Below are 72,089 nucleotides of genomic sequence, written 5' to 3'. Positions count from 1 at the left end.
ACGTCGGCGAGTGCCAGGGAGGAGTTAAGGACGTCGAGACAATGATGGTGGCGGGGTTTGGCATGGTTGGGCAGGCGGGGGAAGCAAGCACGCTCGAACAGAGCACTCGGCGTCACCCAGAGCGCGTCGACACGCATGCCTGGCATCGTGGACACGCGTGGTCATCGCGCGAACTCTCTCCTCAGGCCAGCCTTCGTCCAAAAATCATGTCTGGCATGTTGTTCGTGGTAGTTTTGAAGTTTACCACAGTTTGGTTTGGATCCAGGTGCAGTAGAGAAGATTTTACAAGCCAGGTAAGTTTCTGGTCAGTAACTTTGTGATGTTACTGTGGTCAAATGGCTGGGAGTTTGGGGCTGTGCTTTGGAGGCTAGTTATAAGTTACTAAGGTAAAGATGCACAAGAAAGTTCAGGTCAAATGGAGCAAGTAAAATGGTAGTTGCTGTAGAAACCACCATTTCTATCCAGAACAGAAAAGATTTTCTGTAGCAAAAATATTCCCAAAAGTGATGAGATATTTTTGCTCAGGGAGGTGCCCTAGGGTCCCTAGAATATTTGTGAATTATCTTAGAATTTTCTGAGCCATAAAAATTAGGGTTGCCTTGAAGCAAACAGATCTAGCGTAGGGTTTTTGAGAGAAAATGAATATTTTTCATTTAAGAAAAATATTCCAAAGGTTATTTTGTGGTGGATCCGAAGTGAAGTGATGGTTTGGGAGAGAAGTGAACACTTGGGTGAAAGCCAAGGATGCCCAAGTGTTTAAGTCCAAATGAAAAGATTCAGAAACTCCAAGTTTCAAAAAAATTCAAATGAAATTTCAAGCAAATAAGAAAAGGGCAAAAACCAGGCTGTCACAAACCTCCCCCACTTAGAATGAATCTCGTCGTCGAGATTCGGTTGCTTGGGAAAACCACTCTGGATACTGACTCTTAAGGAACTCTTCCTGCTCCCAAGTTGCTTCTGAGTCGGTGCGATGCTCCCACTGAACTTTGAAAAAATTTCTGACTTTGCTGCGAGTGACCCTTTCCACTTGATCCAAAATTTTGGACGGTCTTTCTTCATAAGTTAAATCCTTTGCCAATTCTATCTCAGCCATTGCAGCCCTTTTCTCAGGCGGGGATATGCATCGTCTCAATTGCGAAACATGGAACACATTGTGTATTTCTGACAACTCCGGGGGTAGTTCCAGTTGGTATGCAACCGTACCCACTCGAGACATAATTGAGAATGGACCAATGAATCTGGGTGCCAGCTTTCCACGAGTCTGAAATTGCTTAACTCCTTTCATAGGAGTGACTCGGAGGTACACATGTTCTCCGGGTTCAAAACTGACTTGCCGGTGCTTTGCATCATAATAACTCTTCTGACGGGATTTGGCCAATTGCAACCGGTCTCTGATTTCCCTGACTTGTTTCTCGGCTTCCATCATGAGATCGGTTCCGAAGATATGGCTATCTCCAGCTTGAGACCAATTTAGAGGAGTGCGGCACTTACGACCATATAGAGCTTCATAGGGTGACATCTTTAGACTGGTCTGGAAACTGTTGTTATACGAGAACTTGGCGTATGGCAAGCAATCTTCCCAGTTCACCCCGTTGGCTAGCACACAGGCTCGCAACATATCTTCGAGTATTTGATTTACTCGCTCTGTCTGACCGTCCGTCTGGGGGTGAGAAGCAGTACTATATTTTAGTGCTGTCCCCAAGGCTTGATGGAGGCGGGACCAGAAAGCGGAGGTAAACAAAGAACCTCGGTCGGAAGTGATAGTCCGGGGTACCCCATGCAGACTAACGATTATGGATACATACAGTTGCGCCAGTTCATTTGCTCTGTATCTGGTGCTGACCGGGATGAAATGAGCAACCTTGGTTAGGGTGTCCACTATAACCCAGATTGCGTCTTTGCCTCGCCGAGTCCTAGGCAATCTGGTGATCAAGTCCATGCAAACATCATCCCATTTCCATTGTGAAACTGGCAGTGGTTGGAGAAGTCCGGCTGGCTTCTGATGCTCTGCTTTCACCTTGTTGCATATGTCGCAACAGGCTACAAAATAGGCAATGTCTTTCTTCATCCCATTCCACCAGAATATTTTTTTAAGGTCTTCATACATTTTCGTACTTCCCGGATGAATGGAATACGAGGATTCGTGTGCTTATGACAAGATTTTCCTCTTCAAGTCCGGTTGATTTGGTACACAAATTCGCCCACGGAATCGGAGGGTACCGAAGTTGTCCTTGAAGAAATCTAGGGGCTGCCTTGCATGTTTTTGTAGCTTGGCATCATCTGGCTGGGCCTTGCAGATTTCCATCTCAAGTGTGGGGGTAACTTCCAAAATATTAGTGAGGCCAGCATCCACGATGACCATGTTGAGCTGAGCGATCTCCTCCTGAAGTTCGGTAGGCAATGATTTTAACATGACATTTAAGCTGACGAGCTTTCGACTGAGCGCATCGGCAACGACGTTGGCCTTGCCTGGATGGTAATTTATTCCAAGGTCATAATCCTTGACCAACTCTAACCATCTTCGCTGACGGAGATTTAAATCTGGCTGAGTGAAGATGTACTTGAGGCTTTTGTGGTCGGTAAAAATTTGGCACCTTTTTCCAATGAGATAGTGTCTCCAAATTTTTAATGCATGAACCACTGCAGCCAATTCCAAATCATGAGTAGGATAATTTCCCTCATGTGGTCGTAGTTGTCGTGATGCATAGGCTACTACCTTGCCGTCTTGCATCAATACACAACCAATACCTTGTCTGGAGGCATCGCAGTACACGTCGAAGCTGCGATAAATGTCTGGAAGAGTCAATATGGGTGCGGTTGTCATACGCGTCTTTAGCTCATAAAAACTCTTCTCACAGTCCTTGGTCCACTCAAACTTTGTATCCTTTTTGAGCAGTTCCGTCATAGGTTTAGCAATTTTGGAAAACCCTTCAATGAAACGACGATAGTATCCAGCTAATCCAAGGAAACTCCGGATCTGTGTTACAGTCGTGGGCGGTACCCAATCGAGCACATCCTTTACTTTGCTCGGGTCCACGGCTATGCCTTCGGCAGATAGTACATGCCCGAGAAACCCAACTTGCTTGAGCCAAAATTCGCACTTACTGAACTTCGCGTATAGCTGAAGGTTGCGGAGCCGTTGTAGCACTGCCCGGAGGTCATCCTTATGCTCTTCTTCACTCTTGGAGTAACTGAGGATGTCGTCGATAAAGACTACCACAAATTTGTCGAGGAAGTCCATGAACACCTTGTTCATCATATGCATGAAGAAGGCAGGGGCATTGGTGACACCAAAGGACATCACAGTATATTCATAAAGACCGTATCGTGTAGTGAATGTGGTCTTAGGAATATCTTCCCTTTTAATCTTGAGCTGATGATACCCGGTCCGTAAATCGATTTTTGAGAATACTTTAGCCCCACTGAGCTGATCGAACAGATCATCAATCCTTGGCAGTGGGTATTTATTTTTGATGGTGACCTCATTCAGCTGGCGATAATCTATGCACATATGGAGACTGCCATCCTTTTTACCCACGAAGATTGCAGGTGAACCCCACGGTGAAGAGCTGGGACGAATATAACCTTTCCGGAGTAATTCGTCAAGCTGTTTCTTTAGTTCCAGTAATTCTGATGAGGGCATCCGGTAATACTTCTTGTATAATGGTGCGGTTCCGGGCACAAGATCTATGGCAAATTCCAGTTCCCGATCTGGTGGCATGCCTGACAGTTCTTCTGGAAACACATCAGGGTACTCACTGACCACAGGAATAAATTCCAATTCGACCACAGCAGTGCACACTAGTTCTGGCTTGGGTATATGCTTGCGAGCAGAGAATTTGGTGAGCTGCCCATTCAGACTGGTTTTGACTTCTCGGGTTGTGCAGTTTATACAAACTTGATATTTGGTCAGCCAATTCATTCCCAATATAATATCCAACTATTCAGACTCAATGATTATCAGAGATGTTGGAAAGTGGACCCCGTTGATATTGATCTCCAGATCACGGCAGACTAGATTGCTCTTGATTATAGATCCCGGGGTTTGTACCAGCATATTTTTGCCCAAAATTGTGCAAGGAAAATTGTTTTGGGCGGCAAAACTCCGAGAAATAAAAGAATGGGAAGCCCCAGAGTCAAATAAAATTACTGCAGGTATGTCATTAACAGAACATATACCAATGACGACTTCTGGCTTCTCTTGGGATTCATCGGCGGAGATATGATTCACGTGCCCAGTGAATTTTTGCTGGGTTGGCCCTGACTCCATAAAGTTGACTTGTGGCCTGCTCAGCGCATTCACCTTGTGGTTCTTGGGGCACTGTTTGGCATAATGTCCGGGCTGCCCGCAAGTGAAACAAGAATTATTGCGCTGCCGCTCCTCATGCATTGGATTGGCCACAACATTCTTGACTTGAGTGGTGGTCTTGTTAACATTCTGCTGCCAATTTGGCCGGTATTCCACCTGAATCTGCTGCCAGGTACGTGCCTTTTGAATAGGTTGCCCATCCTTCTTTGGCTCAAACTTGCGCTTGTTGTCGTAAAGACGCCTATTATCTAATATAAGCTTGTTGGGGAACGTAGTAATTTCAAAAAAATTCCTACGCACACGCAAGATCATGGTGATGCATAGCAACGAGAGGGGAGAGTGTTGTCCACGTACCCTCGTAGACCGACAGCGGAAGCGTTATCACAACGCGGTTGATGTAGTCGTACGTCTTCACGATCCGACCGATCAAGTACCGAACGTACGGCACCTCCGAGTTCTACACACGTTCAGCTCGATGACGTCCCTCGAACTCCGATCCAGCCGAGTGTTGAGGGAGAGTTTCATCAGCACGACGGCGTGGTGACGATGATGATGTTCCACCGACGCAGGGCTTCGCCTAAGCTCCGCAACAGTTTTATCGAGGTGTAATATGGTGGAGGGGGGCACCGCACACGGCTAAGAGATCTCAAGGATCAATTGTTGTGTCTCTGGGGTGCCCCCTTGCCCCCATATATAAAGGAGCAAGGGAGGAGGAGGCCGGCCCTAGGAGGGGGCGCACCAAGTGTGGAGTCCTACTAGGACTCCCTAGTCCTAGTAGGATTCCACCTCCCATATGGAATAGGAAAAGAGGAAGGGAAAAAGAAAAGGAAGGAAGGCGGCGCCCCCCTTCCCTAGTCCAATTCGGACCAGACTAAGGGGAGGGGTGCGGCCACCCTTGAGGCCCTTTTCCTTCTTTCCCGTATGGCCCAATAAGGCCCAATACGTATTCCCGTAACTCTCCGGTACTCCGAAAAATACCCAAATCACTCGGAACCTTTCCGAAGTCCGAATATAGTCGTCCAATATATCGATCTTTACGTCTCGGCCATTTCGAGACTCCTTGTCATGTCCCCGATCTCATCCGGGACTCCGAACTCCTTCGGTACATCAACATACATAAACTCATAATAAAACTGTCATCGTAACTTTAAGCGTGCGGACCCTACGGGTTCGAGAACTATGTAGACATGACCGAGACACGTCTCCGGTCAATAACCAATAGCGGGACCTGGATGCCCATATTGGCTCCCACATATTCTACGAAGATCTTTATCGGTCAGACCGCATAACAACATACGTTGTTCCCTTTGTCATCGGTATGTTACTTGCCCGAGATTCGATCGTCGGTATCTCGATACCTAGTTCAATCTCGTTACCGGCAAGTCTCTTTACTCGTTCCGTAACACATCATCCCGCAACTAACTTATTAGTCACAATGCTTGCAAGGCTTATAGTGATGTGCATTACCGAGTGGGCCCAGAGATACCTCTCCGACAATCGGAGTGACAAATCCTAATCTCGAAATACGCCAACCCAACAAGTACCTTTGGAGACACCTGTAGAGCACCTTTATAATCACCCATTTACGTTGTGACGTTTGGTAGCACACAAAGTGTTCCTCCGGTAAACGGGAGTTGCATAATCTCATAGTCATAGGAACATGTATAAGTCATGAAGAAAGCAATAGCAACATACTAAACGATCGAGTGCTAAGCTAACGGAATGGGTCAAGTCAATCACGTCATTCTCCTAATGAGGTGATCTCGTTAATCAAATGACAACTTATGTCTATGGCTAGGAAACATAACCATCTTTGATTAACGAGCTAGTCAAGTAGAGGCATACTAGTGACACTCTGTTTGTCTATGTATTCACACATGTATTATGTTTCCTGGTTAATACAATTCTAGCATGAATAATAAACATTTATCATGATATAAGGAAATATATAATACTTTATTATTGCCTCTAGGGCATATTTCCTTCAGTCTCCCACTTGCACTAGAGTCAATAATCTAGTTCACATCGCCATATGCTTAACACCCATAGTTCACATCTCTATGTGATCAACACTCAAAGGGTTTACTAGAGTCAATAATCTAGTTCACATCGCTATGTGATTAACACCCAAAAAGTACTAAGGTGTGATCATGTTTTGATTGTGAGATAATTTTAGTCAACGGGTCTGTCACATTCAGATCCGTAAGTATTTTGCAAATATCTATGTCTACAATGCTTTGCACGGAGCTACTCTAGCTAATTGCTCCCACTTTCAATATGTATCTAGACCGAGACTTAGAGTCATCTAGATTTAGTGTCAAAACTTACATCGACGTAACCCTTTACGATGAACCTTTTGTCACTTCCATAATCGAGAAACATATCCTTATTCCACTAAGGATAATTTTGACCGCTGTTCAGTGATCTACTCCTAGATCACTATTGTACTCCCTTGCCAAAATCAGTGTAGGGTATACAATAGATCTGGTACACAGCATGGCATACTTTATAGAACCTATGGCTAAGGCATAGGGAATGACTTTCATTCTCTTTATATCTTTTGCCGTGGTCGGGCTTTGAGTCTTTACTCAATTTCACACCTTGTAACACAGGCAAGAACTCTTTCTTTGACTGTTCTATTTTGAACTACTTCAAAATCTTGTTAAGGTATGTACTCATTGAAAACTTTATCAAGCGTCTTGATCCATCTCTATAGATCTTGATGCTCAATATGTAAGCAGCTTCACCGAAGTCTTTCTTTGAAAAACTCCTTTCAAACACTCCTTTATGCTTTGCAGAATAATTCTACATTATTTCCGATCAACAATATGTTATTCACATATACTTATCAGAAATGTTGTAGTGCTCCCACTCACTTTCTTGTAAATACAGGCTTCACCGCAAGTCTGTATAAAACTATATCCTTTGATCAACTTATCAAAGCGTATATTCCAACTCCGAGATGCTTGCACCAGTCCATAGATGGATCGCTGGAGCTTGCATATTTTGTTAGCACCTTTAGGATTGACAAAACCTTCTGGTTGCATCATATACAACTCTTCTTTAATAAATCCATTAAGGAATGCCGTTTTGTTTATCCATTTGCCAGATTTCATAAAATGCGGCAATTGCTAACATGATTCAGACAGACTTAAGCATAGATACGAGTGAGAAACTCTCATCGTAGTCAACACCTTGAACTTGTCAAAAAACCTTTTTGCGACAATTCTAGCTTTGTAGATAGTAACACTACTATCAGCATCCGTCTTCCTCTTGACGATCCATTTATTCTCAATTGCTTGCCGATCATCGGGCAAGTCAACCAAAGTCCATACTTTGTTCTTCATACATGGATCTCATCTCAGATTTCATGGCCTCAAGCCATTTTGCGGAATCTGGGCTCACCATCGCTTCTTCATAGTTCGTAGGTTCGTTATGGTCTAGTAACATAACCTCCAGAACAGGATTACCGTACCACCCTGGTGCGGATCTTACTCTAGTTTACCTACGAGGTTTGGTAGTAACTTGATCTGAAGTTACATGATCATCATCATTAACTTCCTCACTAATTGGTGTAGAAGTCACAGGAACAGATTTCTGTGATCCAATAAGGGAGCAGGTACAGTTACCTCATCAAGTTTTACTTTCCTCCCACTCACATCTTTCAAGAGAAACTCCTTCTCTAGAAAGGATCCATACTTAGCAACGAATGTCTTGCCTTCGGATCTGTGATAGAAGGTGTACCCAATTGTCTCCTTTGGGTATCCTATGAAGACACATTTCTCCAATTTGGGTTTGAGCTTATCAGGATGAAACTTTTTCACATAAGCATCGCAACCGCAAACTTTTAAGAAACGACAACTTTGGTTTCTTGCCAAACCACAGTTCAAAAGGCGTCGTCTCAACGGATTTTGATGGTGCCCTATTTAACGTGAATGCAGCTGTCTCTAATGCATAATCCCCAAAACGATTCGTGGTAAATTGGTAAGAGACATCATAGATTGCACTATATCCAATAAAGTACGGTTATGACGTTCGGACACACCATTATGATGTGGTGTTCTAGGTGGCATGAATTTGTGAAACTATTCCACATTGTTTTAACTGAAGGCCAAACTCGTAACTTAAATACTCTTCTCCACGATCAGATCATAGAAACTTTATTTTCTTGTTACGATGATTTTCTGCTTCACTCTGAAATTATATGAACTTTTCAAATGTTTCAGACTCTTGTTTCATTAAGTAGATATACCCATATCTGCTCAAATCATCTGTGAAGGTCAGAAAATAATGATACCTGCTACGAGCCTCAATATTCATCGGACCACATACATCTGTATGTATGATTTCCAACAAATCTGTTGCTCTCTCCATAGTTCCGGAGAACGGCGTTTTAGTCATCTTGCCCATGAGGCACGGTTTGCAAGCATCAAGTGATTCCAAAATCCCATCAGTATGGAGTTTCTTCATGCGCTTTACACCAATATGACCTAAACGGCAGTGCCACAAATAAGTTGCACTATCATTATTAACTTTGCATCTTTTGGCTTCAATATTATGAATATGTGTATCACTACGATCGAGATCCAACAAACCATTTTCGTTGGTGTGTATGACCATAGAAGGTTTTATTCATGTAAACAGAACAACAATTGTTCTCTAATTTAAATGAATAACCGTATTGCAATAAACATGATCAAATCATATTCATGCTCAACGCAAACACCAAATAACACTTATTTAGTTTCAACACTAATCCCGAAAGTACAGGGAGTGTGCGATGATGATCATATCAATCTTGGAACTACTTCCAACACACATCGTCACCTCGCCTTTTACTAGTCTCTGTTTATTCTGCAACTCCCGTTTCGAGTTACTACTCTTAGCAACTGAACCAGTATCAATTACCGAGGGGTTGCTATAAACATTAGTGAAGTACACATCAATAATCTGTATATCAAATATACCTTTGTTCACTTTTACTATTCTCTGTTTATTCTGCAACTCCCGTTTCGAGTTACTACTCTTAGCAACTGAACCAGTATCAATTATCGAGGGGTTGCTATAAACACTAGTAAAGTACACATCAATAATCTGTATATCAAATATACCTTTGTTCACTTTGCCATCCTTCTTATCCACCAAATAGTTGGGGTAGTTCCTGCTTCCAGTGACCAGTCCCTTTGCAGTAGAAGCACTTAGTCTCAGGCTTAGGACCAGACTTAGGCTTCTTCACTTGAGCAACAACTTGCTTGCCATTCTTCTTGAAGTTCCCCTTCTTCCCTTTGCCCTTTTCTTGAAACTAGTGGTCTCGTCAACCATCAACACTTGATGTTTTTCTTGATTTCTACCTTCGTCGATTTCAGCATCACGAAGAGCTCGGGAATTACTTTCATCATCCCTTGCATACTATAGTTCATCACGAAGTTCTACTAACTTGGTGATGGTGACTAGAGAATTCTGTCAATCACTATTTTATCTGGAAGATTAACTCCCACTTGATTCAAGCGATTGTAGTATCCGGACAATCTGAGCACATGCTCACTAGTTGAGCGATTCTCCTCCATCTTTTAGCTATAGAACTTGTTGGATACTTCATATCTCTCAACTCGGGTATTTGCTTGAAATATTAACTTCAACTCCTGGAACATTTCATATGGTCCATGATGTTCAAAACGTCTTTGAAGTCCCGATTCTAAGCCGTTAAGCATGGTGCACTAAACTATCAAGTAGTCATCATATTGAGCTAGCCAAACGTTCATAACGTCTGCATCTGCTCCTGCAATAGGTCTGTCGCCTAGCGGTGCATCAAGGACATAATTTTTCTGTGCAGCAATGAGGATAATCCTCAGATCACGGATCCAATCCGCATCTTTGCTACTAACATCTTTCAACATAATTTTCTCTAGGAACATATCAAAAATAAAACAGGGAAGCAACAACGCGAGCTATTGATCTACAACATAATTTGCAAAATACTATCAGGACTAAGTTCATGATAAATTTAAGTTCAATTAATCATATTACTTAAGAACTCCCACTTAGATAGACATCCCTCTAATCCTCTAAGTGATCACGTGATCCATATCAACTAAACCATGTCCGATCATCACGTGAGATGGAGTAGTTTCAATGGTGAACATCACTATGTTGATCATATCTACTATATGATTCACGCTCGACCTTTCGGTCTCCGTGTTCCGAGGCCATATCTGTTATATGCTAGGCTCGTCAAGTTTAACCTGAGTATTCCGCGTGTGCAACTGTTTTGCACCCGTTGTATTTGAACGTAGAGCCTATCACACCCGATCATCACGTGGTGTCTCAGCACGAAGAACTTTCGCAACGGTGCATACTCAGGGAGAACACTTATACTTTGATAATTTAGTGAAGGATCATCTTATAATGCTACCGTCAAACAAAGCAAGATAAGATGCATAAAGGATTAACATCACATGCAATCAATATAAGTGATATGATATGGCCATCATCATCTTGTGCTTGTGATCTCCATCTCCGAAGCACCGTGCTTGTGATCTCCATCTCCGAAGCACCGTCATGATCACCATCGTCACCGGCGCGACACCTTGATCTCCATCGTAGCATCGTTGTCGTCTCACCACCTTATTGCTTTTACGACTATCGCTACCGCTTAGGGATAAAGTAAAACTATTACATGGCGATTGCATCTCATACAATAAAGCGACAACCATATGGCTCCTGCCAGTTGCCGATAACTCGGTTACAAAACATGATCATCTCATACAACACATTATATCACATCATGTCTTGACCATATCACATCACAACATGCCCTGCAAAAACAAGTTAGACGTCCTCTACTTTGTTGTTGCATATTTTACGTGGCTGCTACGGGCTTAGCAAGAACCGTTCTTACCTACGCATCAAAACCACAACGATAGTTTGTCAAGTTGGTGCTGTTTTAACCTTCGCAAGGACCGGGCGTAGCCACACTCGGTTCAACTAAAGTGAGAGAGACAGACACCCGCCAGTCACCTTTAAGCAACGAGTGCTCCGAACGGTGAAACCAGTCTCGCGTAAGCGTAAGCGTAATGTCGGTCCGGGCCGCTTCATCTCACAATACCGCTGAACCAAAGTATGACATGCTGGTAAGCAGTATGACTTATATCGCCCACAACTCACTTGTGTTCTACTCGTGCATAGCATCAACGCATAAAACCAGGCTCGGATGCCACTGTTGGGGAACGTAGTAATTTCAAAAAAATTCCTACGCACACGCAAGATCATGGTGATGCATAGCAACGAGAGGGGAGAGTGTTGTCCACGTACCCTCGTAGACCGACAGCGGAAGCGTTACCACAACGCGATTGATGTAGTCGTACGTCTTCACGATCCGACCGATCTAGTACCGAACGTACGGCACCTCCGAGTTCTACACACGTTCAGCTCGATGACGTCCCTCGAACTCCGATCCAGCCGAGTGTTGAGGGAGAGTTTCGTCAGCACGACGGCGTGGTGACGATGATGATGTTCCACCGACGCAAGGCTTCGCCTAAGCTCCGCAACGGTTTTATCGAGGTGTAATATGGTGGAGGGGGGCACCGCACACGGCTAAGAGATCTCAAGGATCAATTGTTGTGTCTCTGGGGTGCCCCCTTGCCCCCGTATATAAAGGAGCAAGGGAGGAGGAGGCCGGCCCTAGGAGGGGGCGCACCAAGTGTGGAGTCCTACTAGGACTCCCTAGTACTAGTAGGATTCCACCTCCCATATGGAATAGGAAAAGAGGAAGGGAAAAAGAAAAGGAAGGAAGGGGGCGCCCCCCTTCCCTAGTCCAATTCGGACCAGACCAAGGGGAGGGGTGCGGCCACCCTTGAGGCCCTTTTCCTTCTTTCCCGTATGGCCCAATAAGGCCCAATACGTATTCCCGTAACTCTCCCGTACTCCGAAAAATACCCGAATCACTCGGAACCTTTCCGAAGTCCGAATATAGTCGTCCAATATATCGATCTTTACGTCTCGACCATTTCGAGACTCCTCGTCATGTCCCCGATCTCATCCGGGACTCCGAACTCCTTCGGTACATCAACATACATAAACTCATAATAAAACTGTCATCGTAACTTTAAGCGTGCGGACCCTACGGGTTCGAGAACTATGTAGACATGACCGAGACACGTCTCCGGTCAATAACCAATAGCGGGACCTGGATGCCCATATTGGCTCCCACATATTCTACGAAGATCTTTATCGGTCAGACCGCATAACAACATACGTTGTTCCCTTTGTCATCGGTATGTTACTTGCCCGAGATTCGATCGTCGGTATCTCGATACCTAGTTCAATCTCATTACCGGCAAGTCTCTTTACTCGTTCCGTAACGCATCATCCCGCAACTAACTTATTAGTCACAATGCTTGCAAAGCTTATAGTGATGTGCATTACCGAGTGGGCCCAGAGATACCTCTCCGACAATCGGAGTGACAAATCCTAATCTCGAAATACGCCAACCCAACAAGTACCTTTGGAGACACCTGTAGAGCACCTTTATAATCACCCATTTACGTTGTGACGTTTGGTAGCACACAAAGTGTTCCTCCGGTAAACGGGAGTTGCATAATCTCATAGTCATAGGAACATGTATAAGTCATGAAGAAAGCAATAGCAACATACTAAATGATCGAGTGCTAAGCTAACGGAATGGGTCAAGTCAATCACGTCATTCTCCTAATGAGGTGATCTCGTTAATCAAATGACAACTTATGTCTATGGCTAGGAAACATAACCATCTTTGATTAACGAGATAGTCAAGTAGAGGCATACTAGTGACACTCTGTTTGTCTATGTATTCACACATGTATTATGTTTCCTGGTTAGTACAATTCTAGCATGAATAATAAACATTTATCATGATATAAGGAAATATATAATACTTTATTATTGCCTCTAGGGCATATTTCCTTCAAAGCTTGTGTTCCCGTTCAGCAATGAATGCCTTGTCTACCAGAGTTTGGAAATCCGTGAAATCAAACATACTGAGAGCACACCGAAGTTGCGGATTTAAACCTCCAAGAAATCTGTCCATCTTCCTTTCTTCGGTGGCTACGTCATACAGAGAGTAACGGGCCAGATGATTGAATATTTGCAGATACTCAGCCACAGATTGATTTTCTTGGACAAGCGCGAGAAATTCACGCTGCTTGGCCTTCATAACTCCAGTAGGGATGTGATATTTGCGGAACTTATCCTTGAATTTTTCCCAGGTGACTTCCTCATCAATCGGCCACATGGCTTTTGTATTTTCCACCATATGGCAGCTGCGCCTTCAAGGTAATGGGTTGCAAATGGGACTTTATCATTTCCTTCAGTCGGGCGATCTCAAGCTTTTTCTCCATGGTGCGCAACCAATCGTCTGCATCCAATGGGTCAACAACCTGACTGAAATTGGGTGGATTGGTCCTCTGAAAATCTGACAGCTTTGAGTGATGACCATTCTGATTTCCATTTTGTCCAACTATAGCTTGCACACTTCTCAATATTTCAATCAGATCATTGTTCCTTTTTTCTTCAAACATACGCAGAAATTGCTCGGTGGAGGGAGGATCAGGCGGAGGAGGTGGTGGCTGAACGTACGGCTCGGGAGAATATCCTGCCTGTCGTGCGGAACGACGAACAGGAGTTCCCTCACGAATGTTCCTACTGCCGCCTCCCCGCGTCATCCTATTGAGTATTTTTCCGAAGGCAATGAAATCGAGATGAGAGACATCCAAGAATAAAATTGGGGAAAAGCCAGCAACAATTCTCGAAAAAGACAAAAGAGCGAAGAGAATACGGCGATTAAAGTCCCATCATAATTATACATAGACTCATACATGAAAATTTAACAACCTGACTGGTTCCACTACTCTCATACATGAAGCATCATGACTCGTACAACTACATCCGTACACCATCTAGACGACTGCGAATACTCAAAGACACTACTGCTCTGCTGGTGCTGCGGTGTCCTCCCCTGAAGCGGTCTCAGGTCCCGAACTGACGTGGTTAACGGAAACCTCCGGGTTAAAGGTAACACGACGACGCTGCCTCGAGGGCTCTCCCTCAGGGGCAGGGGTAGGATGAAGCATCGGGGCTGCAGGGGTAGCCAGAAGTGAGACCCACTCGGCAGGAGTACTGAGAGGGTTCACGGCCGGAACGCATGTGCTACTCGGGGGAGTAACCGGCGAAATAGGGGAGCTAGAGCTAACTGGGACATAAGGGGTAAAACCCAGTGAGGATGGAGTGGTGGTGGATCTAGTAGTGACCAAGGTAGCGGCTAAAGCAGTATGGGCACGAGTCAGCTCTCGAGCCAGCTCCTGGATCATCAGATAGCTAGCAGTGATATAGCGAGCAAGATGGCTAGCAACACTATCAGACTCCGGGTTAACGAGAGGAAAATGGACACGACCGTTGTCGTGTAGAGATGGCTAGTAATAGAATCCTGGGTGATGCTGCATTTGAACCTCGGTATAACGAAGCTCGACAAGGACCTCAAATGCGGCAAACTGGACAGCCTGAGAAGCGGTGGAGGCGTAACCGCTCCGAGAAGTGCGAGTGTAAGAGCCGGAATCGGAACTGGTGCGCAGAGTAACCACTGCGTGATACTCATACACTAAGTCTGCTAGACGCTCCCGGTACACACGGTAGACTGGTTCGTCTCCGTGAGGGTACAGCCGACACCACACGTTGCGGAGAAGGTGCGGTGACGTGTACGGCATCAACTGCAACTGGCACGGATACGGCACCGGAGCCATCTACACTCACAACCATTAACAGGTTAGCATAAAAATAATAATCAAATGACTACAATGCAACAACCAGCTATAACTGCTACCGACACTCACATTTACTCGTGTCTAGCGTCCAGTTAACACGTCGTAGTCTAGCGTGGCCTATAGTCAGCGCGGCTCTGATACCAACCGTTGTGGCACCCCGGCTCAGAGCGACCGGTTTACCCTGCATTGCCAGCCCAGAGATCATGTCTTCTGGCAACACACAACATATTGGTACAGAAAACAACCGCTTTATTGATGCTAGCGGAACAGAGTTCATATTACAATAGTGGTCGAGGCCAAGCGGCACACTCGGTGCGGCGGAACAATATGTACATTATTTAGTGAACATAAAGGGGCCTCGACTCGAACAACTACGTGGCAGCGGAATAATGTCGTAGCGGGAGCTCCATATCACAGGGACACTGATGTGGACACGATCTAGACTCGAACAGCGCTCCTTTCCAACGAGACTTTCCTGAAATCTGGCATGACACGCCAGGTCAGTACATTGAATGTACTTGCAAGCTCACAACAAGCATAATCATAGTAACAAACAATACCATGATATTTAACCAATTATTAATAATGCAGCATTATATGTCAACATGATGTGATCAAGCCCGAACGTCCCTCAGGACAGCTTACCAACTGTGATCATCTCTGGACCACATACACACCGCCATAGTGGTCTTTCTCAAGAACAACTCGTGATCCTTACGGCGATCACAACCACGACCATCATTTGGTCCCAAATACCTCGATGGCCTTTCTGCCATCCATTGACAATGCAAAGTTCATAGCTTAGTGTGCAATTTTTATTAAGCGTTGACTCATGGTGGGACCTAGTACGAGGTGTTCGTGACCGTGGACTCGGCTATCGATAGATTATACACTCTGCAGAGGTAGCACACTGTACCCACACCACGGAACCCATGGCCTCGCATTCCCATTCGGGTGGACCAACGGCATTCCGACAAAACCCCTCCATTGCCACAGCACTCTCCCGGCCACTCCGACCCAAATCCCCAACGGGCTGGTCCTGGGTGGCCCCGTGTCTAACAAAGACACCCCGACCACCGTCGTGGTCAAAACACTCCCACTCGGGTACTCGGTACCATAATCTCATCAACGAGCACACAAGATTATGTGTGCTTATCGGGCTAGGGCAAACACGACATAATCTTCCCTAGATGGAGGCACCGACCAGAGGTCGTGTCAATGGACCGAATCAAGGCCTTCCCACAAGGCAAATGTGGTTGCACTGGAAAGAAACTTGATTCAGCGGCACCATGACCCAGTCAACGGTATATTCAAGTTGAGTTATATTCCGGATTAACTTTTAACTAAAAATGACCGGTGTCATAGCATGCCATGAAATGCAAAACAACACATGCATCACATATTGATAAAAATGACCGACGTCATCCATATGCACACCAAGCATAAACGCAACAACTCATATTACTCTACTTGCTCAAAATGACTCACAACTTAACCAAAATATTTTGCAGCAAGTTTTATTAATTTCCTACGCAAGAAAGTAACTCCGATAAATTTTTCATATGCGACCAAAAGATATCATTATCAACAACTCTTAATTTCTTTATCACTAAGTTGGGTTCAAACATTCTATAAGACAAGTAATATGATTAAACAAGTATTTGACAGAATATTTTCTAACAAATTTTTATCAATTTAAGAATGCAAACACAAAGCTTTAAATAATTACTCACATGCATAACAAAATTATTTCTAACATCACCTCAAATAAATTTTAACTTGCTTTACCCACTTAAACTAGTTTCAACTATTCTGTAAATCAAGCATAACAACTGACCAATACTTAACAGAATACAAATAATTCAATAATTATTTAAATGCATGGGTTAATCATTTCATTTAAGTGAGAAAATCACAAATATTGAAATGGCATCATAAAAATGTTGCTGTGGCTTGCCTTAGTGCAGATGAGGTTCACAAGCCTCCTGGTGATCCTCAAGACAAGCCTCACCTTCTGAAAATAATTTTAAACACAAAAAGAGAATATCAAGAACACTTCTGAAATTCACCAGAAATTCTAAAGAGCTCAGAAAAATCTCATCTTTGGTGAGCTGTTAGATTTCCTTTCAAAGAACACAATGCAAAAAGAATCATCTCATTTAGACTTATGGTTAAAAAGTCAAAATTGTTTGAAGCTCTCTGGAATATAAATGAATTTGAATAAAAAGAAACAACTGGGGGGTGACGTCGAAGGCGTAAAGCCCAGGGGCGCCACCACTTGTACCGCTTCGCGCGTGTACTGAGTGGCTGACTAGCGGGCCCCGCTAGTCAGGTGGGGGAAGAGGGAGAGAGAAACATAGAGTGCCGCGGCTTCGCCGGAGCTCTCGCCGGCGACGAGGGCTCCTTGGCCCAAACGAGAGGGAGGGATTGAGAGAGGGGACGATGGCGCACCTGCCCGTACCCGTAGCGTGGCTAGGGGTGGTCGAACGGCGTCGGAAACTAGCTCGCAAGTGGAGGTCGCCGCAGTTGAGGAAGACGGCGAGCAGAGGTCACTCCAGAGGCTCCAAGTGGGCGAGATGGCCTCACCGGAGAGAGGCGGAGGCCTTGGAGGGGTCGCCCAGGCCTGGGAGGGGCTGGAGCTACCGCGGCGACCAGAGGGGATCGCCAGCGAGCTCGATCTCGGGGACGGCGGCCCGAGGCCTACCCGGCCGGGCTACGGCTTCCTACTCGATCGTGGGGTGTGTGTGAGTGTTGGATGGTGCTCGATGAGGCTGGGGGTGGCTCTATTTATAGGCAAGCGGCGGGGGTGCTTCGGGCTCCGCCGGTGGACACCTGTCCACCGCGCCCGGCGACAAGCGGCATCAGTGAGAGGGGGAGAAGGCGACGGAGGTCACGCGGCCACTGTGGGCGAGCGGAGACGAGCACAAGATCAAGGGGATGGCGACGAGCACAGTGCGCTCCGCACTGTTGGGCTGCCGGGACCTTGCCCATGCTCGCTGCGGCGAGCTCCGGCGTCGGCGAGTGCCAAGGAGGAGTTAAGGACGTCGAGACGATGATGGTGGCGGGGTTTGGCATGGTTGGGCAGGCGGGGGAAGCGAGCACGCTCGAACAGAGCACTCGGCGTCACCCAGAGCGCGTTGACACGCATGCCTGGCATCGTGGACACGCGTGGTCACCGCGCGAACTCTCTCCTCAGGCCAGCCTTCGTCCAAAAATCATGTCTGGCATGTTGTTCATGGTAGTTTTGAAGTTTACCACGGTTTGGTTTCGATCCAGGTGCAGTAGAGAAGATTTTACAAGCCAGGTAAGTTTCTGGTCTGTAACTTTGTGATGTTACTGTGGTCAAATGGCTGGGAGTTTGGGGCTGTGCTTTGGAGGCTAGTTATAAGTTACTAAGGTAAAGATGCACAAGAAAGTTCAGGTCAAATGGAGCAAGTAAAATGGTAGTTGCTATAGAAACCACCATTTCTCCCCAGAACAGAAAAGATTTTCTGTAGCAAAAATATTCCCAAAAGTGATGAGATATTTTTTGCTCAGGGAGGTGCCCTAGGGTCCCTAGAATATTTGTGAATTATCTTAGAATTTTCTGAGCCATAAAAATTAGGGTTGCCTTGAAGCAAACAGATCTGGCTTAGGGTTTTTGAGAGAAAATGAATATTTTTCATTTAAGAAAAATATTCCAAAGGTTATTTTGTGGTGGATCCGAAGTGAAGTGATGGTTTGGGAGAGAAGTGAACACTTGGGTGAAAGCCAAGGATGCCCAAGTGTTTAAGTCCAAATGAAAAGATTCAGAAACTCCAAGTTTCAAAAACTTTCAAATGAAATTTCAAGCAAATAAGAAACGGGCAAAAACCAGGCTGTCACACACAAGCTGGATGCCAAGAACATTGGGGAGGCCATCTTCAAGCTTCACGAGAAAATCGAGCACCTCCAAGCCCAGATCTATGACCTGCAAAACCAAAACTGTGAGTATGAATATAGATTCAAGAAGATGAGTTTGGCTGCAGATTTGAGGATCCCGGAGACTCGATCATCCTTCTATGATGGTGAGCCTATGCCTTGGAAGATGGATGACAAGCCTACATCATCAACAACTCCATCATCACCACCTCCGAGGAAAGAGATATAAGCACATGGGTATGGGCACTCCCCTTGGCAACTGCCAAGCTTGGGGGAGGTGCCCCGGTATCGTATCACCATCACACTCCAATCTTTACCATTTTTCCTAGTTCGATCCTTTTAGAAATATCTTGATCTAGTAGAATAAAGTTTAGTATGATCTAGTTTTGAGTTTTGCCTTATGATCCCTCTATGTAATCGAGTCTGTGAGCTATATATAATAAAGATTAGTGTTGAGTCAAGGGCTTGATTATCATGCTATGATCTTGAGGGGATAAAAAGAAGAGAAAGAATAAAAAGAAATAAAAGAGATCATATTGATCTTATGGAGAGTAATGACTTCACATATAAAAAGTATGATGAATAAAAGTTGTTGAGAATTGACAAACATAGTTTTGGTCATCGTTGCAATTAATAGGAAGTAATAAAGAAAGAGAGGTTTTCACATATAAATATACTATCTTGGACATCTTTTATGATTGTGAGCACTCATTAAAATATGACATGCTAAAGAGTTGATGTTGGACAAGGAAGACAACGTAATGGGTTATGTTTTCTTATATCCGAAATAAAGTATATTCTCATGGACCATCCAACATGTTGAGCTTGCCTTTCTCCCTCATGCTAGCCAAACTCTTTCCACCAAGTAGAGATACTAGTTGTGCTTCCGGATATCCTTAAACCAGTTTTGCCATGAGAGTCCACCATACCTACCTATGGATTGAGTAAGATCCTTCAAGTAAGGTGTCATTGTTGCATGCAATAAAAATTGCTCTCTAAATATGTATGATTTATTAGTGTGGAGAAAATAAGCTTTATACGATCTTGCGATGTGGAAGAAATAAAAGCGACGGACTGCATAATAAAGGTCCATATCACAAGTGGCAATATAAAGTGACGTTCTTTCGCATTAAGATTTTGTGCATCCAACCATAAAGCACATGACAACCTCTGCTTCCCTCTGCAAAGGGCCTATCTTTTAGTCTTGTCTTATATCTTATACAATAGTCATGGTGATCTTCACCTTTCCTTTTTACGTTTTATCCTTTGGCAAGCACATTGTGTTCGAAAGATCCTGATATATATATATACCCAATTGGATGTAAGTTATCATGAACTATTATTGTTGACATTACCCTTGAGGTAAAAGGTTGGGAGGCAACACTATAAGCCCCTATCTTTCTTTGTGTCCGATTAAAACTCCATACCCATAAGTATTGCGTGAGTGTTAGCAATTGTGAAAGACTAAATGGTAGTTCAGCATGTGGACTTGCTGAAAAGCTCTTATAATGACTCTTTCCGATGTTATGATAAATTGCAATTGCTTCAATGACCGGGATTATAGTTTGTTAGTTTTCAATGAAGTTTCTGATTCATATTTGACATTGTGAATAGATTGTTACTTGAGCATAAGAAATCATATGACAATATATATATGTTGCTGTTATAAGAATGATCATGATGCCCTCATGTCCGTATTTTATTTTATCGACTCCTCTATCTCTAAACATGTGGACATATTTTTCGTTATCGGCTTCCGCTTGAGGAAAAGCGAGGTCTAAGCTTGCGGGAGTTGATACGTCCATTTTGCATCTTGCTTTTATATCGATATTTATTGCATTATGGGCTGTTATTACACATTTGTCACAATACTTATGCCTTTTCTCTCTTATTTTACAAGGTTTACATGAAGAGGGAGAATGCCGGCAGCTGGAATTCTGGGCTGGAAAAGGAGCAAATATTAGAGACCTATTCTGCACAACTCCAAAAGTCCTGAAACTCCACGGAAGTTATTTTTGGAATTAATAAAAAATACCAAGCAAAGAAAGTACCAGAGGGGGCCACCCACCATCCACGAGGGTGGGGGCGCGCCCTACCCCCCTGGGAGCGCCCCCTGCCTCGTGGGCCCCCTGGCAGGCCTCTGGTGTCCATCTTCTGCTATATGAAGTCTTTTACCCTGGAAAAAATCATAAGCAAGCTTTCAGGACGAAAGTCCGCCGCCACGAGGCAGAACCTTGGCCGAACAAATCTAGGGCTCCGGCGGAGCTGTTCTGCCGGGGAAACATCCCTCCGGGAGGGGGAAATCATCACCATCGATCCTCTCATCGGGAGGGGGTCAATCTCTATCAACATCTTCACCAGCACCATCTCCTCTCAAACCCTAGTTCATCTCTTGTATCCAATCTTTGTATCAAAACCTCAGATTGGTACCTGTGGGTTGCTAGTAGTGTTGATTACTCCTTGTAGTTGATGCTAGTTGGTTTATTTGGTGGAAGATCATATGTTCAGATCCTTTATGCATATTAATCCCCTCTGATTATGAACATGAATATGATTTGTGAGTAGTTACGTTTGTTCCTAAGGACATGGGAGAAGTCTTGCTATATGTTGTCATGTGAATTTGGTATTCGTTCGATATTTTCATGAGATGTATGTTGTCTTTCCTCTAGTGGTGTTATGTGAACGTCGACTACATGACACTTCACCATTGTTTGGTCCTAGAGGAAGGCATTGGGAAGTAATAAGTAGATGATGGGTTGCTAGAGTAACAGAAGCTTAAACCCTAGTTTATGCGTTGCTTCGTAAGGGGCTGATTTGGATCCATATGTTTCATGCGATGGTTAGGTTTACCTTAATACTTCTTTTGTAGTTGCGGATGCTTGCAATAGGGGTTAATCATAAGTGGGATGCTTGTCCAAGGAAGGACAACACCCAAGCACCAGTCCACCCACATACCAAATTATCAAAGTAACGAACGCGAATCATATGAGCGTGATGAAAACTAGCTTGACGATAATTCCCATGTGTCCTCGGGAGCGTTTTCCTTCATATAAGAGTTTGTCTAGGCTTGTCCTTTGCTACAAAAAGGATTGGGCCATGTTTTTGCACCTTATTTACTTTGGTTACTTGTTACCCGTTACAAATTACTTTATCAAAAAACTATCTGATACCAATAATTTCAGTGCTTGCAGAGAATACCTTACTGAAAACTGCTTGTCATTTCCTTCTGCTCCTCGTTGGGTTCGACACTCTTACTAATCGAAAGGACTATGATAGATCCCCTACACTTGTGGGTCATCACATAGTAGAATTGATAGCATGTGGTGGTGTTGCAAGTTTACTCATAACAGAAGGTGAATCTAAAGCATAACTGGATGGCAGTTCCTTACCTCCCCTCGTCTTTGAGGGAAATATCTTAGTCTTTGGATCCTTCAGATTCTTCATAGTGATAATATGATAATAATCCCAAGTGACTCAACAAATATAGCTATGCTCCCCGGCAACGGCGCTAGAAAAAGGTCTTGATAACCCATAAGTATAGGGGATCGCAACAGTTTTCGAGGGTAGAGTATTCAACCCAAATTCATAGATTCGACACAAGGGGAGCCAAAGAATATTTGAAGGTATTTGCAGCTGAGTTGTGAATTCAACCACACCTGGAGATTAATTATCTGTAGCAAAGTGATCAGTAGCAAAGTAGTTTGATAGTTTTGATAGTAGTGACAGCAGCAACGGTAACAGTAACAGTGATAGTAGCAATTTGTAGCAAGTGTAACAGTGAAGATAGCAGTAGTAACGCAGCAAGATCAATATAAATAAATTCATAGGCATTGGATCGGTGACTTGTTGGATGATATTCATCATGTGACAGTTATAACCTAGGGCGATACGGCACTAGCTCCAGTTCATCGATATAATGTAGTCATGTATTCCGTAAATAGTCATACGTGCTTTATTAAAAGACTTGCATGACATCTTTTTCCTACCCTCCCGTGGCAGCTGGGTCCATATTGGAAACTAAGGGATATTAACGCCTCCTTTTAATAGGGAACCGGAACAAAGCATTAACACATAGTGAATACATGAACTCGTCAAACTACGGTCATCACCGGGAGTGGGCCCGGTTATTGTCACTCCGGGGTTGCCGGATCATAACACGTAGTAGGTGACTATAACTTGCAAGATCGGATCTAAAACATGGATATAATGATGAATTCATAAACGGTTCAGATCTTAGTTCATGGCACCCGGGCCCAAAGTGACAACCATTAAGCATAGCAAAGTCATAGCAACATCAATCTAAGAACATAGTGGATACTAGGGATCAGGCCCTAACAAAACTAACTCGATTACATGATGAATCTCATCCAACTCCTCACCGACCAGCGAGCCTACGAAGGAATTACTCACTCCCGGTGGGGAGCATCATGGAATTGGCGATGGAGAAGGGTTGGTGATGATGAAGAACGAAGACCCCCCTCTCCAGAGCCCCAAACGGACTCCAGATCTGCCCTCCCGAGGAAGAACAGGGCATGGCGGCGGCTCCGTCTCGTCGATCGCGATAATTCTTTCTCCTTGATTTTTTTTCTAGAATAGTCATATGAAAATTATTTAAATTATTTATATAGGCCATGGAAAATTGTCCAACTAAAGAAAAAAACATGCAAACAAACCTTCTTCAACCAAGTATAGTTGTTTTTTCTCTCAATTTCATTGTGATACCCTTAGTATATGAAAGGTAAGTATAAAAAATATTTATTTTTATGAACCATATTATATATATATACACTTTTATTGTTTCTATGAGGTATTTATACTTTTAATATCTATGTTTTTTATCATAAATTCCTACACATGCGAGTCTAGCATTTCTATCGTTGAGCAAAATTTGCACACAAGGCCCAAATTAGCTATCCACCACAGCCCAACCAGCACCCAAACTTAGCCCCCTAAAAAAATAACTATAAAAAATTACCTTATCCACAGTATTTTTTTGAGGGATTACAGTATACCTGGACAAATGGGCCGGCCCGACGCGGCACGGCCCGACCATGATTACACGGGCCAGGCATGCGTGCTGGCCTCCCCGGCCCAGGCACGACAAAGTTGCGTCACGGGCCGGCTCGACGGCCCAGCTGGCACGCTGGCCTCTGGGCTCACTGGCCACCCCTCGCCTTTCCCCTCCCACGCCGCATCGCCGCGTGCCTCGACGAGCCGGCGCCCGCTCGACTCCGCCCGCCGACCGCCGGATCTGTCCCATGCCGCGGCAGATCTTGGGGCTCACTGAGGGAGTCCTGGATTAGGGGGTCCTCGGACGGCCGGACTATATACTTTAGCCGGACTATTGGACTATGAAGATACAAGATTGAAGACTTCGTCCCGTGTCCGGATGGGACTCTCCTTGGCGTGGAAGGCAAGCTTGGAAATATGGATATGTAGATCTCCTCCCTTGTAACCGACTCTGTGTAACCCTAGCCCCCTCCGGTGTCTATATAAACCGGAGGGTTTAGTCCGTAGGACAACAACAATCATACCATAGGCTAGCTTCTAGGGTTTAGCCTCTACGATCTCGTGGTAGATCAACTTTTGTAATACTCATATCATCAAGATCAATCAAGCAGGAAGTAGGGTATTACCTCCATCGAGAGGGCCCGAACCTGGGTAAACATTGTGTCCCCCGCCTCCTGTTACCATCCGCCTTAGACGCACAGTTCGGGACCCCCTACCCGAGATCCGCCGGTTTTGACACCGACATTGGTGCTTTCATTGAGAGTTCCCCTGTGCCATCACCGTAAGGCTTGATGGCTCCGTCGATCATCGGCAATGATGCGACCCAGGGTGAGGTTTTCCTCCCCGGACAGATCTTCGTATTCGGCGGCTTCGCACTGCGGGCCAACTCGCTTGGCCATCTGAAGCAGATCGAGAGCTACGCCCTGGCCATCAGGTCAGGTTCAGAAACTTGAACTATACTGCCGACATCCGCGGAGACTTGATCTTCGATGGATTCGAACCCATGTCGGGTGCGCCGCACAATCACGACGAGCATGATGTAACTCTGTCGTCGGACAGTGTTCGGGAGATCACACCTGCAACTACTCCGGCCCTCAATCCGGAGCAAATTGCGCCATCCGAGGACGAGTGGATAGACCCCGCCATGGAGGCCGCACTCTCAGTGGCGATAGAGCCGAATACTGACTTCACCCCTTACGACAGCCGTGTTGCCGAACCATTGGATTCGTCCCCGGCCACGGGCTCCGAGCCGCCTGCGTCCGTGCCTATTGAATCCGATTGGGCACCGATCATGGAGTTTACCTCCGCGGATATCTTTCAGCACTCGCCTTTTGGCGATGTGCTAAATTCATTAAGGTCTCTCTCCTTGTCAGGAGAACCTTGGCCGAACTATGTCCGGCTACAATGGGATGCGGACGACGAAGAAATTCGCTCCCCACCCACCACCCACTTAGTAGCCACTGTCGACGATTTAACCGACATGCAAGACTTCGACTCCGAAGACATCGACGGTATGGACGCTGATGCAGGAGACGAACAGGAACCACTGCCCACAGGGCGCTAGACCGCCACCTCATCATATGATATATACATGGTGGATACCCCCCAAATAAGGCAATGGCAATAAGACAGCAGAGGATAACCCCTCCAAGAAGCAACCCAAGCATCGACGTCAGCGGCGCCGCTCTAAGTCCCGCCATAGCAAAAGTAGTGATACCGGCACAAGAGACAATAACACTCCGGATAGTGCCGAAGACGACGACAATCCCCTCCAGCCAGATTTAAAGCGGGAGGATGAACAAGCTAGCCCTCCAGAACAGGCAGCAGATGGAGAAACGAAGGATGACAATTACACGCCTCTCTCTGAAGACGAGGTGAGCCTCGGCGACGAAGAATTTATCGTGCCTGAGGATCCCGTCGAGCAAGAGCGCTTCAAGCGCCGACTTATAGCCACCGCAAATAGCCTGAAGAAAAAGCAACAACAGCTTCGAGCTGATCAAGATTTGCTAGCAGACAGATGGACCGAAGTCCTTGCGGCCGAGGAATACGAACTCGAACACCCTTCCAAGAGTTACCCAAAGCGCATGTTGCTACCCCGACTCGAGGAGGAAGCATTGAAACCTACATCACCAGCGTAGGATGCGGCTGATCGGCCACCTCATGGCCGAGACAGAGAGGCATTTCAGCCTGAAGTTCAGCCTGCATCCCGCCGCCACTCAAACAAAAATACCATGGCCCGGGGCAACACGCGGGACCTACGAGACGTATTGGAAAACAAGGCAAAACATGCAAGATCGATCTACGGATCACGGGGGCACGCACCAACGCGGGACGATGACCGTAACGCCGGATACACTAAAAGTAAATCCGGCCGGGCCGAATACAGCAGACAAGACTATATGAACTGGGTCGTGATATAGCCCGGCACAGAGGCGCCGCACACCCCCTATGCTTCACTGATGAAGTAATGGATCACGAATTCCCAGAGGGTTTTAAACCCGTAAATATTGAATCATATGATGGTACAACAGATCCCGCGGTATGGATCGAGGATTTCCTGCTCCACATCGACATGGCTCGCGGTGATGATCTACATGCCATCAAGTACCTCCCACTAAAACTCAAAGGACCAGCTTGGCATTGGCTGAATAGCTTGCCAGCAGACTCCGTTGGCAGTTGGGAGGATTTGGAAGATGCATTCCTTGACAACTTCCAGGGCACTTATGTGCGACCACCGGATGCTGATGACTTGAGCCATATAACTCAGCAGCCGGGGGAATCGGCCAGGCAATTCTGGACACGGTTCCTAACTAAGAAAAACCAAATTGTCGACTGTCCGGATGCAGAGGCCTTACCGACATTTAAGCATAACATCCGTCACGAGTGGCTCGCCCGGCACCTTGGCCAGGAGAAGCCGATGTCTATGGCAGCCCTCACGACACTCATGACCCGCTTTTGCGCGGGCGAGGATAGCTGGCTGGCTCGCAGCAACAACACATCAAGGAATCTTCGCACTTCAGATACCAAAGATACTAACGGCAGACCACGTCATAACAGACACAAGCGCCGCAACAACGGCGATACCGCCGAAGATACGGCAGTCAATGCCGGATTCAGTGGCTCTAAATCCGGTCAGCGGAAAAAGTCATTCAAAAGAAGTACTCCGGGCCCGTCCAGTTTGGACCGCATACTCGATCGCTCGTGTCAAATTCACGGCACCCCCGACAAGCCAGCCAATCACACCAACAGAGAATGGTGGGTGTTCAAGCAGGCCAGCAAACTGAATGCCGAAAACAAGGGCAAGGGGCTGCATAGCGACGACGAGGAGGAGCCCCGGGCGCCGAACACGGGAGGACAGAAGAGGTTCCCCCCACAAGTGAAAACGGTGAACATGATATACGCAGCCCACATTCCCAAGAGGGAACGGAAGCGTGCACTAAGGGACGTCTATGCGATGGAGCCAGTTGCCCCAAAGTTCAACCCATGGTCCTCTTGTCCGATCACCTTCGATCGCAGGGACCACCCCACTAGTATCCGACATGGCGGATCTGCCGCATTGGTCCTTGACCCCATCATCGACGGATTTCACCTCACTCAAGTCCTTATGGACGGCAGCGGCAGCCTGAACCTGCTCTATCAGGATACAGTGCGCAAAATGGGTATAGACCCCTCGAGGATCAAACCCACTAAAACCACCTTTAAAGGTGTCATCCCAGGTGTAGAGGCCCATTGCACGGGCTCAATCACACTGGAAGTGGTCTTCAGATCTCCGGACAACTTCCGAAGCGAGGAGTTAATCTTCGATATCGTCCCGTTCCGCAGTGGCTATCACGCACTGCTCGGGCGAACCGCATTTGCCAGATTCAATGCGATACCGCATTATGCATACCTCAAGCTCAAAATTCCAGGACCCCGTGGGGTTATAACAGTCAATGGAAACACATAACGCTCGCTCCGCACGGAGGAGCACACTGCGGCCCTCGCAGCTGAGGCACAAGGCAGCCTTTTAAGGCAAACCGCCAATTTGGCGATAAAGCCCCCGGACACCTTCAAGCGAGTCCGGAGTAACCTGCAACAGGATCGCCTGGCACATTCAGAGCTTTCCTAGCAATTCGGCCCCCGTCCTAGTCCCAGTCAAGCGACGAAATCTGTGCCGCACGTACATAATTACGCACTAAAAATACCATGGGCATAGGCGGGGGCACGACCAAGGCACGTCCCACAATGCGGCTTAACCGCCCCAGGGGCTGTATACCTTTATCATTTCCTCTCTTTCAGGACCTTACTCTCTGGAAGCCCTTTCCGGCAGCCTGATTGCTGGACACATTACGGGAAGAACAACCAAGGGGGCAAGAAGCTAAGACGTACAAGGGAATCCCCAGGTGGTCTCTGATAACAATCGAAGTACCCATTTGTAATAACCATACGCAGCTTACCCTTGGATAGGACATGTCAAATAGTCCTATTTTTTGCTTATCGCACTACTTGTATCAGTACGCTTCGACGTATTATTTAAATAATAATGCACATCATTAGTCTATTATTGCATTACCCTTCTTTTTTTTTGTCTGTTTATTTACGACAACTTGCACCCGTACATTCTGGTACGACCAGTACGCCAGGGGCTTCAGTATACCCCATAATATGGCGTGAGAAGTTTGAACACTTTCGACAGTGCGGCACCCCGAACTTATAGCATTATATGCATCAGCCCCGAATCATGTCTTGGGTCAATAGTTGGGTTTGCCCAGCTCCCATGTTTTGGTACCTTACGTTCCGCAAAATCGGCTAAGGTAGCGCTGGGAGAACTACTGCGATTGTGTCCCGGTTCTTCCGGACGAGCACCTCGGTAGAGAAAGCCGAAAACTGGCTGTCATGATAAGGCGAGAGCTGGTCGCTGTTCGAGAGGTCTCAAGTCCTTAAAGACTTTTTCCGCTTCGGGCGAGGAGTCGGGCTTGCCCGACTTAGGCGTATACAGCGCCCCAAATTCGGCCTTCCGAATACTAGGGGCTTCGCCAAAATTTAAAATTGTAGACTTCAATGGCTAAGTAAGAGTGATAAAGCCTTATAGTCCGATTGCCTAGTTCGTTGTGCTGAACACCTCCCTCGAAGGACCCAAAATTGGGATAAAGAGTGTTCAGGTTTATCCCGAACACCCCAGTACTAGTTACATGGGGGGAGAAGCCGACGACTGGCCAACCCTCAAATTTCATAAACGGCCGCACAGAAGGTAATATTTTAAATTAACAAGCGTTGCATAGCGCAAATGAACTCGTTTCACATTACAGGATCACATGAGTACGTTCATTCAAAAAATTACATCTTTAGCACATTCCTCCGCCACAAGGCGGGAACCATTCAAGACACTATCATAATACATTTCGGGGTGGCGATGCTCCTTGCCTTCTGGTGGCCCCTCCTTCACCAGCTTTACGGCGTCCAGCTTCGCCCAGTGCACCTTCGCCCATGCAAAAGCCCTGCGCGCACCCTCGATGCAGACGGACCGCTTTATGACTTCAAGCCGTGGGCAGGCATTCACAATCCGCCTCACCAGACCGAAGTAGCTGTCAGGCAGGGGATCACCAGGCCACATCCGGACTATAAGACCCTTCATGGCCTGTTCGGCCGCCTTGTGGAGCTCGACCAGTTGCTTCAGCTGGTTGCTCAAGGGCATTGGGTGTTTGGTCCCAGTATACTGAGACCAGAACAACTTCTCCGTCGAGCTCCCCTCCTCAGCCCGGTAAAACTCCACGGCATCCAACACACTGCGGGGAAGATCTGCGAACGCTCCTGGAGAGCTCCGAACTCGGGTAAGTAAAAGGAAAGTTTCCTTCACATGCTTGCTTTGCATAATGAATGCCTTACCCGCTGCTATCTTCTTAACCGCCTCAATCTCCTGGAGGGCCTTGTGGGCTTTCGCCTTGGCGTTTTGTGCGCTTTCGAGGGCCTTCACAAGCTCGGACTCTCGTGTCTTAGAGTCAAGCTCCAAGGACTCGTGTTTTTTGGCGAGAGCCTGGAGCTCTTGCTGCACCTCGCCTACCCGGGCTTCTTGCTTTTCTCGCTCGATGCGCTCCTTGGCCGCTTTGTCTTCGGCCTCGGACAGCGCCTTCTGCAGGGTCACCACTTCGGTCGTGGCCCCTGGCAAATTCATGATGATCCTATTATTTTACTGTTGGGGAACGTAGTAATTTCAAAAAAATTCCTACGCACACGCAAGATCATGGTGATGCATAGCAACGAGAGGGGAGAGTGTTGTCCACGTACCCTCGTAGACCGACAGCGGAAGCGCTATCACAACGCGGTTGATGTAGTCGTACGTCTTCACGATCCGACCGATCAAGTACCGAACGTACGGCACCTCCGAGTTCTACACACGTTCAGCTCGATGACGTCCCTCGAACCCGATCCAGCCGAGTGTTGAGGGAGAGTTTCGTCAGCACGACGGCGTGGTGACGATGATGATGTTCCACCGACGCAGGGCTTCGCCTAAGCTCCGCAACGGTATTATCGAGGTGTAATATGGTGGAGGGGGGCACCGCACACGGCTAAGAGATCTCAAGGATCAATTGTTGTGTCTCTGGGGTTCCCCCTGCCCCCGTATATAAAGGAGCAAGGGGGAGGCAGCCGGCCAAGGGGAGAGGCGCGCCATAGGGGGGAGTCCTACTCCCACCGGGAGTAGGACTCCTCCTTTCCTTGTGGGAGTAGGAGAAGGGAAGGGGGAAGGAGAAAGAAGGAAGGGTGCGCCCCCCTTCCCTATTCCAATTCGGACCAGACCATGGGGAGGGGTGCGGCCACCTTTTGAGGCCTTTCTCTCCTTTCCCGTATGGCCCATTAAGGCCCAATACGAATTCCCGTAACTCTCCGGTACTCCGAAAAATATCCGAATCACTCGGAACCTTTCCGAAGTCCGAATATAGTCGTCCAATATATCGATTTTTACGTCTCGACCATTTCGAGACTCCTCGTCATATCCCCGATCTCATCCGGGACTCCGAACTCCTTCGGTACATTAAAACTCAATAAAACTGTCATCATAACGTTAAGCGTGCGGACCCTACGGGTTCGAGAACTATGTAGACATGACCGAGACACGTCTCCGGTCAATAAACAATAGCGGGACCTGGATGCCCATATTGGCTCCCACATATTCTACGAAGATCTTTATCGGTCAGACCGCATAACAACATACGTTGTTCCCTTTGTCACCGGTATGTTACTTGCCCGAGATTTGATCGTCGGTATCTCAATACCTAGTTCAATCTCGTTACCGGCAAGTCTCTTTACTCGTTCCGTAATACATCATCCCGCAACTAACTCATTAGTCACAATGCTTGCAAGGCTTATAGTGATGTGCATTACCGAGTGGGCCCAGAGATACCTCTCCGACAATTGGAGTGACAAATCCTAATCTCGAAATACGCCAACCCAACAAGTACCTTTGGACACACCTGTAGAGCACCTTTATAATCACCCATTTACGTTGTGACGTTTGGTAGCACACAAAGTGTTCCTCCGGTAAACGGGAGTTGCATAATCTCATAGTCATAGGAATATGTATAAATCATGAAGAAAGCAATAGCAACATACTAAACGATCAAGTGCTAAGCTAACGGAATGGGTCAAGTCAATCACGTCATTCTCCTAATGAAGTGATCTCGTTAATCAAATGACAACTCATGCCTATGGTTAGGAAACATAACCATCTTTGATTAACGAACTAGTCAAGTAGAGGCATACTAGTGACACTCTGTTTGTCTATGTATTCACACATGTATTATGTTTCCGATTAATACAATTCTAGCATGAATAATAAACATTTATCATGATATAAGGAAATAAATAATACTTTATTATTGCCTCTAGGGCATATTTCCTTCAGTCTCCCACTTGCACTAGAGTCAATAATCTAGTTCACATCGCCATGTGATTTAACATCAATAATTCACATCACCATGTGATTAACACCCATAGTTCACATCTCTATGTGACCAACACTCAAAGGGTTTACTAGAGTCAATAATCTAGTTCACATTGCTATGTGATTAACACCCAAAGAGTACTAAGGTGTGAACATGTTTTGATTGTGAGATAATTTTAGTCAACGGGTCTGTCACATTCAGATCCGTAAGTATTTTGCAAATTTTCTATGTCTACAATGCTCTGCACGGAGCTACTCTAGCTAATTGCTCCCACTTTCAATATGTATCTAGACCGAGACTTAGAGTCATCTAGATTTAGTGTCAAAACTTGCATCGACGAACCTTTTGTCACTTCCATAATCGAGAAACATTTCCTTATTCCACTAAGGATAATTTTGACCGCTGTCCAGTGATCTACTCCTAGATCACTATTGTACTCCCTTGCCAAAATCAGTGTAGGGTAGATAATAGATCTGGTACATAGCATGGCATACTTTATAGAACCTATGGCCAAGGCATAGGGAATGACTTTCATTCTCTTTCTATCTTCTGCCGTGGTCGGGCTTTGAGTCTTTACTCAATTTCACACCTTGTAACACAGGCAAGCACTCTTTCTTTGACTGTTCTATTTTGAACTACTTCAAAATCTTGTTAGGTATGTACTCATTGAAAAACTTATCAAGCGTCTTCATCTATCTCCATAGATCTTGATGCTTAATATGTAAGCAGCTTCACCGAGGTCTATCTTTGAAAAACTCCTTTCAAACACTCCTTTATGCTTGCAGAATAATTCTACATTATTTCTGATTAACAATATGTCATTCACATATACTTATCAAAAATGTTGTAGTGCTCTCACTCACTTTCTTGTAAATACAGGCTTCACCGCAAGTCTGTATACAACTATATGCTTTGATCAACTTATCAAAGCGTATATTCCAACTCCGAGATGCTTGCACCAGTCCATTGATGGATCGCTGGAGCTTGCATATTTTGTTAGCACCTTTAGGATTGACAAAACCTTCTGGTTGCATCATATACAACTCTTCTTTAATAAATCCATTAAGGAATGCAGTTTTGTTTATCCATTTGCCATATTTCATAAAATGCGGCAATTGCTAACATGATTCGGACAGACTTAAGCATAGATACGAGTGAGAAACTCTCATCGTAGTCAACATCTTGAACTTGTTGAAAACCTTTTGCGACAATTCAAGCTTTGTAGATAGTGACACTACTATCAGCGTCCGTCTTCCTCTTGAAGATCCATTTAATCTCAATGGCTCGCCGATCATTGGGCAAGTCAATCAAAGTCCATACTTTGTTCTCATATATGGATCTCATCTCAGATTTCATGGCCTCAAGCCATTTTGTGGAATCTGGGCTCATCATCGCTTCCTCATAGTTCGTAGGTTCGTCATGGTCAAATAACATGACCTCCAGAACAGGATTACCATACCACTCTGGTGTGGATCTCACTTTGGTTTACCTACGAGGTTTGGTAGTAACTTGATCTGAAGTTTATATGATCATCATCATTAACTTCCTCACTAATTGGTGTAGGAGTCACAGGAACAGATTTCTGTAATGAACTACTTTCCAATAAGGGAGCAGGTACAGTTACCTCATCAAGTTCTACTTTCCTCCCACTCACTTCTTTCGAGAGAAAACTCCTTCTCTAGAAAGGATCCATTCTTAGCAACGAATGTCTTGCCTTCGGATCTATGATAGAAGGTGTACCCAAATGTCTCCTTTGGGTATCCTATGAAGACACATTTCTCCGATTTGGGTTTGAGCTTATCAGGATGAAACTTTTTCACATAAGCATCGCAACCCCAAACTTTAAGAAACGACAACTTTGGTTTCTTGCCAAACCTCAGTTCATAAGGCGTCGTCTCAACGGATTTTGATGGTGCCCTATTTAACATGAATGTGGTTGTCTCTAATGCATAACCCCAAAACGATAGTGGTAAATTGGTAAGAGACATCATAGATTGCACTATATCCAATAAAGTATGTTTATGACGTTCGGACACACCACTACACTGTGGTGTTCCAGGTGGCGTGAATTTGTGAAACTATTCCACATTGTTTTAATTGAAGACCAAACTCGTAACTCAAATATTTGTCTCAGCGATCAGATTGTAGAAACCTTATTTTCTTGTCACGATGATTTTTCACTTCACTCTGAAATTCTTTGAACTTTTCAAATGCTTCAGACTTATGTTTCATCAAGTAGATATACCCATATCTGCTCAAATCATCTATGAAGGTCAGAAAATAATGATACCTGCTACGAGCCTCAATATTCATCGGACCACATACATCTGGATGTATGATTTCCAACAAATCTGTTGCTCTCTCCATAGTTCCGGAGAACGGCGTTTTAGTCATCTTGCCCATGAGGCACGGTTCGCAAGCATCAAGTGATTCATAATCAAGTGATTCCAAAATCCCATCAGTATGGAGTTTCTTCATGCGCTTTACACCAATATGACCTAAACGGCAGTGCCACAAATAAGTTGCACTATCTTTATTAACTTTGCATCTTTTGGCTTCAATATTATGAATATGTGTATCACTACGATCGAGATCCAACAAACCATTTTCGTTGGTGTGTATGACCATAGAAGGTTTTTATTCATGTAAACAGAACAACAATTGTTCTCTAACTTAAATGAATAACCTAATTGCAAAAAACATGATCAAATCATATTCATGCTCAACGCAAACACCAAATAACACTTATTTAGTTTCAACACTAATCTCGAAAGTATAGGGAGTGTGCGATGATGATCATATCAATCTTGGAACTACTTCCAACATACATCGTCACCTCGCCTTTTACTAGTCTCTGTTTATTCTGCAACTCCCGTTTCAAGTTACTACTCTTTAGCAACTGAACCAGTATCAAATACTGAGGGGTTGCTATAAACACTAGTAAGTACACATCAATAACATGTATATCCAATATACCTTTGTTCACTTTGCCATCCTTCTTATCCACCAAATACTTGGGGTAGTTCCGCTTCCAGTGACCAGTCCCTTTGTAATAGAAGCACTTAGTCTCAGGCTTAGGACCAGACTTAGGCTTCTTCACTTGAGCAGCAACTTGCTTGCCGTTCTTCTTGAAGTTCCCCTTCCTCCCTTTGCCCTTTTCTTGAAACTAGTGGTCTCGTCAACCATCAACACTTGATGTTTTTCTTGATTTCTACCTTCGTCAATTTCAGCATCACGAAGAGCTCGGGAATTACTTTCGTCATCCCTTGCATACTATAGTTCATCACGAAGTTCTACTAACTTGGTGATGGTGACTAGAGAATTCTGTCAATCACTATTTTATCTGGAAGATTAACTCCCACTTGGTTCAAGCGATTGTAGTACCCAGACAATCTGAGCACATGCTCACTAGTTGAGCGATTCTCCTCCATCTTTTAGCTATAGAACTTGTTGGAGACTTCATATCTCTCAACTCGGGTATTTGCTTGAAATATTAACTTCAACTCCTGGAACATCTCATATGGTCCATGACGTTCAAAACGTCTTTGAAGTCCCGATTCTAAGCCGTTAAGCATGGTGCACTAAACTATCAAGTAGTCATCATATTGAGCTAGCCAAACGTTCATAACGTCTGCATCTGCTCCTGCAATAGGTCTGTCACCTAGCAGTGCATCAAGGACATAATTTTTCTATGCAGCAATGAGGATAATCCTCAGATCACGGATCCAATCCGCATCTTTGCTACTAACATCTTTCAACATAATTTTTCTCTAGGAACATATCAAAAAATAAACAGAGAAGCAACAACGCGAGCTATTGATCTACAACATAATTTGCAAAATACTATCAGGACTAAGTTCATGATAAATTTAAGTTCAATTAATCATATTACTTAAGAACTCCCACTTAGATAGACATCCCTCTAATCCTCTAAGTGATCACGTGATCCATATCAACTAAACCATGTCCGATCATCACGTGAGATGGAGTAGTTTCAATGGTGAACATCACTATGTTGATCATATCTACTATATGATTCACGCTCGACCTTTCGGTCTCCGTGTTCCGAGGCCATATCTGTTATATGCTAGGCTCGTCAAGTTTAACCTGAGTATTCCGCGTGTGCAACTGTTTTGCACCCGTTGTATTTGAACGTAGAGCCTATCACACCCGATCATCACGTGGTGTCTCAGCACGAAGAACTTTCGCAACGGTGCATACTCAGGGAGAACACTTATACTTTGATAATTTAGTGAAGGATCATCTTATAATGCTACCGTCAAACAAAGCAAGATAAGATGCATAAAGGATTAACATCACATGCAATCAATATAAGTGATATGATATGGCCATCATCATCTTGTGCTTGTGATCTCCATCTCCGAAGCACCGTGCTTGTGATCTCCATCTCCGAAGCACCGTCATGATCACCATCGTCACCGGCGCGACACCTTGATCTCCATCGTAGCATCGTTGTCGTCTCACCACCTTATTGCTTTACGACTATCGCTACCGCTTAGGGATAAAGTAAAACTATTACATGGCGATTGCATCTCATACAATAAAGCGACAACCATATGGCTCCTGCCAGTTGCCGATAACTCGGTTACAAAACATGATCATCTCATACAACACATTATATCACATCATGTCTTGACCATATCACATCACAACATGCCCTGCAAAAACAAGTTAGACGTCCTCTACTTTGTTGTTGCATGTTTTACGTGGCTGCTACGGGCTTAGCAAGAACCGTTCTTACCTACGCATCAAAACCACAACGATAGTTTGTCAAGTTGGTGTTGTTTTAACCTTCGCAAGGACCGGGCGTAGCCACACTCGGTTCAACTAAAGTGAGAGAGACAGACACCCGCCAGTCACCTTTAAGCAACGAGTGCTCGCAACGGTGAAACCAGTCTCGCGTAAGCGTACGCGTAATGTCGGTCCGGGCCGCTTCATCTCACAATACCGCTGAACCAAAGTATGACATGCTGGTAAGCAGTATGACTTATATCGCCCACAACTCACTTGTGTTCTACTCGTGCATAGCATCAACGCATAAAACCTGGCTCTGATACCACTGTTGGGGAACGTAGTAATTTCAAAAAATTTCCTACGCACACGCAAGATCATGGTGATGCATATCAACGAGAGGGGAGAGTGTTGTCCACGTACCCTCGTAGACCGACAGCGGAAGCGTTATCACAACGCGGTTGATGTAGTCGTACGTCTTCACGATCTGACCGATCAAGTACCGAACGTAAGGCACCTCCGAGTTCTACACACATTCAGCTCGATGACGTCCATCGAACTCCGATCCAGCCGAGTGTTGAGGGAGAGTTTCGTCAGCACGACGGCGTGGTGACGATGATGATGTTCCATCGACGCAGGGCTTCGCCTAAGCTCCGCAACGGTATTATCGAGGTGTAATATGGTGGAGGGGGGCACCGCACACGGCTAACAGATCTCAAGGATCAATTGTTGTGTCTCTGGGGTGCCCCCCTGCCCACGTATATAAAGGAGCAAGGGGGAGGCAGCCGGCCAAGGGGAGAGGCGCGCCATAGGGGGGAGTCCTACTCCCACCGGGAGTAGGACTCCTCCTTTCCTTGTGGGAGTAGGAGAAGGGAAGGGGGAAGGAGAAAGAAGGAAGGGTGCGCCCCCCTTCCCTAGTCCAATTCGGACCAGACCATGGGGAGGGGTGCGGCCACCTTTTGAGGCCTTTCTCTCCTTTCCCGTATGGCCCATTAAGGCCCAATACGAATTCCCGTAACTCTCCGGTACTCCAAAAATACCCGAATCACTCGGAACCTTTCCGAAGTCCGAATATAGTCGTCCAATATATCGATCTTTACGTCTCGACCATTTCGAGACTCCTCGTCATGTCCCCGATCTCATCCGGGACTCCGAACTCCTTCGATACATTAAAACTCAATAAAACGGTCATCGTAACGTTAAGCGTGCGGACCCTACGGGTTCGAGAACTATGTAGACATGACCGAGACACGTCTCCGGTCAATAACCAATAGCGGGACCTGGATGCCCATATTGGCTCCCACATATTCTACGAAGATCTTTATCGGTCAGACCGCATAACAACATACGTTGTTCCCTTTGTCACCGGTATGTTACTTGCCCGAGATTTGATCGTCGGTATCTCAATACCTAGTTCAATCTTGTTACCGGCAAGTCTCTTTACTCGTTCCGTAATACATCATCCCGCAACTAACTCATTAGTCACAATGCTTGCAAGGCTTATAGTGATGTGCATTACCGAGTGGGCCCAGAGATACCTCTCCGACAATTGGAGTGACAAATCCTAATCTCGAAATACGCCAACCCAACAAGTACCTTTGGACACACCTGTAGAGCACCTTTATAATCACCCATTTACGTTGTGACGTTTGGTAGCACACAAAGTGTTCCTCCGGTAAACGGGAGTTGCATAATCTCATAGTCATAGGAACATGTATAAGTCATGAAGAAAGCAATAGCAACATACTAAACGATCGAGTGCTAAGCTAACGGAATGGGTCAAGTCAATCACGTCATTCTCCTAATGAAGTGATCCCGTTAATCAAATGACAACTCATGCCTATGGTTAGGAAACATAACCATCTTTGATTAACGAGCTAGTCAAGTAGAGGCATACTAGTGACACTCTGTTTGTCTATGTATTCACAAATGTATTATGTTTCCGGTTAATACAATTCTAGCATGAATAATAAACATTTATCATGATATAAGGAAATAAATAATACTTTATTATTGCCTCTAGGGCATATTTCCTTCATTTACAACCAAATTTCTTTTTAATATGTAGACAGGGTATATCTTACCTTTGTTCTCTTCGAGCTGCCTCTTGGTAAGGCTGAGCTCTTCCTTGGACCGCTCAAGGTCCTGCTTCAGTGCAGCGGCCTCCGCAGTACGTGCGGCAGCGGCCAGCAGTGAAGCCTGCATATGCACATAGACATATTCTGATTAGACTCCTGAGTCATTATTTGATCCTCTATTCGGCCGTTAGCTTAGCACTATGATCGTTTAGTTTGTTTGCTATTGCTATCTTCATGACTTATACATGTTCCTATGACTATGAGATTATGCAACTCCCAAATACCGGAGGAACACTTAGTGTGCTATCAAATGTCACAACGTAACTGGGTGATTATAAAGATGCTCTACAGGTGTCTCCGATGGTGTTTGTTGAGTTGGCATAGATCAAGATTAGGATTTGTCACTCCGATTGTCGGAGAGGTATCTCTGGGCCCTCTCGGTAATGCACATCACTATAAGCCTTACAAGCAATGTAACTAATGAGTTAGTTGCGGGATGATGCACTACGGAACGAGTAAAGAGACTTGCCGGTAACGAGATTGAACTAGGTATGATGATACCGACGATCGAATCTCGGGCAAGTAACATACCGATGACAAAGGAAACAACGTATGTTGTTATGCGCTTTGACCGATAAAGATCTTCGTAGAATATGTAGGAACCAATATGAGCATCCAGGTTCCGCTATTGGTTATTGACCGGAGATGAGTCTCGGTCATGTCTACATAGTTCTCGAAACCGTAGGGTCCGCACGCTTAACGTTCGATGACGATATGTATTATGAGTTATGTGATTTCATGTACCGAAGATAGTTCGGAGTCCCGAATGTGATCACGGACATGACGAGGAGTCTCTAAATGGTCGAGACATGAAGATTGATATATTGGAAGATTATGTTTGGACACCGGAAAGGTTCCAGATAGGTTCGTGCATTTTCCGGAGTACCGGGGGGTTACCGGAACCCCCCGGAGGGTTAATGGGCCTTCATGGGCTTTAGTGGAAGAGAGGAGGAGGCGGCCAAGTGGAGGCCCCCCCCCCAAGCCCAATCCGAATTGGGGAGGGGGGCCGGCCCCCCTTTCCTTCCTCTCCCTCTTCCCCTTCTTTCCCCCTCCTAGTTGGACTAGGAAAGGGGGGGAACCTACTCCTAGTAGGAGTAGGAATCCCCCCTTGGGGCACGCCCTAGGAGGCCGCCCCCCCCCCTCCTCCACTCCTTTATATACGGGGGAGGGGGGCACCCCATAGACACACAAGTTGATTTTAGCCGTGTACGGTGCCCCCCTCCACAGATTTCCACCTCGGTCATATTGTCATAGTGCTTAGGCAAAGCCCTGCGTCAGTAACTTCATCATCACCGTCACCACGCCGTCATGCTGATGAAACTCTCCCTCGGCCTCAGCTAGATCTAGAGTTCGAGGGACGTCACCGAGCTGAACGTGTGCAGATCGCGGAGGTGCCGTGCGTTCGGTACTTGATCGGTTGGATCGCGAAGACGTTCGACTACATCAACCGCGTTACTTAACGCTTCCGCTTTCGGTCTACGAGGGTACGTGGACACACTCTCTCCTCTCGTTACTATGCATCTCCTAGATAGATCTTGCATGATCGTAGTAAATTTTTTGAAATACTGCGTTCCCCAACACTAAAAGATATCACCTGTGCCTTAATGTATTATCAGCTTCTTCATCAAGTATCAATTAATTGCAGCTGGGCTTAATCATTGTTTTTTATTTTCTCTATCGACGGAGAGGCAAGTTCAAGATTCAATTGGATGGACCTTCATGTTGTTTACTGAGTTTCTCATCAGCCATGGTCTTTCTTAAGTGATAGGAAATTGCCCGTGCGTTGCCACCGGAATATAGATACATATAGCTCAAAAGAATAATATATTTATCTCTTCCCGACTCTCGGTTTATGTGTAAGCTTAACTCCGAGTTACCGCACATGAAAGAAATAACATCATCAATCCATCTTTGAAATTGTACTCACACAAATATTGTCCCAAATATTATTCTTCTTAAATCACATACATGGCCACAATGATTGTTATTGGTGATGATGCACAAGCATGGACTCATTGTGTTCCCAATCATGCAAATACATAATACACTGATAGACTAAATAATAAACTCTTAAGAAAACAATGGACAGTGACATTGCATCACAAATTAATTTAAGAAACTTGTGAAAACAAATAACCAACTCACATTCATATTGTAGAGAATATGTCCATCGCCATATGTTCCTTGTTTGCAGACATGCTAGGCTCAACAACGACCATTTTTTCTTCTTTACCATTACATCCTCCCTCTTTTTCTCCACCGGTCATATTTTTATGTTACTATTATACATGCAACTCATAGAAATATTCTTCACGTTACATTGATCAAGGGGCGCTTCATCTTTTCGAACATAACGAATGATATGTAATAATCAGAAAGATAGCATTCAGTCAATCTTTTGCGGTCCATTGTGAAGTTTGTGAGAACCGGATCCATATAACAATGGTTTGCTCTCTTGGTGGTTGATCTGTACATCTTCTGTCCCAGTTTTCTTAATTTTTATCACATGCAAAATTTCCATCCATGAACGGGAATCAAAATATTCATAAATAAATTGTTTGACCATTTCCTTGCCGGCATCATTGTATAGTATCCGACAAGTAATGTTCTGTGTGAACGCATATGGACAACTGACTATAAGGCCAGCCGCAAATAGAGGAATAATCAAACTTCACAATAAAATTGAGTTTTGTAAAATAGGTAAGTTCACTTGCAGAGGATTAAAAGGAAATTACCAAAATTTATATATGTAACCATGGACGGTATTATAATCAAACGAAATCAGAGGATGATATACAATCCATCAAACTAATTTACAATCAGGTTATATTAATGTGGAGTAAAGGTCAAGATCACAAAGTAGGTATGTCATAGGTTATGGTATAAAAAAACACGACTAATAACTGAAGTGATTAAAAACATGCCATAGATTGTTCTCATAAACCTAAAAAACTTAGAAGTATAGTGCAAGGAATATTAATAAATAGTGAGAAGGGTAATGTTCTATGGAATATCTGAATGCCCCAACTGTAATACTACATGTCTAGATTGTATGTTTCGTTAGGGAGAGTTCAGACAGTATATATATACTCGCAAAAGTATGGGATTACAAATATATTACATAATGCTAGTCTTCCAAGGATAATAAAAAAAAATCCAACCTAACTAAGTAGAACCAGACTCTCAGAACGATGAGTCCCTTCTAGATCGCAAATAATTTACGTTTTCTGCAACATGAATAGAATATAGCTAAGATTAATCAGTGTGTATTGAGCATCTGATTTTCATGAGAAATAAGACAAAATATATTCATGGGAGCAAGTAAAGTACATAACTGCATCATGCATGTTAGCTTGCCATCAGGGCATTGCCCCTTGAAGATCCCTGTAACTATATCAAGGAAAAAATACATCAGATATGGCAATCTAGCACACAAGAAAAATAACTGAAAATTATAAACATGAAGGCATTTATAAATCACAAGCGGCCGCCTCCTTGTAGCAGTTGACGATCGAGTCGTTTGCCTCGGAGCGTGTGGTCTGGCCAACCTCCGTCCTTCGGAAAAGATGCACGACCTCCCGCGACATCTTCCTGCTTTCCATCTCCAGGTGACTCGATGATGAAAAAGGCTTGGTGATGGTTCTACGCTGGAATGGAGAAGGGCGGGAGGCTTGTGGGGAGGCCCGGTTCGGCAGTGATGGTCAGGCGATGACGTCGAGAAAAGGGCTCAGCGGTAGCACTCGACGTAGGTGCGCAGAGGCGACATGGATCTGGGTCTCGAGTGTGTGGCGTAGACTTGAGGCAAGTACTTGACAACGCCATGATCTTCCCTGGTCATGGTGCTCCGGCCTCTTCTCCTAGAGAGGGTGGAGCCGTGGAGGTCTCCCTGCGTGGTGCGAGCGGGGTCCCAGCGGCGGCGCACGTAGGGTCTTGCGTATCCTAGCGTGGCAAAGGAAGGGAGAGATATATATAGAGAAAAATGAATAAGCAAAAAAGGAAGAAAATAAACCAATATAAGGAAGAGAAGAATATGTTCGTGATTGATGTGAATTGATTGCATTACCAAAGATTGATACTCGTTTGTTCGGCCAGATCAAAACCAATTTAAATAGAAAATCATGAGGGGGAGAAAATCGGTGGAAATACATGCATGAATTGATTGCGTCTGCATTTTTTCTAGGAAATGATTGCGTCTGTATTAATTGCGTTTGTATTACCAATTAAGAGATTGGTTTCCATACATGATTTCTCTGATTCCAAAGATAGATTGGAAAACCGGTAAATTGGAAAAGCACTAATAGACTGCCCGTGCATTGCGACGGGCTTTTGAAAATTTGTATTTGTTGCATGTCAAATTTTACATAGATAGAAAGATAGGCAATGATAAACAGAAAAATAATTGGAATATATAATTCGCTTGCAGTGTACTTTGATAAAAAAAATGTAATTCGACCCTATACACCTGATGCACAAAATAAAGAAGGTGATACACAAACATTGACCTCTTTATTCTGCACTGCATTGCAAATGATAATAACACTTGAATATTTTTTTTAATTCTTAAAATCGATTTTCTCATGAAAGCATGTGCATTGTTATTATCCATTAATTAAAAACAACACATGAAGGATTTTTTTGCTTTTCTACAAATGTTACAACCAGAAACTTCATTGCAATATGCAATTGGCTGACAAACTATTACATAATATGGATTTAGGAGCTTGACGATAAAGGGCTTCCCCCGCTTTATATTATAAAGCGACCATCCAATACAACCAGCTCACTTGGGCTGCAACACAAACAAGCCCAAAATAAAAACGAGAGAAAAAGAAAGAGAAACAAATGCCGACACCGGTAGATCAACGAAACAAAGATGACCGGTAACAGCTGCACCCTCCGGTGAAGTACCACCGCGCTCCTAGCACCCGAAGCGTCGCGTACCGCGCAACACCTTCAAGAAGGAATGCGACGACGACGCCACTGCTGCCCGGACAAGTCCTAGGGTTTCCCTCGGTACGCAGAGGACAGTGGGGAAGGCGTAACCCGACGACCTTTAGGGAGGTCCAGCGGCGCCTGCAGGCGGCACCACGTCGATGACGGATGAGCCGCCAGGGATTTCACCAACCCAAACACAACCACCACCACCCCGGACGATCTGAAGTGTACCACCAGCCTTTGCCACCACATTCACTGAACCAACTTCGTCGTCTCCTGAGGCCACCGACACGAGATCTGGAGGAGGGAAGAGGAGCCAAGGGGCTCGGGGTAATAATTGAAATCCACTTCACTTGCAATGTAAGATTGTAAAAAAGGTAATTTGACGATGTATACATAGAGAGCGATGATTCAACTAATAACCTATTGCAAATTAAGATTAGCTTGATGCGCTTATGATATTCATGCACAATATCAGGAATGTGGTCGTCAGCTTCATTTGCAGGAGTGGCGCCTCTTCTTCGCTCCATGTCGTCTCCCGACCTCTCCTATCCCTTCCACGATGTCAGCCGCCCCCTCCTTCTTCCTTCACAACTTCGATGGTCCTCCTCTTCATGCCACTGTCGAAGCCCATCCGCTTTTGTCATTGCCGCACATCCTCCTCTTCCTTCCATGACGTCGTTCGACACCTCCTCTCCACACCAGCTGTCATGTCTCCTTTCCCTCTAATCCCTCGATGGTGTCACGTACATCATCCTCTCTCCGCCACGTCGTTGCTGACCTCCTCCTCTGCCCGACAACCTCTCGCTCCACCCACATCCTCCTCTCCCCGCCAAGCCGCGCCGAGCATAGTCTAGCTTCCCCTCAAGCTTCTCCTCCTATCCCCAATCCATCATTGTCTCATGTGAAAACTGCTAGTACTGTTTTTCTCTAAAACTACAAACTCCTAGGAGTTTAACATTGCTATGGATCTGTTGTATAAATAATGTCATGTTTGCTTGTTAATTTATGCTAATTTAAACTGAACTCACTATCTAGATCCTGCTTTGTTACATGTTGGGTGCTGGATGTAGTGCCAGGCTCCACGTGTACTGTGTAATGTGGTCTAAGAAAGAACCAAGTTGTTAATCACGCAAACATGTAAAACAAAAGAGACAAACCAAATTAGTTTTTCCACCTATCCTGACTTATCCTCACGGCAGCCACCCTCTCACTCTCTCACCCCATGGCACCCCTCTACAAGACCACACTCTCTCACCCCTCTCGCTCGTTCTCTCCGCCACATCGTCGCCGCCGCCAACACTCTCCGCCACGCCGTCCCAGCCGCCACAACTCCCCACCTTGGCACGTCCCTGCCTCCTCCCATCCCCTCCACTCCTCGGTCCCTGCCACGGTTATCTGTTTCGGCCGGGTCCAGTGAGCAGTGGTGAGACCAGGTGTCGCGGTGAGCAGCCGGATCCGGCCGTCGGCAAGCCGCGCCGTGGATCTAGCCATCCCAGGGCGATTTCCGGAGTCGAGGGCGACTTGAAGATTTCTACCTCAAGCTGAGCCGCGCCGTCGATCTGGCCAACCCAGGCTGAGTTGATGGCTTGCTACCTGTTGGCCTGCTACACAGCCTACTGATAGTATGCTCGGTATTTGACAGGGAAATCACACAGCGAAGGTACAATTTTTTTGAGTTTTGTTTCAGCCAGATGTACCAAACTTTATATTTCTACGAACTGAAACTCAACTGTAAACATATTACATATGTATCCTAAACATTCTATTTGAATCACCTATTGTACTTTGATTACCCCGTAGTCTTTTCTTCTCAGTCTCTCTCAAATCCGGCTTCATGCACTTCCGTGACCTTTTCTTATCTAGAATCTGTTGAGGCTGTTACCTTTCTCTGAAAAATGCTATATATCTTGGGCTTTGGAGGAATAAAAAAGCTCTCCACTTGAATCAAATAAATTATGGCGTTAGCAGTAGCACAGTAAGAGTTCTCACCTGCATAAGTTCTTTTGAGTGACCAAGTCAGACGTGATTATTTTGTTATCTCACAACTCATGATTGTTGATTTCCAAACTCCGTTTGACGTAACCGTTAGGTTCTTGTGCGTTGTGATGTAGTAAATGTTGTTGTGATCTTCAAAACGAGAAGGCAGATTAGTCTAATCTCCATTCTGTCTTCTTCAACAACTGAAAGATTCAGAGGTGTCACACTTGGAGCAGAGGAAGAAATTTCTTTTGTTCTTACCTTCTCTACAAAGATGTGCATATAGTAACTCTATTTAGTCATTTCCACCATGTTTCTATGGTTTTCTATTCTGTTGTCTTTTCATATATATCCCTTTGAAGCAATGGGCGTTAATATATTAATTGTAACAAGGGTGGAGACTAATGCCGATGCGCGCAAGGGCAACGTTGGATGACACCTAGAAGAGCAAGCACAGTGCAGCGAAGGAAGTACCGAGCTTCGGCAGCACTACACCATCGTCCTCTGCCTCACCAAGCACATCAATTTCATGAGATGGTGAGAGCATTTCGACAGGTTGTGTACTTTTCAATTTTAGACCTTTGTGCTCTAGATGCCATTGCTGGATGTCAACTTGGTGGTGAGATTTCTCAAATGCTCCAATGCTCCAAGTTGAGTCTTAACTTCAAAATAAAAAACGTAGCATCTGCAAGTTCTCGACCATCCTTGATTTGATTAACCATCATGCAGCTGTTATATTTTTTGCAGTTGTAATCTTTAATATGAACATATTTTCATAATAGTGGTAAAAAATGTTTCTAAAGAAGAACATGAAAGTTGTTTCTAAAAAAATGGTGGTAACTCTTTCTCTAAATAAAAAATTGTGTAACTCGTTTTCTGAATAATCTGAAAGATTGTAAAAACAAGGTTAATAAAAAACTGTGACAACTATGTTTATGAAGTTTTTTGTGTACTTACTTTTTTAAAATTAGGCTACGTTTATGATTAGACCAGACAGTCGTCGTTTTTTTATAGACTGTACAAAAATTTGTAGGCATGTACCACAAGAAAGTACGCAAGATCTGAAAATTTGACATTGGTAGGGTGCTTAATAAATGTATTTGGAAATGTGGTGCTTCATAAATATTGAAACAATGGACCTATGAGTACAGGGCTGAGCACGGATTGAAAAGTTTAACCTGGCTAGCTACCAAAAAAGGCATCCTCGAGGATTTGTTTCGTTGATTTGGTTTACTCCTTATTCCAGAACCATCAATAATTACACAGACAGTACTTTCTATTGTCTCAGGTTAACTCTTGATTGGAACCTGATTGAACAATGAACAAGTCCAAGTATCTTGACAAAATTTCAGTAGTAACCAAATTTCAAATAAGCACCTTTTATGCCAAGAAATTAACCATCAAGCATAATTTGCAATATATCATCAATCTGACAAAAGAATCACTACAAATTCTATTAAATCCTTTTTTAAATAGGGGTTTTCATCAGGTTTAGAAATCAGACTGTAAACAACAATTTTTAGTGCATGTTCAAGGTGTGTTACAGGCCTACATCTATATCAGAATCTCAAATTACACATTTTCAAAGTATACTGTGTGACACATATATTGTACCACATAGTTCTTGTTTATTTCTTGTCACCTATTTGTTATATCTAACAATAGGATATTCTAGATCAACTCCCCGCATAGACCCACTTCGAGGGAGGAGGATGCAGAGGCCACCAACAAGGAGCGGGTGTGGGTGCTCATCCTCGCCGCTGACCACAAGTGTTGCGACAAACTTTGGGCAGAATTCGATCCCTCCACGGGTATGAGCAAATCAAATACTGCTTACTTCTTTCTGTCTGTTGTCTGCTGAAGTAGCTAATAGACCGCTTTAGAATGTTGTGAGCTTGGTTATTTTACATTGTTTGCTAATATCAAGCAAAGAATGAATGCTGGAGTGTGTTACTGTGCTTCATTACAATCCCTAGAAAACTTTAGAAAAGGTGTTTCTGTCCACCCACATAAATCAAAAGATAAATCTATGATTGCGCGGCAGGCCTGATAATCCACACCAAACCAATCAAAAAAGAGATCAATCTGTGACTTGTTGAGTAATTAACAAACCCGGTGTTGTTGTCCACTACCAGCCGGCTGGAGGCCCCAACTCGTTTGGCTCCGTCTACGCGGTGCCAGGAGATTAGCACATGGATGCATCCGCCGGCAGTACCAACTGCACATCAAAGAACAATGGATTAGTACGTTGACAGGGATAGAAAGAAAAATATGAAACTCGGACACAGGGAATTTGCAGTTATCAACAAACACTAATTTGAATACCTTCTAAATCTCACATAGTGCAGGGCTGCTCTGAATATCATTGTGTTCCATAAATAATGTTCCTTTCTTAGTCTACTACCGGGTGCACAATCCATCGACCACCATGATCCTCTGTCACATTAAAGCTGTCCTACATCATCAGATTAGAGTCTTTGCTCTTGTTGATAAATTGCATAACACTCTGAAACACAACCATATTTTTTTACTCGTCAGATTCAGATTAGAGTCTGTTTTTTTACTCTGAAACACAAAAAGAACATTGTCCCATTGTCAACGGAGTAAAGAAAGAATAGATTATCTTCATGCCCCCATATTTATGAAAAATATTTATTCAACAAAAACATGTCTACCTGCCCACTTCATTGCAAACCAACTCGCGTGTGCAGCAACATTATTTATTAATTAATGTAAAATATGTCTGCCACTCAACAAAGTTTAGAACCAAATGGACAACTATGAAGAAGCATAAATATTTTGTAATCCTTTTTGGCTTCCCTTACATGTTGTAGGCAGCATACGATACTTATCTGAAATACCTAAAGGCACAAGAAAAGCTAGTGTAGAATGAAGAAACTTTAATCTAACCTCGCTCAATCTGGTTTATTTCCTTGAGCACCCATGCGAGTGTCTTAGCTCTTCTTCGTACGCATGGGGCACGAGCATGTTCTCCAGGGAGGACAGTAGCTCTCACCCACGACCTCCTCGATGTCGTTGGCGAAGTAGCAGAGGGTGACAGCGTGGAATTGCTTGGTCGCTTGTGTGGGTGACCTCAAGGCGCTGCTGGTGGGAGGTCACAGACAAGCGCGTGCTGTCGGTGAAGATGGATCTAGAGAACAAGAATTCAACCTACAATTCAAAACTGCACATACATACTATGTATGCCCTCCATATGTCTCAATTCAGATTACACATGTCTTACCTGCATCTCAATACTCCACATAATGTTGGTCACTCAGATTGTCCTCCTCGTCTTCTACAATTTTGCTGTTCGTGTACGCTACCCTATCCCCTGGTCAAAAAGCAATTACCGATTAGTGCAAAGGGATAACATAGAGAGGGCAGAAAAATGACCGGTGCAACTCCCAGCCACATCTCTCACAAATTCATCTCCATTGCCGACCAAATACGAGTGCAAAATCGCCTGCTCCCTAGCCTCTCAACCATGTCAGGTGTAAATAGAACAGCCGCCAGTCGTCGCCTCCGCATCCCCATCCACCACACATCATGCAGAGAACAACACGTACAATGCTGAGAGAACAACACGTACAATATTGAGAGAACTATGGCATGATTCAGAGAAAAACCGTCACGTTCCTCGTGCACCGTCAGCACACACCAAGCATGATTCAAAAGTGGTGGATCCAAAATTTGCAAACTTACTGGGAGAAGTGCTAATGAAAGGTACCATGCAGGCTAGCTAGGGCGAGTCCTCTGGAAGGGGATACGTCCCATTCAGGCTGACCCCCCTTTGCTTTGGTCTACTGTTGTTAATTCTCTGCTGAATAAATACCAACGTCGGCAATGGATGTACAAATTTTGTGGAGTCACCATGGCGATGCAAGATCTCAAGAAAATATAGTGGGGCCTGACCTTGCTGCTGCTGACTAACGTAGATTGAGAAGGCAATGGCTGCGGGCTTCGAGTACGACGTCAGGGAGGATGATGCCTAGGTCGTTGAATGTATCCCCAACCATGGATCTCCTCTTCCTCCTTTTGATCGCCTCCCGATCTCACAAGCACCCTTGCCGGGATACACAGACGCCGTACACGCAGGAAGATGGATAGAGCCACACACCCCTACCTTGACCAATCACTGATGTGGAGGGGGTCAACGATGGCCGGATCTGGAACGTCGGCGGGTGGGGAGGCCACGGCCGTCGTAACGCCGATTGAGATCCATGGCAAGGCGTCTTCGCAAGGGAGGCGGTGGCGTGTGGAGAAGGATCGGCAAGGCTCCTAAAGGGGATCGTCTTCGGATCCTCGACATGATGGGCAGCAGGTCCTCAACGGGATCGACGGCGTCTCCTGAAGTGGATCGTGGGCGGCGGCTTCGATGTGCGAGGGCGGCGGCGAAGGGATGGAGCGGCGGCGGCGAAGGGATGGAGCGGCGGCGGCTTTGATGTGCGAGGTCGGCGGCGAAGGGATGGAGCGGCGGCGGCGAAGGGATGGATCGGCGGTGGCGAAGGATGGAGGGCGGCGGCGCACGATTTGCTGAGCGAGTCGTGCGTGCGAGTGGTTCTCGCTCGAGGGCGGGCGGCCTCGCTCGTACGTGCGTGCGATTGTTTTGGGTTTTTTCGCTGGTTAATTTTCGCCGGTTTGTTTTCGCTGGTTTATTTTCGTTCGTGACAGATGGGTGCGACGGAAGGTTAGGCGCGTGCGGGCGGGTGGGGGACTCGCTGGAGGGTTTTTCTTGGTTCATCGCGGCTGAGCGTTAGGTGGGAGCATGTATCAAAAAAGACCATGATAGGTGGGACGAAAATAAATCGGGAACGAAGACTACCAACTGAGACATTAGGAGTAGAGATGAGGAGAAAACCGGTTGAGGGAGGGAGGAAAATCGGTGGAGGGGTGGGGGGTCGTACAAGGAGAGGCATGACAAGAGGAATTGCTCGTACCTGCCCTCGTAGGTTTTTTTTCATTGGTTAATTTTCGTAGATTTTTTTACATCCATTTTTCTATCAATCGACCGGAGGTTTGCACCCTGGGGGCATCGCAATTTCAGTTTTTTTTTTGCCGCTCGTCGGTTCAGGGGGGAATCGCTGGGAGGTGGGAGGTGGGAGTGAGGACGAAAAAACCCATGGTAGGTGAGACGAAAATTAACCGTGGAACGAAGACTACCAACTGAGACATTAGGAGTAGAGATACATAAACGATTTGGTAATGAGATTTCTTTGTTATGATTTACACATTAATTTTCTTAAAATTAGTTATTTGTTTTTAATTAATGTGATCAAGTGATTTTTTTTAAAATCAGTTATTTGTTTCCTAATTAATGTGATTAAGCGATTTAAGGTCAGGTTAATTAATTTAAATTTGATCTTTAGAGATTGATCGTGATTGATTCTTTCACATAAAGACATTATTAAATAACTTGTGTCAGCATAAAAAATTCGAATCCGTTCATATTGTTTTGTTGTGTGAGAGGGTGACGTGAAAATAAACCGGTGGGATGATTGGTGGGGAGACGAAAAAAAAGAAAAAACCAGACGAAATGCTGAAGTTTTCATGCTCTTCATCCGTCACCAGTTGAACACGTGCTTCTTGGCAGCCCATGGTCAATAAACAAATGCAAGGCATCCACTACTAGCTAGCTACACGTACGCGCCTAACCTACCTGCTGCATAGTCCTACACTTCCACGCATGGTCAATATATCATGCATGGTTTGATACGTGTACGCCTATCGATCGTGGCCTATAAATACCCGGCGCAGCAAAAAGAGGAGACATATGTCGGTCGCCACCCGTTCATCCATTCCATCGATCGAATTAAGAGACTTGCAAAAACAGCTCGATCAGGTCGATCGACAAGGAGAAGATGGTGCCAGAAGCGCCTGCTCGTTCCAACACCGAACGAGCACGAAAGGCTCCGGTACCACCTCCTACGTTCCACCCTAGCCTCTGGGGTGGTTTCTTCCTCACTTACCAACCGCCCACTGCCCCTCAGGTAATTTCGCTCACCACAAGAAAAGCATTTCGTATTTTTTTTTCTTTTTTTTCTGCGAGGCAATAAGATTTTCATCATTTTTCTCTTGAAAAGGGGAGTACCCCGGCCTCCGCAAGATTTTCATCATTTATGAATAGGATATTATGATTACAATCAGATAATAACAACACAGAAACATATTTCACTAATTACCCATTCTACGCATAGTCCTGCTTAAACTATACCTTTTATTTAGTAAGATCAAGAAACATATATAAGTAGATGATACCTTGCGCATTGTTGTGGTAATGTTGTTAAAAGAGATGCATTATTAGGTGCTACATAAAGAACTATAACGCAATGAAAATTAAGTATTTTTAATATACACTTTTAAAACATTAAAACACAAAAGCATGTATAAAAGAGAAAAAAATAAATTGTAGTTAAAAGAGTCCCATTTATAATAAAATAAAATAAGAAATCAACTATATATGTATGTTCCAAGAGTCCAACACATAGAACATTATCTCAATATACAACATAGAACTTGCAGGCATGGCTTACTGAGGTGGCGTTGTTGTATGGCTAGGAAAAATATGTAGTGGATTATGTCATGATTAAATCATGTGATTTAAAACCCATTTAAAATTCACTAATGCATGTTGAGGATTATCATGCTTAGATCGGATGGATGCTAGCTAGTGGCTCTAGCTTGTAAATCTAACGGCTACAATTATTTTGATGATGTGATATCATGCATATTGAGATAATTATAAGTAATGGGGTCACTTTCTTAGGTACATAGGATTTGGCGCCAAATAAATATGCTATCCATCCATCCATCATCTCATCACATGCATGTCGGTATAATTGGCATGTTCGATCCACTAATCGGTCTATTGATCCACCAATCATAAACATTAACCCTTAAATTGCAGCGTGCATGCATGGAAGGAAAGGCTGAAGTGCTAAGAGAAGAAGTTAGGAAGATGGTAAATAGCACACAGGAATTACCAAAATTATTGGATCTTATAATGACATTACAACGGCTCGGGCTGGACATCTACTATGAAAACGAGATCAACGAGCTGCTCCACCGTGTCTACAAGTCTGATTACAACAAGGAAAATCTACATTTAGTTTCACTCCGATTTTATCTTCTGCGGGCGAATGGATATGATGTATCAGCTGGTAAGGCCAAGTTGCTTGTAATTTTGGTGCATATATGCAATTGGTATGGCTCCTTCAGGTGTAACCATCATCCAAATTTTGTCTCTTATTTTGTTGCTCGACTAATCCTTCACTTGTATATCACATATATGCTTACCCGGTGATAATCAAAGCACTTTTTTGAATAATCAGAACATTCAGATGCCACGGTTGATTCTGAGAACAAATGTAGTAAAATTAGTTAATTAACAGATTATAAATAGTTAATATGGTGCAAATCTGAGATGTAGATGTGTAATAAAGACCTAAAAACCTGCATCTGTGTTATCCATATTTGCTTGGAAGCTAAAAATAAAAATCATCTTTAAAACATAAATCTAGATAGAGTGTCGAGTGGACAAACACTAGTACTGCATATAAACTAGGACTCCAGAAATGTGCATAAAACTTACATGGTAGATATCACTATATAATCCAAGTATTGCGGCAATATATGAATATGATGGAAATTGTATTCCACTATGTATGTTTGACACATATATATTAGAAATACTTGATATGTATTAACCAGACCAACTCCACATGCAGATGTATTCCTTCGTTTCAAAGGAGATGAAGGAAAATTTATGTTCGACAATACAAGAAGTATTCTGAGCTTATATAATGCAGCATACCTTAGGACACATGGAGAACAGGTGCTCGATGAGGCCATAATATTCACAACAAGACACCTAGAAGGTGTATTACAACAATCATCACCACTAGCAAATGAAATATCTTTAGCCCTTGAAGCACCACTTTTCCGAAGGGCTCGCATAGTAGAAATGAGAAGCTACATCCATATTTATGATAATGGTGCTACAAAAAATGAAGCCATATTGGAGTTCGCAAAATTGAATTTCAATCTTCTGCAACTTCTTTATTGTGAGGAGCTAAACAACATCACACTGTAAGTTAATCATATTTTGCTCTCTTTTCCTTGCAAATAAAAGGTTCATTAGGTCTGCAAAGAAGTGATCCGAGCTCAGTTGATTAGGAAACTAGATGTACAACCCAGCCACCTGGGTTCAAGTCCTCACGGACCTAGTGTTCCTTGTTTTCATTTGATTCTCACAAAGTATTAGCTGACAATTTATTATGTGTGTGCCATTGCAGTTGGTGGAAGGAGCTCCATGAAGAATCAAAGTTAGGATTTTCTAGAGATAGAATAGTGGAAATGTATTTTTGGATGAATGGAGCATGTTATGAACCTCAATATTATAACTCACGGATTATACTTACAAAGATGACAGCATTTATGACCGTACTAGATGATATCTTTGACACATATGGTACCACCGAAGAGAGCATGCAACTTGCCAAAGCAATCAACAGGTCACGGTCCCTTAAGTAGCACTAGTTAGTTTTTAATTTGCTTAAAAGTTATCATTACTCTTCAAATGTTCCTGGTTTTTAGCATCAATAAACATTTTAAGGACATGCGCATGCATCATAATTAAATTTCTTTGATATAATAGAAGATGGATTTCGGTGGACCAAGATGTAAGCTACAATTACAAGTCGAGTAATTATGAACTTTTCGTAAACTCGAATCTATAAGCTGGTATACATCATTTGGTATATCAAATATAACAATATTTGAAACACACATGTATATTTTTTTGCAAATAACTATATATCAATCGTAATTAACTATAAGGTATTCAACTAGCTAGTAGATATTAATGGAATAACCACCGCTCGTATTTGTAGACAGATTTCACTACCATGTGAAATGCTTTTGCCATAAGCAATAAGATCCATGGTTGTCATGCCACATTGTGAAATGTTTTTTAATTAGTCATGAAAATTTTTAATAACTCCATTAAAAAAATTGTGTAACAACCAATTAATTTATAATAACATAATTTCTAAAATGGTGCTACAACTGCAGAAATAATTGTGATGAGTAAGTGCTTTTGAAAAGTCAGGTGTAATGTCTAGCAAAGTATAATTAAGTTGGTGCTAGTGATTCTAATAAATATATTGTATATAATACAATGCAGGTGGGATGAAAGTGCAACAGAACTGCTTCCATCATACATCAAGGGGTTCTACTTATATTTATTGAATACATTTCATTCATTTGAGAATGAACTAGGACTTGGGAAGAGCCACCATGTGCACTATCTAAAGGAAGCGGTAAGTATTCTGCTAAATTTTCTTAGAGCTCATAAATTTTACAATTGTGTTCCAAGAGCATCTCTAGCAGACCCTTTAAAATCGCAAACTATAAAACTAGGATACGGGTCAGAAAAAAATGCATTTTAAAAGTTCATTTTAGCTATGGCCGAACAGACACTGTAAAACTGGGATAAAGAGCTCCTTCCTCCGGTCCGGCCGCTGCCGCCCCTTCCCCCAGCCGGCCCCGCCGGCCGTGCCCCGTCGCCCGTCGGTCGCGCCCCGTCCCTACCGACCACGCCCCATCATCACGCCGGCCGCGCCCAGCCTCGCCGGCCATGCCCCATCACCACGCCAGCCGCGCCCAGCCTCGCCGGCCACGCCCCGTCGCCTCCATCGTCCGCGCCTTGCTCTATTGCCAGCCGCGCAGACCGAGCCGTGCCCCTTTGCCTACCGCGCCGGGAGGATTCCGGCTGCCAGGCTGAGGTCATGGGAGGCCATGGCGATGTCGAGCTCGTCCAATTCGAACCGGTGACGATCGATTGTGGCGTCTAGCGGCCTTTTTCGGTGTGTGGTGATGAATTTCGGCGAGTTTAGGGCGGATTCCGACAAAACTCCGCGGCGGCGTGTTTGCTCCGACAAGGTTTGACCGGTATACGGGGCCCCCTAGATTCGGCCTTCCAACCTTCAAATATAAGGTTTTCGGGTGTGCATTTTCGGTGACCCTTAAAATTTTTACGGGTTGGACCACTTTTACGGTTTCTGTTTTGTACACTTTTTTCGACCGAAACTGTAAAACACAAAAAATTTACGGGTTTGACCACTTATACGGGTCTGCTAGAGATGATCTAAGACAAGGGATTATAGCAGCACACCCGGCTAGCTAGATTCTAAAATGGGGCTTTTAAATTCACAAACGTTCATATTCAACTCAACCTACCATGCAGTTGAAGCGATTAGTTCAAGCATACACGGAGGAGCTAAAATGGCGTGATGGAAATTATGTGCCAAAAACACTGGAAGAACATCTTAGGGTTTCAGCGAGAAGCAGTGGAGGCTTCACACTTGCGTCTACTTCATTATTTGTTGGAGTAGGCGGCATAGCTACAACAAACACGTTCGAATGGATTCTGAACTATCCGCAACTTTTCAAGACGTTTGATATGTTTGTACGGTTCTCCAATGACATCGTATCAAGCCAGGTCCTTGTCTATCTTTAGTTCTGTACACATTTAATTTCATGTAATTGTATATGCATTTCTTCTTCTTGGTTGCCTATTGATCATCCAGCTAACATTGTATCTTGCTGCAGCGTGAGCAAACCGGGGACCACTACGCCTCTACGATCCAGTGCTACATGGAAGAGCACGGCGTGATGGTGCAGGACGCCCGCGAGAAGATCAAAGACCTTGTCGAGGACTCGTGGAAAGACATGGTGCGACACTGCATCGCGCCGACGGAGCAGCAGCAGCCGCTGGCCGTGCCGCGGACGGTCGTCAACTTCGCGAGGACGGTGAATAACATGTACAAGCGCGGCGACGCCTTCACTTCCTCGCACGAGATCAAGGAGATGATCACGTTGCTCTACGTGGAACCAATTGCTTAATCGCAGCGTCAAGTGCGAAACCCCACCCCCGCTGATAAGGCGAGGCACAATTACTTATTAATTCATCCATGCATGTATGTTGTGCTTTTGAAATAAGAACCTTGATTCGGCCGTGTGTGTGATGGTGAGGATTTTCCTTTTTGCGAAGGCGATGGGGAGGAAATTAATGGTAAACATAAATAAAAATGGGAATGGTGTGCTAGCTGCTTTGCTGATCAAGCGCAACTCATGATATATACAGTCTAGTTCATCATTCTGATCTTACTTTCCCTTGGTTCTCTGCTGAATATTTATATTTCCACTATGTTGAGTAATGGAAAGGGGTTTACCCGGTTCAATAAAGTTATTTATCTTACTCATGTATTCTTTTAATGAAAATGGAAGCTTCATTACTACGGGCATCTGCATAAGGAATGCACACATTAAACTATTATATTAAAAATCTGATAACACTATATCAACAACATCGATCTATCCTCGGTGGATTTGCTCGGATCTGGTTGTGGTTCGTCTATGTTCGTGTGTCTTCAGGTTGGATCCTTTCGATCTACGTTATTTTTCATCATCGACGGTTGTTGTTCTGGTGCGCTGGTCATACGGGGTCTTAGCACGACGACTTCCCGACTGTCTACTACAACAAGTTGTGCCCGACTCCGGCAAGGGAGGGGTGATGACGGCGGCGCGCCTTCGGCTCGCTTCAGTGATTGTAGTCGTCGCTAGGTGGTCGACGGATCTGGATGTAATTTTTATTATTTCTAGTGTTCGTTGTACTGCCATGATAGAAGATGAATAGATTGAAAATTTTCTTGCAAAAAAAACAACATCAAAGTATATGTAATGGAAGATTGTGAAAAAATATAACGAGACTGGATTTTCTACTCTCGGTTATACTACACCCAAGTTTGCAATTTTTTTTGGAAAAACATGATCAAACAAAGTCGAAGAAATCTGAAAATTTGAGACATCAAACTTTATCAAATGTTCGAGCTTCTTGCAAATTTAAAATTTTAAAATCATGTTTTTTCATATCTATTTTTAGTTATTTCTAAAAACTCATGATCTTCCAAATTTGTGGACTTTATAAAATTACACGAACATTTTTTTGTATTCGCTAACTTTTCTGAATTTGTGAACATTTTTTTCAAATTTGCTAATTCCTTTCTAATTCGCCAACTTTTTAAAAATTTGCAACAATTTTTTATTTCACTAAAAAAATCAAAATTAACAGAAAATTATCTTAATGCTGGTGAAGTTGTGATGACGTATTTACACATGCATGGTTGGGTCGATTCGTACGTAAATTAATCAAACACCACATCCAAGCTAAGTAATGCAACGTCGCCGGCCGTATGACGCTAGGATATTTACGTACGTACAGGTGGTCTCTGATTTCTTCGACTTTTGCGTACATAGAATTGCATGTCCAGTTGGTCTCTGATTTGGTCTCATCTCCATTCGATCGAGAAGCACACGTACGTTGCCAACAACCAGCGGTTTGCTCGTCCGCGTCGCCAGGGTGCTGCATGTCTAGCCGGCGTCTACGGCGTCGTGTACAGGAGCGTGGCTCAGGACCGGAGCCTTGAGCCGAACACTCTGCAAGTGCATGCAGATAGAAGAAGAGGAGGTAATGTCGCCGAGAGTCATAAAATGTACGCTCCATGTTCAGTTTGTTGGTAGATTTTTGAAAATACTCCCTCCATTCTTAAATATTTGTTTTTCTACATATGACTACATTCAGAGCAAAATGAGTGAATCAACACTCTAAAATATGTCTATATACATCCGTATGTAGTAGTCCATTTAAAATATCTAGAAAGACAAATATTTAGGAACGGAGTTGACTTAAGTGTGCATATACGGTCACAAACACGTATGCATGCATATCCACGTGTATGGGCCCACCAGTTAGTGAGGAATGACTCTCGGACGAGTTATTTTTGCATAAAACACCCTTGTATTTTTTCATTTTTGGGAAAAGAGACCCATGCGTTTTTTTATTTGCGGAATAGCCGATTAGTTCAATTATATAAGATACCCCACAGACAATTTAATGAGGCCATTAGTTCACTGGCCCTGATGGGAGATCCCTCTCAAGGGCAGAAAGTACACTTGGAGCAATATGCAGCAAGCTCCTCTTTTGGAAAAGATTGACTGGGTTTTCACCTCTGAGCATTGGTCGAATGATTATCCTAACACTTTAGTTACTTCTTTGGCAAAGCGAGTGTCAGATCATTCCCCCATAGTTATCTCCATTGGCACAAATATCCCAAAATTCAGCCTTTTCAGATTTGAGAATTTTTGGTTGCAGCACAGCAGCTTCAAGGACACAGTCAAGAACATTTGGAGTCAACCTTTGCAGGAGAATGATAGTGCAAAATTAATCACAGCAAAATTCAAGAGACTTAGAAAAGGACTTAAGATCTGGACCAAGCATTTGTCAAATCTTGCTGGAAATATTCAAGCTACCAATGCTGCTATTTTAATGTGGGACATTTTTGAGGAATATAGAACCTTGTCAGTGGCTGAGAAAAATGGAAGAGACTTGTTAAAAGAACACCTTCTAATTCTGCTCTCATTTTAGATAATCTATTGGAAGCAAAGAGCAACTATCAACTGGGTCAAATTTGGGGATGAGAATTCCAAAAAAAATCAAGCTAAAGCCACAATCAAATATAGAGATAATTACATCCATATGCTTCAAGATGAGTAAGGCACTGAACATACTGAGCATCATTCAAAGGTTGTCATTCTTTGGAAATCTTTTAAGGAGAGACTTGGGCAATCTGCTACCACTAATGACCCCCTCAACATCATTTCACTCATCAAAAGAATGGATGGTCTGAGTGATCTTGAAAGGCCTTTTTCAAGAAAAGAAATTGATTAAGTGGTGAAGCATTTACCATCTGATAAAGCACTAGGGCCTGATGGTTTTAATGGGGATTTTATAAAAGCTTGCTGGGATATAATTGTTGAAGACTTCTACAAGCTTATAGAAGACTTCTATGAAGGGAATATTTCACTTCAAAGTATAAACTCTTCATTCATTACACTTATATCCAAGAAAGATAACCCCACCAGTCCAAATGATTTCAGACCCATCTCTCTGCTGAATTGCACAATCAAAATCATCACAAAGCTCTTTGCCAACAAATTGCAAGGAATTGTTTTGAAAATTGTGCATGATAACCAATATGGTTTCCTCAAGAAAAGAACAATCCAAGAATGTCTGGGATGGGCTTTTGAATATCTGCACATGTGTCAGCAATCCAAAAATCCCATAGTGGTGCTTAAGCTGGATTTTGTCAAGGCCTTTGACTTAATTGAGCATGATGCTATTATTTCCCTCATGAAAGCTAGAGGCTTTGGTAACAGATGGATTCATTGGATTAATATGATTCTATCATCTGCTTCTTCTGCTGTTTTGCTTAATGGAGTGCCTAGAAAGGTGTTTCATTGTAAAAGGGGAGTAAGACAAGGAGATCCTTTATCACCTCTCCTCTTTGTTTTGGTGGCAGATCTTTTGCAATCTATTCTGAATGAGGCCAATCAGTATGATATTATTTCAGCCTCAATCAGCAGTCAAGCCTGCCCACAATACCATGTGATTCAATATGCAGATGATACTCTGTTAATTCTTCTTGCAATTCCAGCACAGATCTCTCAAGTTCAAAATCTCATCAGCCACTACTCAGCATTCACTGGTCTTAAAGTAAATTATGAGAAGTCCATGCTGGTCCCCATCAATGTTCCGGAGCAGCTTATAAACCTTATGTTGGGTATTTTGGGTGTTCAAGGGGATCATTCTCTTTCACCTACTTGGGGCTACCCTGAAGTAGTAGCAGGCTTAGAATTGAAGATTTTCATCCCATCATTCAAAGGATTGAACGAAGACTGACAGGATGCTCCACCATGCTTTCATATGATGGCAAAATTTTGTTGACCAAGTCTGTTTTCTCAGCTCTTCCAACCTTCTTCATGTGTACTTTAGCTTTGCCACAAGCAGTGATCGATCAGATTAATAAGTATCTCAGAAACTTCTTCTGGAGAAAGTTTGGGACGGAAGACAGAGGTACTACCCTAATTGCATTGTCCAAAGTGTGTAAGCCTGATATGTCTCCAATGTATCTATAATTTATGAAGTATTCATGCTATTATATTATCTATTTTGGATGTTTTATATGCATTTTTATATGATTTTTGGGACTAACCTATTAACCTAGAGCCCAGTGCCAGTTTCTGTTTTCTCCTTGTTTTTGAGTTTCGCAGAAAAGGAATATCAAACGGAGTCCAAATGACATGAAAATTTACGGTGATTTTTTATGGACTAGAAGAAGCCCCCGAAGCAAAAGAGTTGGGCCCTACCCCCCCCCCCCCCCCCGAGGGTGCTCCGACCTTGTGGGTGCCTCGTGGACCCCTTGACGTGAAACCAACGTCAAAAATTCCTATAAATACAGAAACCCCTGAAAAGAAACCTAGATCGGGAGTTCCACCGCCGTAAGCCTCTGTAACCACGAAAAACCAATCTAGGCCCTCTCTGGCACCCTGCCGGAGGGGGCCAACATCACCGGAGGCCATGGAGGAGGAAGCCGGAGTGGTCATCATCGTCATGGAGGCCAAGGACCAGAGGGAGAACCTTTCCCCATCTAAGGGGTAGGCCATGGAGGAGGAAGCACAAAGGGGAGAACCGCTCCCCCTCTCTCTTGGTGGCGCCGGAGTGCCATCGGTGGAATCATGCCGCGGTGATCGTCTTCATCAACATCACCATCCTCATCTCCTTTACGCGGTCCACTCTCCCGCACCCCGCTGTAATCCCCTGCTTGAACATGGTTCTTTATGCCACATATTTGTTGGGGAACGCAGTATTTCAAAACAATTCCTACGATCATGCAAGATCTATCTAGGAGATGCATAGCAACGAGCGGGGAGAGTGTGTCCACGTACCCTCGTAGACCGAAAGCGGAAGCGTTTAGTAACGCGGTTGACGTAGTTGAACGTCTTCGCGATCCAACCGATCCAAGTACCGAACGCACGGCACCTCCGCGATCTGCACACGTTCAGCTCGGTGATGTCCCTCGAACTCTTGATCCAGTTGAGGCCGAGGGATAGTTCCGTCAGCACGACGGCGTAGTGACGGTGATGATGAAGTTACCGGTGCAGGGCTTTGCCTAAGCACTACGACGATATGACCGAGGTGTGTAACTATGGAGGAGGGCACCGCACACGGCTAAGACAAATCTTGAGTGCCTTTGGGGTGCCCCTGGCCACGTATATAAAGGAGGGGAGGAAGAGGTGGCCGGCCCAAAGGGGGCGCGCCAGTTGTGGGGAATCCTACTAGGACTCCCCAGTCCAAATAGGATTCCCTTCCTCTTTCCTATTCGGAGTAGGAGAGAAGGAAAGAGAGGGAGATGGAGAAGGAAAGGGGGGCCGCGCCCCCACCCCTTGTCCAATTCGGGTTGGGCAGGGTGGAGGCACACGCCACCTCTTGGCCCTTCTCCCCTCTCTCCACTAAAGCCCAATAAGGCCCGTTACTTCTCCCGGCGAATTCCCGTAACTCTCCGGTACTCCGAAAAATACCTGAATCACTTGGAACCTTTCCGATGTCCGAATATAGCCTTCCAACATATCGATCTTTATGTCTCGACCATTTCGAGACTCCTCGTCATGTCCGTAATCTCATCCGGGACTCCGAACAACCTTCGGTACATCAAATCACATAACTCATAATACAAATCGTCATTGAACGTTAAGCGTGCGGACCCTACGGGTTCGAGAACTATGTAGACATGACCGAGACAGATCTCCAGTCAATAACCAATAGCGGAACCTGGATGCTCATATTGGCTCCTACATATTCTACGAAGATCTTTATCGGTCAAACCGCATAACAACATACGTTGTTCCCTTTGTCATCGGTATGTTATTTGCCCGAGATTCGATCGTCGGTATCCTCATACCTAGTTCAATCTCGTTACCGGCAAGTCTCTTTACTCGTTCCGTAATGCATCATCCCACAACTAACTCATTAGTCACAATGCTCGCAAGGCTTATAGTGATGTGCATTATCGAGAGGGCCCAGAGATACCTCTCCGATACACGGAGTGACAAATCCTAATCTCGATATATGCCAACTCAACAAACACCTTCGGAGACACCTGTAGAGCATCTTTATAGTCACCCAGTTACGTTGTGACGTTTGATAGCACACAAAGTGTTCCTCCGGTATTCGGGAGTTGCATAATCTCATAGTCAGAGGAACATGTATAAGTCATGAAGAAAGCAATAGCAACAAACTAAACGATCATAGTGCTATGCTAACAGATGGGTCTTGTCCATCACATCATTCTCTAATGATGTGATCCTGTTCATCAAATGACAACACATGTCTATGGCTAGGAAACATAACCATCTTTGATAAACGAGCTAGTCAAGTAGAGGCATACTAGGGACACTTGTTTTGTCTATGTATTCACACATGTATCAAGTTTCTGGTTAATACAATTTCTAGCATGAATAATAAACATTTATCATGATATAAGGAAATACAAATAACAACTTTATTATTGCCTCTAGGGCATATTTCCTTCAGTCTCCCACTTGCACTAGAGTCAATAATCTAGTTCACATCGCCGTGTGATTTAACACCAATAGTTCACATCACCATGTGATTAGTTCACATCGCCATGTGACTAATACCCAAAAGGTTTTACTAGAGTCAATAATCTAGTTCACATTGCTATGTGATTAACACCCAAAGAGTACTAAGGTGTGATCATGTTTTGCTTGTGAGAGAAGCTTAGTCAATGGGTCTGTCACATTCAGAGCCGTATGTATTTTGCAAATTTTCTATGTCTACAATGCTCTGCATGGAGCTACTCTAGCTAATTGCTCCCACTTTCAATATGTATCCGGATTGTGACTTAGAGTCATCCAGATCGGTGTGAAAGCTTGCATCGACGTAACTCTTTACGATGAACTTTTTATCACCTCCATAACCGAGAAATATTTCCTTAGTCCTTTAAGGATAATTTTTTACCGTTGTCCAGTGATCTACTCCTAGATCAAAATGGTACTCCCTTGCCAAACTCAGGGCAGGGTATACAATAGGTCTGGTACACAGCATGGCATACTTTATAGAACCTATGGCTGAGGCATAGGGAATGACTTTCATTCCCTCTCTATCTTCTGTCATGGTCGGGCTTTGAGTCTTACTCAACTTCACACCTTGCAACACTGGCAAGAACTCTTTCTTTGACTGTTCCATTTTGAACTACTTCAAAAACTTGTCAAGGTATATACTCATTGAAAAAACTTATCAAGCGTCTTGATCTATCTCTAGAGATCTTGATGCTCAATATGTAAGCAGCTTCACCGAGGCCTTTCTTTGAAAAACTCCTTTCAAACACTCCTTTATGCTTTCCAGAAAATTCTACATCATTTCGATCGACAATATGTCATTCACATATACTTATCAGAAAGGTTGTAGTGCTCCCACTCACTTTCTTGTAAATACAGGCTTCACCGCAAGTCTGTATAAAACTATATGCTTTGATCAACTTATTAAAGCGTATATTCCAACTCCGAGATGTTTGTACCAGTTGATACGTCTCTGTTGTATCTATAATTTTTGATTGTTCCATGCCAATATTATACAACTTCCATATACTTTTGGCAACTTTTTATACTATTTTTGGGACTAACATATTGATCCAGTGCCCAGTGCCAGTTCCTATCTGTTGCATGTTTTTTGTTTCGCAGAAAACCCATATCAAACGGAGTCCAAATGGGATAAAAACTGACGGAGATTTTTTTGGAATATTTATGATTTTGGGAAGAAGAATCAACGCGAGACGATGCCCGAGGGGGCCACGAGGCAGGGGGCACGCCCCAGGGGGTCAGGCGCGCCCTGGACCCTCGTGGCCACCCCGTAAGGCGGTTGGAGCCCTTCTTTCGCCACAAGAAAGCTAATTTACGGATAGAGATCGTGTCCAAAATTCATCCCAATCGGAGTTACGGATCTCCGGTTATAAAAGAAACGGTGAAAGGGAAGAATCAGGAAGCGCAGAAATAGAGAGAGCCAGAGAGACAGATCCAATCTCGGAGGGGCTCTCACCCCTCCCACGCCATGGAGACCATGGACCAGAGGGGAAACCCTTCTCCCATCTAGGGAGAAGGTCAAGGAAGAAGAAGAAGGAGGGGGCTCTCTCCCCCTCGCTTTCGGCGGCACCGGAGTGCCGCCAGGGCCATCATCGTCACCGCAATCTACGCCAACAACTTCACCGCCATCATCACCAACTCTTCCCCCCTCTATGCAGCGGTGTAACCCCTCTTTTACCCGCTGTAATCTCTACTTAAACATGGTGCTCAACGCTATATATTATTTCCCAATGATGTATGGCTATCCTATGATGTTTGAGTAGATCCGTTTTGTCCTATGGGTTAATTGATAATAGTGATTGGTTTGAGTTGCATGTTTTATTATTGGTGCTGTCCTATGGTGCTCTCCGTGTCGCGCAAGTGTGAGGGATCCCTGCTGTAGGGTGTTGCAATATGTTCATGATTTGCTTATGGTGGGTGGCGTGAGTGACAGAAGCACAGACCCGAGTAAGTAGGTTGTTTGCATATGGGATAAAGAGGACTTGATGCTTTAATGCTATGGTTGGGTTTTACCTTAATGATCTTTAGTAGTTGCGGATGCTTGCTAGAGTTCCAATCATAAGTGCATATGATCCAAGAAGAGAAAGTATGTTAGCTTATGCCTCTCCCTCAAATAAAATTGCAATAATGATTGCCGGTCTAGTTATCGATTGCCTAGGGACAAATAACTTTCTCGTGACAAAAAGCTCTTTAATAAAACTAATTTAGTTGTGTCTTTATCTAAACAGCCCATACTTTTTATTTACGTGCTCTTTATTTCCTTGCAAACCTATCCAAAAACACCTACAAAGTACTTCTAGTTTCATACTTGTTTCCGGTAAAGCAAACGTCAAGTGTGCGTAGAGTTGTATCGGTGGTCGATAGAACTTGAGGGAATATTTGTTCTACCTTTAGCTCCTCGTTGGGTTCGACACTCTTACTTATCGAAAGAGGCTACAATTGATCCCCTATACTTGTGGGTTATCAAGACCTTTTTCTAGCGCCGTTCCCGGGGAGTTATAGCGTGGGGTGAATATTCTCGTGCGTGCTTGTTTGCTTTATCACTAAGTAATTTTTATTTGCTGTTCAAAGTTGTTCTCTATCTTTAGTTATGGATATGGAACACGAAATACCAAAAAAATCAGGTGTACTTGCTACTCATGGAGATGGGGAACCTCCTAAAACCCTCGATGCTGGTTATGTGAAAAATATTATGTACTACTTTGATAATCCTGAGAAAACCCCATTCAACTATGTAATGGGAGACACGTTGGATCAACGTGAATACTTTAGGGATTATCGCTTGACTCAAAAAGGGAAACTATTATGGGATCAAATTCATATGTTTGCATTGGTATGCTCGGGAACTATGCTTGAGATACGATTATACTTGTTGCTCTAGGATGAAGGCTCCACACCTTCCCTTTTCATGCAAGTTTAATGACGATAAAACCTTGGCTTCTTATGCTAATGGTATATATGATTACTATGATGTGGAACAAATAGAAGAATTCGTTGCTTTTATGGGTGCTTATGAAATTGAATCTTTGTTTAAAGAGTGTGAAAATCTTGATGATGCTGTTCACAGACCTGAAAATTTTGCTATACTTAAATATTGCTATGAGAATTATGAATTCAATTCCGATATTGGTGATTTTATTGAGAGAGTCTCCGCTGTCCAAGAAGAGACTAATATTTTGTAGGAGTCTATGGAAAAAGGAATTGATGAAATTGTGGGCTCATTGGATGAAAAATATGAGGAGGAGAGCGAAGAACAAAAGAAGGAAGAGCGGATTAGCTACCCGTGCCCACCTTCTAATGAGAGTAACTCTTCAACTCATACATTGTTTAATTTCCCTTCGTTCTTACCGAAGGATGATTGCTATAATAATTGCTATGATCCTGTTGATTCATTTGAAATATCCCTTTTTGATGATGCTTGCTATGCTTGTGGCCAAGATGCCAATATGAATTATGCTTATGGAGATGAACTTGCTATAGTTCGTTATGTTAAACATGAAATTGTTGCTATTGCACCAACGCATGATAGACCTATTATCTTCTTGAATTCTCCCGACTACACTATATCGGAGAAGTTTGCTCTTATTAAGGATTATGTTGATGGGTTGCATTTTACCGTTGCACATGATGATTTTGATGAATGTAATATGCATGTGCTTGCTGCTCCTACTTGCAATTATTATGAGAGAGGAACTATATCTCCACCTCTCTATGTTTCCAACATGATAAAATTGCAAGAAACTGTTATACTATGCATTGGCCTTTACTATGTGTGCCTGAATTGTTCTTTTATGACATGCCGATGCATAGGAAGAGAGTTAGACTTCGTCATTGCTTGATATATGTTGCTTTGTGCTCATTACTAAATGTTAAATTAATTAAAATTGACTTTGATATACCTTGGGATCCGGGTGGATCCATTACTTGAGCACTATATGCCTAGCTTAATGGCTTTAAAGAAAGCGCTGCCAGGTAGACAACCCGGAAGTTTTAGAGAGTAATTTATTTCTGTTGTGTGCTTTTATAAAGTTTAAAAACAAAAAAAAATAAAGAGGGGAACCTAAAACTTTTTCAAAAAAGGAAAGTGAAAGTGAGAAAGACGAGCATTGTTAAAGTGGGAGCTAGCCTTGAACTTTGTTCATGCTCACGGAAACTTTGTGAATCTTGATTACAAAAAAAATTCAACAAAAATAATTATCCCCTTGTACAATTCCATTGTATTATAAAAATAATGTGCCAAGATTTGCCTTTAGGATGTTTACATTGCTTGTTGGTTTGTGCGGTGCAGAGCAGAAACTTTGGTTGTAGTGCGCGATTTTACATTTTTTACTAGAACGTCAAACGGTTCTGAAACTTTTTGCACCATCTTTATATACAAATGTTTTATTTGTCATAATTTTGGCAGAAGTTTTGGAGTACCAGAGGTATGGTGAATGTTCAGATTACTACAGACTGTCCTGTTCAAGACAGATTCTGTTTTTGATGCATAGTTTGCTTGTATTGATGAAACTATTGATTTCTATCAATGGATTAAGCCCTGGAAAAGTTATATTACAGTAGCTACAATGCAAAAACAAAATATGAATTGGTTTTAAACAGTACTTAGAGTAGTGAGTTGCTTTATTATACTAACAGATCTTACCGAGTTTTCTGTTGAGTTTTGTGTGGATGAAGTGTTCGAAGATCGAGGAGGTCTCGATGTGAGGAGAAGGAGGAGAGGCAAGAGCTCAAGCTTGGGGATGCCCAAGGCACCCCAAGTAAATATACAAGGAGACTCAAGCGTCTAAGCTTGGGGATGCCCCGGAAGGCATCCCATCTTTCTTCAACAAGTATCGGTATGTTTTCGGATTCGTTTCGTTTATGCGATATGTGCAAATCTTGGAGCGTCTTTTGCATTTATTTTTCACTTTTCTTTGATGCACCATGCTGGTATGAGATCGTCCTTGGTTGATTTATAGAATGCTCATTGCACTTCACTTATATCTTTTGAGTATGGCTTTATAGAATGCTCATTTGCTTCACTTATATCATTTGAAGTTTGGATTGCCTGTTTCTCTTCACATAGAAAACCGCCATTTGTAGAATGCTCTTTTGCTTCACTTATATTTGTTAGAGCATGGGCATATCTTTTGTAGAAATAATTAAACTCTCTTGCTTCACTTATATCTATTTAGAGAGATGACAGGAACTGGTCATTCACATGGTTAGTCATAAAATCCTACATAGAACTTGTAGATCACTGAATATGGTATGTTTGATTCCTTGCAATAGTTTTGCGATATAAAGATGGTGATATTAGAGTCATGCTAGTGGGTAGTTGTGGATTATAGAAATACTTGTGTTGAAGTTTGTGATTCCCGTAGCATGCACGTATGGTGAACCGTTATGTGATGAAGTCGGAGCATGATTTATTTATTGATTGTCTTCCTTATGAGTGGCGGACGGGGACGAGTGATGGTCTTTTCCTACCAATCTATCCCCCTAGGAGCATGCGCGTAGTACTTTGTTTCGATAGCTAATAGACTTTTGCAATAAATATGTGAGTTCTTTATGACTAATGTTGAGTCCATGGATTATACGCACTCTCACCCTTCCATCATTGCTAGCCTCTTCGGTACCATGCATTGCCCTTTCTCACCTTGAGAGTTGGTGCAAACCTCGCCGGTGCATCCAAACCCCGTGATATGATACACTCTATCACACATAAGCCTCCTTATATCTCCCTCAAAACAACCACCATACCTACCTATCATGGCATTTTCATAGCCATTCCGAGATATATTGCCATGCAACTTCCATCATCATCATATACATGACTTGAGCATTCATTGTCATATTGCTTTGCATGATCGTAAGACAGCTAGCATGATATTTTCATGGCTTGTCCATTTTTCGATATCTTTGCTACGCTAGATCATTGCACATCCTGGTACACCGCCGGAGGCGTTCATATAGAGTCATATATTTGTTCTAGTATTGAGTTGTAAGTAAATAAAAGTGTGATGATCATGATTATTAGAACATTGTCCCAGGTGAGGTTATCTAAATAAAAGAGGCCAAAGAAGCCCAAATAAAAAAAGAGGCCAAAGAAGCCCACCAAAAAAAGAGAAAAAAATAAAAAAAATGAGAGAAAAGAGAGAAGGGACAATGTTACTATCCTTTTACCACACTTGTGCTTCAGAGTAGCACCATGTTCTTCATATAGAGAGTCTCTTGAGTTATCACTTTCATATACTAGTGGGAATTTTCATTATAGAACTTGGCTTGTATATTCCGATGATGGGCTTCCTCAGATGCCCGAGGTCTTCGTGAGCAAGCAAGTTGGATGCACACCCACTTAGTTTCCAGTTTGAGATTTTATACACTTATAGCTCTTAGTGCATCCATTGCATGGTAATCCCTACTCCTCACATTGACATCAATTGATGTGCATCTCCATAGCCCATTGATTAGCCGTGTCGGTGTGAGACTTCCTCCTTTTTTGTCTTCTCCACACAACCTCCATCATCATATTCTATTCCACCTATAGTGCTATGTCCATGGCTCACGCTCATGTATTGCATGAAAGTTGAAAAGGTTTAAGAACGTCAAAAGTATGAAACAATTGCTTGGCTTGTCATCGGGGTTGTGCATGATGTGAATATTTTGTGTGGTGAAGATGGAGCATAGCCAGACCATGTGATTTTGTAGGGATAACTTTCTTTGGCCATGTTATTTTGAAAAGAAATGATTGCTTTATTAGTATGCTTGAAGTATTATTGTCTTAATGTCAAAAGATAGACTATTGCTTTGAATCACTCGTGACTTAATATTCATGCCATGATTAGATTACATGATCAAGATTATGCTAGGTAGCATTCCACATCAAAAAGTATCTTTTTTATCATTTACCTACTCGAGGACGAGCAGGAATTAAGCTTGGGGATGCTGATACGTCTCCGTCGTATCTATAATTTTGATTGTTCCATGCCAATATTATACAACTTTCATATACTTTTGGCAACTTTTTATACTATTTTTGGGACTAACATATTGACCCAGTGCCAGTTCCTGTCTGTTGCATGTTTTTTGTTTCGCAGAAAACCCATATCAAACGGAGTCCAAACGGGATAAAAACTGACAGAGATTTTTTTGGAATATTTATGATTTTTGGGAAGAAGAATCAACGCGAGACGATGCCCGAGGAGGCCACGAGGCAGGGGGCGCGCCCCAGGGGGTCAGGCGCGCCCTGGACCCTCGTGGCCACCCCGTAAGGTGGTTGGAGCCCTTCTTTCGCCGCAAGAAAGCTAATTTCCGGATAGAGATTGTGTCCAAAATTCGGCCCAATCAGAGTTACGGATCTCCGGTTATAAAAGAAATGGTGAAAGGGAAGAATCAGGGAGCGCAGAAATAGAGACAGACAGAGAGACAGATCCAATCTCGGAGGGGCTCTCACCCCTCCCACGCCATGGAGACCATGGACCAGAGGGGAAACCCTTCTCCCATCTAGGGAGAAGGTCAAGGAAGAAGAAGGAGGAGGGGGCTCTCTCCCCCTCGCTTCCGGTGGCACCGGAGTGCCGCCGGGGCCATCATCGTCACCGCAATCTACACCAACAACTTCACCGCCGTCATCACCAACTCTTCCCCCCCTCTATGCAGCAGTGTAACCCCTCTTTTACCCGCTGTAATCTCTACTTAAACATGGTGCTCAACGCTATATATTATTTCCCAATGATGTATGGCTATCCTATGATGTTTGAGTAGATCCGTTTTGTCCTATGGGTTAATTGATGATCGTGATTGGTTTGAGTTGCATGTTTTATTATTGGTGCTGTCCTATGGTGCTCTCCATCTCGCGCAAGCATGAGGGATCCCCGCTGTAGGGTGTTGCAATATGTTCATGATTTGCTTATGGTGGGTGGCGTGAGTGACAGAAGCACAGACCCGAGTAAGTAGGTTGTTTGCGTATGGGATAAAGAGGACTTGATGCTTTAATGCTATGGTTGGGTTTTACCTTAATGATTTTTAGTAGTTGCGGATGCTTGCTAGAGTTCCAATCATAAGTGCATATGATCTAAGAAGAGAAAGTATGTTAGCTTATGCCTCTCCCTCAAATAAAATTGCAATAATGATTACCGGTCTAGTTATCGATTGCCTAGGGACAAATAACTTTCTCGTGAAAAAAAGCTCTTTAATAAAACTAATTTAGTTATGTCTTTATCTAAAAAACCCATACTTTTTATTTACGTGCTCTTTATTTCCTTGCAAACTTATCCAAAAACACCTACAAAGTACTTCTAGTTTCATACTTGTTTCCGGTAAAGCAAACGTCAAGTGTGCGTAGAGTTGTATCGGTGGTCGATAGAACTTGAGGGAATATTTGTTCTACCTTTAGCTCCTCGTTGGGTTCGACACTCTTACTTATCGAAAGAGGCTACAATTGATCCCCTATACTTGTGGGTTATCACGAGTCCATAGATGGATCGCTGGAGCTTGCATATTTTGTTAGCATCTTTAGGATTGACAAAACCTTCTGGTTGCATCATATACAACTCTTCTTTAATAAATCCATTAAGGAATGCAATTTTGTTTATCCATTTGCCAGATTCCATAAAATGCGGCAATTGCTAACATGATTCGGACAGACTTAAGCATCGCTATGAGTTAGAAAAACTCATCGCAGTCAACACCTTGAACTTGTCAAAAACCTTTCGCGACAAGTCGAGCTTTGTAGATAGTAACACTACCATTAGCGTCTGTCTTCCTCTTGAAGATCCATTTATTCTCAATGGCTTGCCGATCATCGGGAAATTCC

At 43.8% G+C, this 72,089-nt stretch overlaps 1 protein-coding gene and 1 long non-coding RNA gene across 11 annotated transcripts; one reads left to right on the top strand and one right to left on the bottom strand.

Moving 5' to 3' along the window:
• Positions 1 to 47,226: 47,226 nt before the first annotated feature.
• Positions 47,227 to 50,316, bottom strand: LOC109737694 (uncharacterized). 10 transcript variants are annotated; one of them, XR_012187501.1, is made up of 7 exons: positions 49,652 to 50,316; positions 49,442 to 49,556; positions 49,161 to 49,309; positions 48,981 to 49,070; positions 48,647 to 48,887; positions 48,062 to 48,242; positions 47,227 to 47,954 (listed from the first exon to the last, which is right to left on the bottom strand). It is a non-coding gene; the product is annotated as an uncharacterized lncRNA (long non-coding RNA). The 10 variants fall into 10 exon arrangements; XR_012187500.1 differs by having other exon boundaries at positions 49,442 to 49,559; positions 49,652 to 50,302; XR_012187496.1 differs by having other exon boundaries at positions 47,587 to 47,954; positions 48,062 to 48,186; positions 49,442 to 49,559.
• Positions 50,317 to 50,684: 368 nt separating this feature from the next.
• Positions 50,685 to 57,031, top strand: LOC109737695 (zingiberene synthase). Its single transcript, XM_020296816.3, has 7 exons — positions 50,685 to 51,726; positions 52,644 to 52,896; positions 53,464 to 53,824; positions 54,031 to 54,249; positions 54,921 to 55,056; positions 55,983 to 56,237; positions 56,348 to 57,031. The coding sequence occupies exons 1-7, from the start codon at positions 51,598 to 51,600 to the stop codon at positions 56,639 to 56,641; spliced, it is 1,647 nt and encodes a 548-aa protein (XP_020152405.1). The 5' UTR covers positions 50,685 to 51,597; the 3' UTR covers positions 56,642 to 57,031.
• The last annotated feature ends 15,058 nt before the right edge of the window (positions 57,032 to 72,089 follow it).

Source organism: Aegilops tauschii, chromosome 6 (assembly GCF_002575655.3).
Source record: "Aegilops tauschii subsp. strangulata cultivar AL8/78 chromosome 6, Aet v6.0, whole genome shotgun sequence".
NCBI lineage: Eukaryota > Viridiplantae > Streptophyta > Magnoliopsida > Poales > Poaceae > Aegilops > Aegilops tauschii.
The sequence above is the reverse complement of the archived record's forward strand: the minus strand, read 5'-3'. Positions and strand labels throughout refer to the sequence as shown.

Coding starts and splice junctions, on each gene's coding strand:
- LOC109737695 (XM_020296816.3), top strand. CDS start 51,598: ATGGTGCCAGAAGCGCCTGCTCGTTCCAACACCGAACGAGCACGAAAG. Junction 52,897..53,463: donor TGGATATGATGTATCAGCTG/GTAAGGCCAAGT, acceptor CTCCACATGCAG/ATGTATTCCTTCGTTTCAAA. Junction 53,825..54,030: donor GAGCTAAACAACATCACACT/GTAAGTTAATCA, acceptor GTGCCATTGCAG/TTGGTGGAAGGAGCTCCATG.